We start from the raw sequence: 72,089 nt of genomic DNA on the forward strand, positions 1-72,089 counted from the left end.
GCAGCAAGTCACAGCTCCCTTTGAACTCGCTGTGGGTCATCCGACATATCTCAGATGATGCATATTGTCAGGCAGCAAAGCAACGGACCAGGTTTCTTTCTGCACCAGGCTTGATCCTGCAAAATTTAGAAGCTGATTAGACAATCCACATCCCAAAAGCCTGAGAGGTCTTGGGCAACTTTCTGACTTTGCCTGTGTCTTCCTCCTTCCATGTTAGTGGTGCTTCTTTATGCCTGTCTGGATTCCTTTGTATATAGAGATACCACAGTGATGGGCATGGTATAAAAACCTGGGTGCATAGAAGAACACATGCAACCTCTAGGGCCAGAATCACTGAAGCTGGCCCAGGAAGGTGCAAAATTACACCTCCATACACCAAGGTGACCCCCTGCATTCTGAGCAAGGGGAAGGAGTAATATGATAACAACCTTCCCTGGGAGGTAGGCAATTTACAAGTACAGCTGAGGGAATATACTGAGAGTGCACACCTCCCAGCACCCCCTCCTCCAACCAGTGGGACCAATAGAGGTCATGGTCTCTCTCTACCTCCCTCCGTGGTGGATTTCCCATCATAGAGGCCAATTTGCCTAGGGTTAGCCTAGTCCGCTGCTGAATCTGGCCGTTGGACTGACTGTAGCCTTTTCATCTTCCTCTGTTGTCCATATCTCTTCTTCACTGATTTATCTTCATTGTCTGCACCCGGCCCATTCTCCTGCGCTGCACCTTCAAAGCTCTGCATAGCTCTGATCCCTGCTCCCCTCCTCTCTGCCCCAGCCTTCCTCCTGCAGAACTTGATGGCCCAGCCCCAGGGGAGGAGCAGGTGTAGTTCACCTTAGCCAGTTGGAATGGGAGGGTTTAATATACTGTGAGGATGGATGTTCTGGGCATGGGAATGACTTCCCTGACTTTCACATCACACTCAAGCAGGTGTTGCTGAATGTCACCTCTGCCAGCAGTATCTTCCTGAGGTGCCCCTGGTTGCTTTGCAGCCAGGGAATATGATGTGTTAAGGTGGCACTCCATTACATGATATGGTGGCTGCATGTCATTTACACATTCTCGCTACCTCTTAAGGATCTGCCTGCTTAGGCAATCCATCAAATTAACCAGAAAGAGCAGCCATGCTGAATGCTCTGGCTCCCGGATCAACGTCACACACACCTCTTGACACTTATTAGGGTTTCAAAATATGCCAGAACAAACCACTTGTGTTTGGAAGTTCAGGCTGAGTCCCCCTGTGCGGGCAACCAGCATTCAGCACTCGGCCATTTATCAGCAGGCAATGTAGGGAAGGTGTGGGTGGGGAGGCTTGCAGAGGCAGCGTGCTCAAGAAGAGGAAGGAAGGAGGAGAAGGCCCTGTCCCTGGCTCATGACTGCGTTCGACCAATATCAACAAGCCCTTTTGGAAGGGTGGGTCAGCTCAGCATGGAGACTAAGCAAAATGAAGATTAAAAAAAAGGTGGGTTAATCCCTCCAAAAGAGAAAATAGTCACTATTAAAGTTCTGATTTAAATAGGGTTACCATACGTCCGGATTTTCCCGGACATGTCCGGCTTTTGGGGGCTCAAATCCCCGTCCGGGGGGAAATCCCCAAAAGCCGGGCATGTCCGGGAAAATCAGGAGGGAGGGAGGGCTCGGCCGGGGCCTCTTTGGCCGGGCTGGTGCGGGGCCGGGCCGGGGTTGCGGGGCCGGGCGGGGAGCAGGGGGCGCGGTGCCGGGGGCCGGGCCGCCGGGGGGTGCGCCGGGCCGCGGAGCTGGTCCGGGGTCGCGCCGGGCCGCGGAGCCGGGCCGCTGGGGGGTGCGCCGGGCCGGGCCGCGGGGGTGCGCCGGGCCGCGGAGCCGGTCCAGGGTCGCGCCGGGCCGCGGAGCCGGGCCGCTGGGGGGTGCGCCGGGCCGGGGGGGTGCGCCGAGCCGGGAGCCGCGGGGTGCGCCGAGCCGGGGGGCCGGTCCGGGGCCGTGGGGGTGCGCCGAGCCACGGGGTGCGCTGAGCCGGGGGGCCGGTCCGGGGTCGCCGGGCTGCGGGGGTGCGCCGAGCCGCGGAGCTGCGGGGGTGCGCCGAGCCGCGGGGCCGCGCTGAGCCTGGGGGCCGGTTCGGGAGCCGGTCCGGGGTTGCGGGGCCGGGGGGTGCGCCGGGCTGCGGGGGTGCGCCGAGCCGCGGAGCTGCGGGGGTGCGCCGAGCCGGGGGGCCGGTTCGGGAGCCGGTCCGGGGTCGCGGGGCCGGGGGGTGCGCCGGGCCGCCAGGGGCCGGCCGGCAGTGCTGGGCGGGCCGGGTGTGGTCGGCCGGGGCCGGCCGGCACCCCAGGGCCCGAGCCGACCCAGGCTGGAGCCGCGGGGGGGCCAGCCTAGGCCGCACCTCCTCCCCCCCCCCTTTACCTGCTTCAGGCTTCCCGCGAATTAAATGTTCGCGGGAAGCAGGGGAGGGGGCGGAGTTGGGGCGGGGAAATGGGTGGGGCTGGGGGCGGGGCCGGGGTCCCCTGGAGTGTCCTCCATTTGGAGGCACAAAATATGGTAACCCTAGATTTAAATCCCTTGTTGTGCTGGGCTAGAGCAGGGGTCTGATATCAAGACATCAGTGTGTTTAAAAAGACAGCTCATATCTGCTGTGTATGGAGGTGAGTTCATGGTGTATAACAATCCATATCAGCCACGGGGCAGTACCTGAGCACGCTGGAGTCCGGTCTTATTACAGAGGCTATAACGCACTTCTATGCTACTGAGCAGTTTATTCCCCAAAATGAGCTCTCATTACATTGCCATCTAATTTGGTTGTGTTTATCCTAGAGGTGGTTTTTAATTAACTTATACCACTCATTCTTTTTTTCAAATGGAATAGTGGCATGTTCACTTCCTGTCCCAAATTGTTGTATAATGTTGTTACACACTGCTAAGCAGCTATCATATTCCGCCCCAGAGGTGGCTGTATGTCATTGGTGGGTGAAATGATTCTTGTGTATTTAGTTTATAAAATTCCTTGGGATCTTTCAGGATAAAAGCCACTAGAGAAATGTAAGGTATTAGTAGCAGCGCGCGCACACACACACACACACATATATATATATATATATTTTCCCATTTCATATGCCCAGACAGAACATCCCCTTTTCTGATGAAGGAGCCTAGATCTTTGGACCAGTAACATCCATGAAGAGGAGAATCTTCTGAACATGTGTATAGAAAATGCAATAGAAATTAACACAGTGGGAATGTTATTGCTGTGAGCTGGATAAGCTATTGTGATTGCGTGTAAGACCAAGGAGACCACAGAAAATCCACCAGCAGGAAGCACTCCTCATATTGATGCATGCAGCAGTCACCTTTGTGAATATTTGTCGTATTAACCCCTATGATCAGAGAAAACGAACTGATGTGGCTTGGAAATACATTATGTAGGATTAAATAATAGAGTGTACACACACATAAACAAGCAAGAAGCTGAGTTTTAATACAGTGTATTATTATTGACATGATGGACCTTAATGGCTGTAATGTCAATGGGCACTCTGGGACCTTTACTCATGGATTATTAAAGTATTAGACCACAGCTGTTATGGGCTATTGTGTCAAGAGCAATTTTAGTAGATGTCTATAGTATGTGGACAGAATAAATACATCATTTAATCAGTGTTCTGATTTGTGTGAATTGTGCACCCTAGAAATCCTTTACCATTCTGTAATACCATCTCTTAGCAGGTACTGTCCTATAGCAACATTGTGAAGGCCAGGTAAGAGCAAGATAGAGATTGGAGAGAGACCCTGTCAGTTCTTCAGAGGAAGGCGGGGATCCACCATAATGTACACAGCCAGTTGCGCAATACTGCCCCGTGCTATGGGGACACCAGCTGCTGCTCACTTGATACCCTGAAACTTGAAGATTAATAGCCTCGTTTAGTTAGTTAGTTAGTTTGCACTGGCTAGGATAAAATAAATAAACTGCAGGTGCAACTTTTAGTCCTGTAAATGTGTGCTCCTTTCCTAACTTTATTTGCTTTGCACAGTTCACTCCATGGGACTTCAGTGGAGCATAAGGTCTCATGTTGACCCTCTGCGCTGGAATGAATTTCCTACTAAGGTCTTAATCCTGAGTGGTGCTGAGGATCTCTGTGTGATTAATTCCAGGTGAAGAAAATGCATATATTCGCCATATCTCTGCTGCATGTTTGGTAAGATATATTGGTCAGATCCCACGGGTGAAATATAGGGGTCATCATAAACCTGCTAGGACACTTGGAGTGTAAGAGTTGCTGCGGGTCAGAAGTGAGATGCACTGGAAGAGCTCGGTGTGGAATCAGGACGGGAACAGCGGGTAGTGCAGCCGGTCAGGAGTGAGGTGCACTTGTAAAACTTTGTTGTTCTCCCTGAGGTCAGCCCTGTTTGATCCTTCATTTTCCTAGGCACTAAACTCAGATTCTAGGGAAGGAAAAGAAATCCCCTGATTTTCCTGACAATACTGAATAGAGTTAGACTTTTCATCATGTCATATCTGGGCCACGGAAAGGCCCCTGCTTTTATTGTGTGACGACATGGAAATTACCGAGTAATTATAGGATTATGCAGTACCCGGTAAATTAAATGTTACCTCTTTACCTTTTATAGAACAAAAAATAACCATGTAATTTCCTAGTGAATTAAGCTGTTAAGGTCTCATGGTAATTATACTTGGAGTCAAAAGCTCGGAGTTCTTCTGGTAGTTACAAGTAAGGAATTATCTTTCATTTTTAAACATATGTTGCAGACGGATCCCAAGCCCTGCATTTCCATTTTAATAACACTATGCCATGCCCAAATGAAAGCAAGCATATGTTTCCTATCGATGTGTCCAAATATAGTGCACATGTTATGTAAAATAGATTGGACATATGCAAAACTGACCCAGCTTTGTACCAGAAAAAATTATATGGAATGACACGAAATAGAAATAGAGCTAAAATATTATCAGTTGGATCATAATGTTTAAAATCATGCCTAGTTTCATAGCATGATGGCTAGTTTTCACAGCAATCAAGTCAGCATCGGGCTGTTTTTTTTAATATCTTATATCAATATCTTTGAATATAGACAGTGGAACTGGCTGGTAAGATGCTTTGAATATAGCCCAGCTGTTTACAAGGAAGTCTAATGAAAGCCCTGAATCCTTTCCGTGTGTAGGTGCATCTCCCTGTACGTTGCCCACAGGTAGAGAACAATTTTGTGTGGGCTGGAGTGTTAGGGGAGTATCATATAAACAAACAGAATAGTGAAATAAGCTGTAAAGGTTAAACCCTGGCCGTGTCAATGGGAGTTTTGCCATTGATTTGAATGGGGCCTGGATTTCACCCTTGTCCCCATATCTTGGGCCTTCTGTTAGAATTCTCAACAATGTTGGGCAAAGACTCAGCTCTTCTTCAGAGGTGGCTTGGGGTGTTCCGTTTCGAATGTCTGCAGGAAGGATATGAGTGAGAAAACCGAGCTGCTACAGGGCTATTTATTGATCCCAGCTCAGAATAACCCCGTTCAAGGCCGAATGCAGAGCTTGTACAACCTCGCTCGGCACTGGGGGAATGACAGCCATCCAGCACAAGGGAGCCCATATGTGTCTGATGTATACCGAAGAAACAGGGAAATGTGGTTTTCAGGCTTAAAATACATCCTTTGATAGCAGACTTGAACAAGTAGGCAGCTTGAATAAGACACAGGAGCCCACCAAAATTCACAGCACTCTAGCTATTCCCAGATAGCTTGTCCAGTACTTTTCAGGCTACCTAACTAGCCTTGCTAGGGTAGACTTGTTTTAGGGCTGGAAGGCAGGAACTGATCCCAACTCTGTCACTGACTGTTAGTTAGGCTGTGATTAAACTGAAACAGATGGGGCAGCTCTCCTGGACCCAAACAAATGAGGAAGGAAGATGTGGGGGAGCTTATTTTATATACCAGTATTAGTGGCCTGATTTGTAGAGGTATTGAGAACCTGCAACTCCTTTTGATTTCTAGTGTTGTTCTGTGAGCTGGTCAAAAAAAAAAAAAAAAAAGCCTCTTGTATTAAAAAATGTTAGTGCATTTTTCAACATTTCCTGCGCAACTCTTCTGGCTTTGTTTTCATTTGTTTGTTTTTGACAAACAAATGAAATAAAATAAAATAAAACAGGCTTTTGAAAAACATTGTCAATAAAAGTTTTGGTAAAATGAAAACTGAACATTTTTATCCGAAACCAAAAAAAAAGTTACTAAATTCTTTTCCATTTCCAGTTTTTTATCAACAAAATGGAAAATTTCAACCAGAATCCAAAAGCCATTTTTCACCAAAAAATGTTTTGATGAAAAATGTTGACCCGTGCAGTTGCTCAGAACCACTGATAACCAGGCATGTATTTAGGTGCCTAAATATGTTTTTAAATCCCTAACATGTTTGAAAAAATAAAATGACCTCAATACCTCTGCCTCGGTCAGACAGGGATAGTGCAACATGCTCAACTGCAGTACTTCACAGCGGTGCTGTGTGCATTAATTAGCTAATTTTATAACTTGCTTTTAAATATGTAACATGCTATATAAGTGCTAAGTATGATTATCGCAGCATTACTGCAGACTCCTTCCTGAAAAAAAAAAAGATACAGAACGACTGTCAGGGTTTTTAATGAAGTTTAACACTAATGTTTTAAATGTTAACATTTGAGTCTGCATTTTTTAGCACAGATTGAACAATTTCACCTACAAGTCATAGCAAATCCAAGCAGTAATTGCTGCGGGTACAAATCTGCATTGAAATAATTATCCTCTGATCTTTTTATTTTGAGTTTTTCTTATTTTAGTTTAATATTAGCTGGCAGCTCTCAGACAGCCGGTGTGTTTTTTAGCATACCAGCACTTTGAATCCTGTACTAATATTGCACACTTCCATTGCACGCTGAAAGCAATAACAGGCACTTATTTAAAGGAGATTGCTGTATCCCGCAGTTAAGTATGTAGCAGTTGCTATCGATATATTGTGGCATTTTGGTGCAAATGAGCTTTTTTATATAACTTTTCCAGGCTTTTTCACAATCTGCCTGTCACTCTTAAAGCTCCATATTTGCCTTTTGACAAATATTAATAGCCACTCTTCGGCGTTTGATCTAAGAGTTAAAAAAAACACTCTCTATCTCATCCCTAGTCTCTTGCATATCATCCCTGCAGCCTGACATAGATTATTGCTAGTATTGTGCTTGCCTGGTCTCTTTCCCTTAATAGCCTTACATCTCATTCCAAGAGAGATGAAAGAGTGAGAAGTACCAAAGGGCTTACATTCAATTAATGGGGAAAAGGGGCGGGCCTTCAAAGTGCTCAACGGCAACTCTGATTGCAGCAGGCTGCTGAATGCATATCCTGTATCAGCGCTGTCAGGATGTGTAAAACCAGCCCTTTCACCCCCACGCTTAAACTAAACAGGGCCTTAAGCACAGCCTTAAAGGTGGCCTACAAACAGGGTGACCATATTTCCCAAAGCGAAAACGGGACACCGCCTCCTCCTCCTCCACCCCCCCCCTCCCCCTGAGTCGCTGGAACCTTGTCAGCCCCCTGCATCCTGGAATGCTGCCTTTCCCCATCCCCAGTACAGGGCTGGCATCTCCTCTCACTGCCCCCCCCCCCACGTTCCTCCACACTGCACCCCACTTTTTTGACAAAAGTTGGCATTTGTCCCGTTTGCTCTTGCCAACTGATCAAATTGGCAAGAGCAAATGGGACAAATGCCCACTTTTGCAAAAAAAAAAAAAAAAGTTGAGACGGACGGGACAGGGCTTAAAAAAGGGACTGTCCCAGCCAAAACAGGACATATGGTCACCCCTACCTACAAAAGAAAATTGGGTTTACGGTCTTTTCTACTGCTTTATGGATGAAGAAAACCTGAGTATTCCACACAGGACCATAGCATATTTTTTTCTCCTGCTTGTTTTTCACCTTAGAAATATCAGGAGTATCAAGTCTTATCTTCCCTAGTTTTGCTGGAGATCTCCTTGGAGGACCAGAGATCTGGATCAGGAATTCTCTCTCAACCCTTGGTCTAAGCGTTGAGGAAGTTCAATTTTGAACAAAGAGAGCTTTCCTTCTCACTTTTTATTCAGGTCTTTGGTTTAAAGAGGCATTATCCACAACAAACAGTGGGCCGAAGGATTTTTTAAACAGCCTGTTTAAGCCAACTGGTTTAGAAGGAAACTTTCCTTAGAGGTAGGTTATTCTATAATTGTTCACTGGGGGAGAAGGGGAAGGGCCGGAGGGGGTGAATTTGGTACTAGCCACTGTTATACACAATCCTGAACCGGAAGGACAGTGGTGTGGTTCAGTATGGCAATTTTTGTGTTATGATTTCTTTGGTCCACACTGTTTTATGGAGAATGGCTATTTGCAAAACTTAGCTCTGGATCGGGATTTGAAATTTGAACACTTCTAAAGTGTGGGGCAGGTTTGGGCCCAGATGTCATATGATACATATTAAATATGTCACCGTAACATACAAAATGCTGGGAAAAGATGGCCTCTTCAGTGTACCAGGAGTTAAGCTCCAACAACGAGTGAGTACGTACTTCGGTTCGGTTCAGGTTTTGTTTTGTATTTAAGAGTTTGATATAGGATAGATCCATTCTGGAATTAGACTGAATTCTCTCGAGTGATGCTCAGAGCTGACCTTGCATCGGGACTGTTTGGACTTATGGCTATCCAGGTGTGTTTGTTTATTGGGCTGCTTTGTATTTACCTGAATTTGCTTTTAATATAAACCTTGGAGAACAGAAAGTTCTTGCCTGAGACCAAAACCACCTGCTCCCCGGATTCTATCACTGCTTTATGCCAATAATATCCTCCACTACTTTAACCTTTTAAAATTCTCTGCATTACTATTGGATTTGGCCACTCCACTTGTTTCTCACAGGTTAACAATGCTGTAAAGAGCCTGGCTGGTCAGTGTAATCAGAAAACACTGAAAAGGTCAAGGCATGTTGAGGACTACAGAGGCTCCCCTCTAATTTAGTGTAGCCTGTGACCTTCACTTACCCCTTACTTTAAATGATTGCAAATTAACTCAGGCAGCATAACGGGGGCTTTAGCAATCTAAATGAATTGAAAGAGGAAACTATATCAAAGAGCTTTCCATCAATGTCAAGCAGCGCTATCCAGCATAGAGTACACCAAATATGCACACAGACAGAACTGTCTTACTTAGCCAGCTGGACTATAGCCTTCAGCATTCAAATAAAGCCCCATTAACTTCCCCGATGCTGAGCGACGTTCTCTACACATTCATATGTTGGTACCGTATCACATCATCTTCTCGGAGAAATGCTCACCACGGCACATCTGGCACTCTAGGCCAGAGATTTTTCTTCCTGGTGCAGGCCCGGGGCCTGCATGGTTTATGTGTATGGAGTACAAGTGAGGAATTAGACATAATAAACCCAGGGAATCACAATATAGCAACCTGCCCTTGCCCCCACTGAAGTGAATGGCAAAGCTTCCATTGACTTCAATGATCCAGCATCAAGCACTATTTGCTCATGGTGACAAAACTGTCCACCACCAAATGTCAGTGATTAAATGTCTGATAAAGTAGCGGATAATAAGAGCTGCACAACAAAATGCCCTGTGACACACACGTGCTCGTGCTCTCTCTCTCTCTTAACCCTTTCCATACTGTGACCCCATGTTACAGTGGAATAAATTTTCAGGATCCTCACCTCTCTCTTATCTAGCCATAAAGAAAAGGAGGGTGAACGCAACCTTGGGCTGAGCACTCATAATCTAGGTTCTTATGCAAAGCCCATTACCAGGTTTTGAGCCAGCCAATGTGTCCAAGAGCTACAGTAAGAGTCAGGTGACACGGTTCCCCTTGACGCACGCCTTTCTAATCCAGCTGAAATCACAAGTGTTAATTAGCAAACCAATTACTGCAGCAAGAGGAGAATGTGTGAGACTTGGATGTGCATGGCATTGGCATCAGTTCTTGCTGCGTCCATGAAACGGGCAGCAGTTTATGTTAAGGTGGCTGTTTTCTTCTGGGTACACATTTAGCTGGCGCTTTTTATTCCATGCTGGCAAAAATGGAAAGGGAGCCGTTGCTGAGGGGAAAAGGTACGCTCCCCCCCCCCCCCCCCCAATGTAAAGAAAGCGAGAAATTCCAAGCAAACACCCACCAACGTTCACTCCTAGCAACTCCACTGAGAGCCCAACTTTTTGCCAGCTTCACTGATGCTAGGGATGTTTCGCAGCAGCTGCGTCCTGCCCTAAGCTCAAACGTTGTTAAATACCTTGGTCCAAGAAGGGCTGCTCAGTGTGATTAGTTGGCCGATAGTATATGCTACTCAGTGAATTCCCATGGAGATGGCCTGATTTCCATAGCAACGGAATTCACCCTCTTACCTTTTCCTTAAACAGGCATAAGTGCAATGATTAAAAATACACTCTGGTGTTCTGTAGTCGTGGCCCAGAGCACTGTAGTGACACCATCACGGACTGTAATAGTCTGGGCTATTACTGAAGCTCCTGGAGTATCCGGAATATTTTTATTCGTGTGGACTCCTGCCTTCCTTTTCTTCTCATTCCTTAACTTTTTATAGGGCTTCCTGTAGCAAGGAGTGAGTATTGACTGAGAAAGCTATTGTTGGAAAGGTGGGTTTGATACTTCACTCAGAACTTATTTAGATTATGGCAGTACCCAAAATGCACATGGTGCTTTCCAGGACACAGAGGTAGACACAGTCTCTGTCCTGAAGAGGATACAAAAACTGATGAAGACTTGGGGGAAGGGATGCAACATCACAGGCCCCAACTTTTGAAAGTGCCTGGGGGTGCTCAACACCCGGCTCTGCCCCAGACCCCGTCCCCACTCCACCTATGCCCCGCCTCTTCCCACCCAGTCCCACCACCTCCACCGAGCACTCCGTGTCCTTGCTCCTCCTCCTTTCCCCCCAGAGCCTCCTGCATGCCGCGGAACCGCTGGTCATCGTGGACGGGCAGCACAGGGAGGGAAGGGGGGGTGCTGATCTGCGGGGTCCACCAGTGGGCAGGAGGCTCGGGGAGAAGGAGCTGATGGGGGCCTGCCGGTGGGTGCTCAGCACCCACCATTTTTTCCCCATGGGTGCTCCAGCTCCAGAGCACCCAGGAAGTCAGCGCCTATGTGCAACATACAAGCAAAGAGATCAGGGGGTGACAGGCATAAATTTGTTGTGGGGTTTTTTTGGTTGTTTTTAGTGTTATCAACAAACAAACAAAAGTTCCCTCTTCCCCTTTCTGTCCTCTCTTCATACAGCAGTTCCCAGGTTCACTTCCACTGTCCTTATCCCCTCCCTCATTCGGTCCCTCTCTCACTCTTTTTTTCATCCCCCTTCTTCCACACAAATGAGCATGAGGGCTAAATAAACGAATCTATACATGGATGACTTCGTCAGGAAGTTTCTTCTAGGCATCATGGAAGAAGTGGGTCTTAGAGAGGGAGTTAAACAAGATAGTAGAGACTTTGTGGATCTGCTCAGTATGCATACAGGACAGGATGGCCTGGAGGGAAGCACCCAGATGGTAATAAGATCACATGTCAATCTGATGTCTGGTGGAAGGGGGTTCCACAGTCATTATGGGCCAGCCACTGAGACGGCCCGGTTTCCCACTCCTGCAAGTTATTTTCTTGGCACTCGTGACTCCACAGTGCTTGATAATCACATTTGTCATGGCAGGAGAAAGAGACAGCATCTGAGATAACCTGGACCCTCTCCAGTGAGGTACTGGTAGGGCACAATCAATAACTTAAAGAGGATCTGGAAGGGAATAAAGAGCCAGTGCACAGTGCAAAACACATAGGATAATGTGCAGACTGCGTTGCTTAGAAGACTGGTGGCACATGTAGGCCATCAGAAAGTTTTGCATGGCACCCTGTATAGGTACAGGGCTTTGCAGTAGCAGAGGCTAAAGGCGATGAAGGTGAGCACCACTATGGCTAGGTCAACATCCAACCAGAAGTGGCACAGTTTCCCATCTGGCAGAAGATGGTGAAAGGTGTTTCTGGCTATAGAGGCCATTAGGGGATCCAGGAACAAAGAAGAATCCTGAAAGAACCAAGCACTGATGCACTGGGCTGATCAGGGAGCAGGCACTCACCGTCAAGGATGCAGTGCTGGGAAAGTGATGTCTGTAAAACTTTGTAGACACACGTGCAAATGGAATCTAACACACTTTCAGATATAGCTGTGCTGAGTGTCCAGATGCTCCTTCGTGTTCACAGCTGCCCACTGTGGGTGGGTGCAACCTAGGCACCTCTCCTGGAGAATGCTGTCCCTAATTCCACATGATTATTAGCATTCATCAAGCTACAACAGCTGGCTCATATGCAGGATCTGCCATGAGGCGCTTACAGCACTTGGAGATTTATTGAAATCTGCTGTGTTTAAAATATCAGGTGTTATGTCCCAGATTTAAATCATCATAAAAACCGGCCAATTTCCTGTAATCTTTGCAATATATTTTATACCCTGTCCAATAGTTTTGAAATCTAAACACAAGGCACCACCTGAAACTCAAACCCTGGGTTGGCAAATCTCCTGTATCACATCCGCCCCCATCCCCAGTACCAGAGCTACCCATTTCCACATGGCCCCATCTCCCTTCTGCACCTCTCTTCCCCTTCCGGCCAACACACCTCTTCCACCCGCCCCATCCAAGGATTTCATTTTGCACTCGACAGACATAATCATTCCTTTCTCCTTTCCCGCTTCGTGCTGAAAACCAGGGAGGAAAGCATAGCAAATTGAAATAAATGAGAGCGGAGGAAGAAAAGGAGAGGAGGGGAGGGAGCAGGAGAGGGCTCCCAGACCTCGTCAGTTTAGCAGCCTCAGGGGGCAGGGGGAGAAGGGGAGGCAGGCTGGTGATAATCAGACCAACACTGGAGCAGTGCGTGCTTCTTGGCAGAGAGTGTCAGAGAGCTTTATTGCCCGTGACCTTCAGAGCACTTAGTGCTGATGAGAGACCGGTGAGGAATGCTCAAATTATCATATTATGGTTGTCACGGGGGATGGAAGAGTGTGTTTGTGCAAGGGGGAGAGGGTCTGAAGGAGGGGCAGAAAGGAGGGGCAAGCACCCAACTTTGCCAACAGCAAAGGATGCAGCACACAAAAGTGAATCTATTCCCTCTCCCCCACGATGAATCAGGACAGGAGCATGTCAGATGCAGCCACCGTCCAGGGGCGGGTGGACTCATGTGCCTTGTATTTATTCATCCCAGATGGGGAAGACTGGCTTCGTTGTGTACTTGACAACCTTGTGAAAAATGGCAGCCCTGGAGCCTGATGTCCTGCATTCATCTCCAGGATGTGGGCACTGGGGTGGGCAGTGGCAAAGGCAGCTCCCCTCAGCTGCCTCATGGGCCCCATGCAACTGCATGTGTTTTCATGAGCCTAAAACAGACTCTAATTCGGGGCCAGGGGGAGGTCAGTCTGGGTGACCCAGATGTTTCCTGTGGCCCTGCTATCTGTGTATCCACATACCATTTCTTCCCCCTCTTCTTTGGTCCTCCGCTGCGTTGTCAAGAATCAGTGGGAGCTGGCTGGGATTTGTGTATTTCTGATCCTAAAGGACCAGACGCTACCGGAGCCTCCTTTTGATTGCTTCCCTGTTTGCCCCAGTGCCATTGACTGTGTGTGCCAGGCCAGCCTCGTTCTGGGATCAGTGCCAGCTGGTGAGCCGGTCACTGCAGACCGTCAGGAGGAGCTCACAACACTGCGCTTTGCTGTCCGGTTGTTTCGGTTTTGGATTTCTCCGAAATAGAAAGGCAGGTGTTTGTAAAATTGACAAAAAATAAACCCTTCAACGGCGTCCCCAGCTCAGGGAATAGGCTGTAGCTTTAACCCACTGCCTGTGCTGGAAAGGGGCATGGAGAGACTGTGCTGGCTGACTCCGTGCAAATTCTTGATGGTGGCTTTCAGGGATGCATGGCAATGTGGCAGCTCCACCACCCTGGGACAGGGGGCGAGCTCTGAGCTGGCTGGTGCAAGACTATGGAAGAAGCCATGTCTCCATCTCACACTTCTCTGCCCCTTTTGGAGAAGCTAGTGATCATTGCTTGCACTCCCCAGCCACGGGGCATGTGGCCCTTGAACAGTGGCATGATGGCTCTGTGTGTGTGTGTGTGTGTGTGTAAGTATCAGTCTTTTGCACTCTCTCCCCCTCCCTTATGCACCTGTCCCCCCAGCCAGCCCTGATCTAGCCCTTAATGAGGATGTTTGGAGGTCTGTCAGTCTCTAGCTCTCTGAATGTCTGCAATGTCTCTTTAAAGGAAGTGTCTGTAATAAAAATTTACCTCCAGGTTTAGGAAGACAATTATTGCACGTTAATTAAATATGAAATGACACTTAAGAGCATATCCATTGCCTTAACAGCGACTGTCTGTAATAATAATAACACTTAGCACTTACACAGCTCTCTCCATCTACACAGCACGTCACAAACATTAACTAATTAATCCTTGCAACCTCCCTATGAAGCAGAGAGGAGACCACTGGGATGTGTCGGGGGAGTAAGTCTCCTTCGCCACTTCTTACTATCCCATTGAGGCTGCCTTTCACGCAGCTGCAGCGCTAATGCACTCACTCTCCCCGTCACGTTGACCCTAGTTTTGTCATGTGGCTGTACCACTGCTGTAAGGCAGGTAAGCCCTAGGGTGAAAGGGAAATGACGTGACTTGCCCATCACCACTGACGGTGTCAGGGATAGAATTAGAACTCAGGGCTCCCTGACTCTTAGGTCAGTGCTCTGTCCTCTAGACCATGTTTCTTGCATTGCCCCCTTGTTAGCATGCAGTACCTGGAACTGACTACTGACTTGTGTGGAAAAAGGCGTCAGCTGCCGAGCTTGAATGCAGACAGTGAAATGTGAGGGCATTTGGACCTGGGATTCCAGGACGGCCCATTAAAAGGGTCAGTCACAAGGTTCTGAATCCATACGGCCCGGAAATGTGAGGGTCCAGCTCTGTAATGTATATAGTTATTATATCTTAAGTATGAAACTTTAAAACAAGGCCTGAGTGCACCCCAAGTCCTTTTATGCTGCCATCTGCCAGCTAGAAGGTTGCTCTGAGTCCAGCCTCTTCATCTGACTTTGAATGTGATTCTGACCTTGTAACCCAGCGTCCCCTACTGTGTTGCCCTTTAACCATGTCATAGCCTCTGCCATGGGCAATGAGCCCAGAAGAGCTGCAAAATCGCAGCTGCCATTTTGGATTCCCTCCTCTCCTTGGCTTTGCCCACATAGGTTGTGTTGTTGGGATACTCAGATTTTTTAAGTCCAGACCTGTTAGAGATTGAGAGGTGGATCACCTCTGAGATTTCCTGATGTTATGAGGGGTTTGGATCTAGAGGTCTGGCTTGGGGCCCATTTTTAGCTTACCTAAGACAACTGCAGCACAAGTACCACTAATGTGATCGTTCCACACACTGCCCCGATCAATGAATCTCCACATTGGCCTGAAGGGGCAAGAGGGAAGTTCAGTCTTCTATTCTGTTGGTAAATTGTCTATTGCTTGACCACACTTTGGTCTGTTATAAAATATACTCAAGAGACCAAATACAGTCTGGTTTATAGCTGTAAGCCAATAATAATAGAGTACAAGAAAAAAGCCCTATACAATACCAGTCTCTGGGAAGCCTCCTTGTTCAGCAAAGTTACTATTTGCCTGCCGCAGAAGGTGTGCTCCCAAAGTCACACATTTCAGCGAGTATTATTTATATGACGATTTTACAAGTTTTGCATCTCTTTATACATCACTAAAATCCTACCCAACAGCTTGTCCCAGTTTCCTGACTTATTGTTCTGTTCCTTCCTCATGGGTTGGATACTAGCATTCTAAGTACTGAGCCGTGAAGGTACTTCCCTAGCTTGTAATAAGACATAGAATGGAATGTATTTTGATTTTGACGAGTTTCTTATGTGCAAATCCAAGGTGTTGTGGGATACTTAGCATAAGTGAACAGAGTTATAGTTAAGGTGTCAGCCAGTTTCGGCTATACAACTGATACAATATGGGTGCTGAAAGCGCTTTGTGCTGAATGTGTACTAATATATATGGTGCAGATAATACACATTATTAATATGATAGATAGATATGCTAGCCCACATATGTTGGTCAATAATTCTATTCCATTCTATTCTATGTTGTACTCATCACCTTGGCTTCTGGGCTGCCTGAGACCATTCCTCTATTGCCTCTCTGCTGGGACAGCCAATAAAGGAGGGAAAGGAAGGCTCATTAGAGGCTGAAATCCAAAATGGTGGTGGAAGCTGCTCCATGAGGCTGTCACTGTGATGCAAGGCCCTGAGTGAGCTGCCACTAACGGAAGGGACGCGTACCCAAGGTTGAGCTGCTGTAAAGCATTGCGGCCAAAACCGGTCAGAGCAAACTCCTCTCTTGTCGAACACCTGCCCTGTATCTGCCTCCCCCACCTGTTGTGGCAGCACTGACTGCCTGGGAATTCTCGAGCCACCTTTAATGCTGGGGCTGTCTTTGTGTTTGTGTCCTGTACAGCACCAAACACTTTGCTGGCACGTAACAACTTAGTATTAACAAGCCGTAGTGTGGCCCTGTTCACATCACTGCCCAGAATGCTTTTCCAGCTCGGAGATATTTCGTAGGTGACTAAACTAACTTTGTGTAGAAAAAATACACAAAGTTAGGGCATGATGAGCACTTAGGGCTGCAATAAGGAGAGAGGCAATTATGGGCCTCTTTTCAAGCTGGCTTTGTGGGAAGCTTTCCCCATGTTCCTCTTTCAGACCTGTATTCAGCATCAGTTTCCTTAAATAGCCAATGAATATTCAAAAGCTCTTTATTTAGATTAATGGCCATTCACTAATAGTTACACCATCTACAACACAAATCCCTGTGTATATCTGCTAAGCAGTTGTTAAGCCACAGCAATATGTGTTCAGCAATAAAGTCGTGGTGAAGGCATCCCTTGAAACATTTAGGACTAGACTGGAAGGAGCATTAACCACTGCACAGAGCAGTCCTGCAAGGGGGAGAGAGAGAAGATAACCTCATAAATGTTTTATTAGAGCATAAGCTTTCGTGGACTGCAGCCCACTTCTTCGGATGCATCCGAAGAAGTGGGCTGCAGTCCACGAAAGCTTATGCTCTAATAAATTTGTTAGTCTCTAAGGTGCCACAAGTACTCTTGTTCTTTTTGCTGATACAGACTAACATGGCTGCTACTCTGAAACCTGTCATAAATGCTTTGTGACTCCAAGTTCTGTGATTCAACTGTGATTTAACATACAGCAACTCCATTCTTAAGGCCCTGGTTTTTCAGAAGTTTCTCAAATGAGCCTCCAATTTTGTACCCACTAATAGTTGCCTGTGGCACAGTTTTGTGTGTGAAAATGATTTCAAGTACATTTTGTGGCACTTAGATATCTAATAACAGTTCCTGTCCATGTCCCCAAAGTAGACTTCCAAGAGCCAGGTGATGTACCTGGAATTATGCAAGGGCATCGAAATGTGGGTGCAAAATCAGAGGCAGTCTCTGATCATCAGGACCTAAATCTCTGTGGGCCAGATTGTGAAGATACTTTGGTTCATGCAGAATAGTGCTTTATGCCTTGAGTAGCCCCAGCGATGTCAATAGCACAATTTGGGCAGTGAGGTAAGGACACAAGTTACAGATAGAGACAGGGCAAACCCCCAATCATTCATTCACGCTTCAAGCCCTCCTTCCCCCAAACTGTGAGGTCTCAGGTAACATGGAACCTGGCCCATCCTGGCTTTTGACTTTGTTTTGCAAACCCAAGCTTCGACTGATGAAAACTGATCAACCAGTGCCACTAGCGCCACCATCCATCTCCAGTTACAGGCCAGCAAAGAACTGAGCATGTAGGTTTCAATCCTCCAGCTTTCTGGTCAGTTCTGTGTAAACGTCCTGCGTGTATTGTGTAATGCCAGCGAACTGCTTCGCTGCCTGGCGTCATGTAAATGACGTGAGAAACAGTGAAACACACCTCAGTAATTTGGAGCCAAATTGCAGCAGGGAGGAAAGATCACTCTAAATGATTCTGAGTGGGCTTGGCAATGCCTGCCCTGCCCATGCGCAGGCTCCTCCTCTTGGGTTAGCATGGAGTGCAGCGGTCCCCCATCGCTATTCTTACCCCACTCAGTCCGCATCTGGTTCTTTCTCCTTCTCACTGGTTAATAAATTGGCTGTTCTCTGAGAGCGGTTAATTTCTTATTAATGGCGCCCATTTCTCACCACGTACTTTGGCTGCCAGCTTGTGAAGGTAATTGCATTGTTATTTAGAAAAGTCAAAAGTGCATTCTTCCGGAGAGATTGTAACTGTGATCTTGTGCACTGAAGTCTGCGGCTTGAGATGGGGCCTGCATGCGCTTGTTAGCAGCCAGGTGTCACTGCAGGCAATGGGAAAACAAGGATGGATTCCAAGTCTCTCACACACACACACACCCCACACACACACAGAAAGGATGAATAGAAGCCTTTAAATGAAGATGAAGGAAAAAAAGAAAATTACCGTTTAAAATACATAACACAAAATGTTCCCTTCTGTTAAGAAATTGATGTCGCAAATGACCTTATTAAAAAAAGGTAAAAGGCTTGTTTACTTAAAGCTTGTGCTCACAGACAGCAGGGGAAACGTGGCTTTAGGACATTTTTCTTTCTTCTTTCTCTCTCTTCCTAAATGAGATTGAAATACAGTTTCACATTTGCAAGGTCTAGTGCCCTTTCTGCCAAGAAATCCATTGACAGTCCAATCAACAGACATGTTCTGGTTACAAGAATCAAGCATCAGTCAAACACTTGAAAGCCAGATCCAGCAAATAGAGGAGATAATCGTATTGAAAACAGCCAGTGGGGAGAGGGAAAAGTCATTGCAGTATAGGCAGAGGCTAGTATAGGCAGGATGGATTGGCACATAGCAGAGGATAGAAAGGGAGGGGAATAGTGGAGGAAAGCTAGTGAGATGGGTAGTTTAATGCATCAGGCTTTTGTCTCTGGGGACCCACTTTCAGACTGTGCCACAGGCCACAACTGGTAGTTATTTGGATGGACTCAGCCTATCCCATGGGATTTGTATCCCACCCACTCCATAAAAACACTGCAGCTTCTGGCACAAGTTCAACAAACAACACGACTCAGCCGAGACCCCGGAGTAGAAGAACAAGTGGATGCTTGGCAGAGCAGTGTGGGGGCTTGGGACTGGACTGGCAGTGAGCATTGCAGGTCCATACTGAATAGGGTGACCAGATAGAAAGAGTGAAAAATCGAGACAGAAGGTGGGGAGTAATAGGCGCCTATATAAGAAAAAGTCCCAAATACCGGGACTGTCCCAATAAAATTGGGACATCTGGTCACTCTAATACTGAAGGGCTTTGGTAGAGCAGTTTGTGGTGGAGGGATCAGGACCAGGATTAGCAAGGGGTGCTGCCGGGCAGGAGCCAAGTGCATTTGGCAGAGCAGTGTGTGCCTTTCAGAGGGGTCAGGCCTGAAATACCCCAGGAGGTGCTGTAAGTGAGAACAGAGGAGCATTGGTAGAGCTATAGGAGAAGCTCTGCAGGCAGCCGCCACATATGTGCACTTTGTGTTGCTGAAACTAGCGATTTCAGTCTCTCACAAGCCCCAACATTTGCTGATTTCATCCCAAAATGTAAAAATCTAAAGACGATGAGAGCAAAAATGAACAGAATAAAACTTGATTGTACTGTATCTTTAATGTATTCCAGAGCTCTAGCTAGTAAAATACCCAGTGTCTGATTAGAATGGTGATCCCAGTAGAATTACTTCCTTCCCATGAGTAACATGGCCAGCAAATTACCGGAACTACCTGTAAATCTGTAATCCTCCTTTGGAACTCAGTTCCTGAAAGGGAAATTAGGCAGGTGGGATAAGAGAACACTATCTCTCAAGCCCCCAGTTTTCAGCCTGGGTAGGTTTGCCCACCCCTCCAGTGGCATCTCTTGCCAGAAGCCACATGCCCCTTCCCTCTCCCACTCGGCACCCCAATTTTATTGCATCGCTGAGGAAGGGCAGCTTGTCCAGGACATGCCATTTTTAGAAGCATTTTCTTCCATAGAAAAAGCTGCTTTACATGCAGAACAGAGGAGGGTTTAAAAAAAAAACATTAACTCTCTTTTAAAGAAGGCACAAAATATTCCAAAGGAATACAGCTCTGACTCGAGCAAGTGAGAAATGAAAGCAGCATGGCCGTGGCAGGTCAATCAAATATGTATAGGAGAACTCCATCCATTAGCATTGGTGCTGTAATAGGAATGACGGAATGAAGTCAGAAACGTTTTCAGACCTGTGGGAGGCGCACACAGCTTTGCCTCCCAGAGATCAACCTTGGGAGTCTAGCAGCTTTGCTTGGTCAAGGCAGGGGGCGGGAGGGTTTAAAAAGGGGAAGCAAGGAGGAGAGACGGAGGGAGACTGTTGGAAGCACTAAAAATAGTTTGGATTATTCAGAACCATATTTTAGAATAAATTCCCCTTATCTCCTCAGGCGGCTGAATGTGTTTGCATACTATCGAGGAGATTCATGCCCTTAAAGGATGCATCCAGGGGAGGCAGGGTATGTCTCTCTGTGTGTGAGTGTTTATATAAGAGGAAAGGGCATCAAGTTTTGCATTCACTAGGAACGTAGTTGTTACAATCGGTGAAATGCCAGAAAAGGTTAAGCTGCGGCAGCTGAAAACCATGCAGGAAACCTTAGGAAGAGAGTGGAATGGAACCCTATTTTTAGGATCACGTGTTATGTTTTGATTAATATTTTAGGTGGCAGTTATCACATGTTAAAATACCAAATGATCATTAGCAGCCTACTCAAGCACATGCTGCCAACATTTTAACAAGAGGACCTCATCCAAAATTCCACCTCCTCTCGGGTCTATGATTAATACCTGTATGCTAGGAACAGCGGTGTAATGTGCTTGCATTGAAAAGGGATGAGGGACTGGGCAATCTATTCATTTGCTTTCTCACTCAAACTAAGACAGTACCTTGTGGCCACGATCAAGGCGGGAGGCAGCACTGCTCTGCACAACACATTTAGATGAAGCTACATGTTGCTGGAAATGTTTATGCTTTGCCAATGGAAAATGTACTCTAAGTCCATCAATAGCAGCAGTAGGCCAAGCAAGAGAAAATCAGGTTTGTGATTAAAAGGGCCACATTTGGGGTACAGTCTAGCCAAGCATTTAAGCACATGCTTATCTTTAAGCATGTGAGCCGTACTTCCTAAACGATTAATCACACCATAACATGTTATTCTAAAAACAGGCCTGCTGACTCCATTAGACACTCTTCCTAAGGTCTCCTGGGTGATTTTAGCTGTTGTGGCTTAAAGGCTTCTCCTGTAAGCATAGTCCTCTGAGACTAGTCATTTGCTTAAAGTTAACTATGTGCTTAAGCGCTTTGCTAGCTTTGCTGTGCTGCGATTTGTGGGGGTCAGATAATTTGCTATTCACAAGTATTTGGAGCACTGAGTTCATGAAAATGTACTTGAATCTTGAAGCACCAAGATTTGTGAGTCCAAAACCTCATCATGGAAACAAGTCTTTTGTCAACCTTCATTCACTAATATCTTTACAAAGTTTAATTCATCCAGTCTGAGAGCAGCATCAATGCCATGTGACTGAGGTGACCAATCACACTGTTCCCACACCATACTTAGGAAGGGCTTGATATTCGTGAACAACCCATACTCTGAAAATTGATTGGCCAAAGTGTTTTGGGAATTAATACTAGCTGCAAAGAAGCAAGCAGTAACTGGGATAAGTGGGTGAAGTGTTAGCAAGAGATACATTGGTGACCATGATAAATGACAGCATAGCAGTGTTCCCCTTATTTGAATTGGAGTAAAGGATTGGAGTAAAAAGGCACCAGAGTGAGGCAGTGTCACCAAATGGATAGGTCACAGGACTGGGACAAGAAGACCTGTGTTCAATTCCTGGCTCTGTCACTGGTTTGCTGGATGACCTTTGGCAAATCACTTTACCTCCCTGTGCCTGTTTCCCCATCTGTAGAATGAGGCTCATGATACTGATCTCCTTAGTAAAGCACCTATGGGTTCTATGGTGAAAAGCGCTATATGTATATGAAAGCTAGGTATTATTAGTATCCTTGTCAAGGACCTTCTTAAAAACACTAGCCACTTGGTGCGATCCGGTCAATTCCAAAGGCTAAAAGAAAAAGCTCTTCACAAGTATTTAGCCCGTCGGATAGGTCATCTCTGGCAAGGATGATTTGGCAGTAGACAGAATGGGGGAGCTCCATTAGCGTTAGGGGAGTCATTCTAGTCAGGTTGGTGATGAAATCTTTGTAAGGGGCTACCCAGACCCTGTTCTCATACATCCCTGACCCTACCCCACATTCTCTACTGGTGTAGATCATCCTGGCTCCATCAGAGTCAATGGAGCTACCCCAAACTGCATCCGCTGAGGATCAAACCCATTGCTGTATTTCCTGAGGTTTCAATGCTGTATTCCAGACCTGGGCCTCCTCTCTGCCAGTGCTGCAGACTCAGTCCAGCATGGGAGAATCGCACCAGTGTGTTAGTTCTGCTCCGCACAGCAACACCAGGACTAAGGGATCTGGAGTCCAATGTGGTAATTCTGCGGATGATAGTCAAGGCAGCACTGAAAGCTGATCTCCTCTTCTGCCATTGGAGTATTGCCCATGCAGGGCTGGTTTATTTTTGTCAGTAGACCAAGCAGACATGACTCAGAAAGGAAGTTGCCTAAGGAAGCAGATACGTTCAATAACAAGGTGCCATTTCCAGAGTCGTCATTCTGGCCGCAACCAACACTTCAAACGTGTCCCAAATGTACTTGGGGCCCAGGTGTTACCAATTTAGAAACTTTCACTTTGGAGAATGGACTGGGAAATTTTCTTTTCCCTTAAGCAGTTCCTGGAGCTTTGTGACTTATAGGGAACGTAACCGCTTCGTTGATGAAGCATATGAGATAGCTCCAGCAAATGCAGATGGCTGGTTGTATAGGAGCTGGGATGTGCCTGAGGTCCCATTCATTTGACTGGCTATTCCACAGAGAACTTGCTGCAGGACACACCCACACAGGTTCTGCTTACTGTGAATGGGAAAAATGATCTTTTGCCCATAGCTAGAGGCAAGATCCTGGAAAAATATTTGGTTCCCTGCAGAGTGGAGGCACTGGTTTAATACACCTGAATACTGTATATTTCAGTTACTGCTTTGCAAGGCCAATAGAAGTCAGTGGAAGTCAAGTTTACTTCTATTTTTCCATCTAATACAGACACTGATAAATATTAAAGACTAACAGATTTATTTGGACATAAGCTTTCATGGGTGAAAGATCACTCCATGCATCTGAAGAAGTGGGTTTTTTACCCATGAAAGCTTATGCCCAAATAAATCTGTTAGTCTTTAAGGTGCCACCGGACTCCTTGTTGTTTTTGTGGATTCAGACTAACACGGCTACCCCTCTGATACCTGATAAGTGTTATGAAGTTTTAAAAATTGAAATTAATGTTAGTTTTCTTTGACTCATTTTAGATTTTATTTTTAGCTTTATGAAGTGGCTTTTCCATTAGCAGTTTAACCACTCAGGCTTTCTCAGTCAGGTTCAATGCACAGCTCAGTCTAACTGGCACTCTCTTCTTGGGTGGGCGCACAGGGCTGGAAGCGCACACAGGCCAAGACTGGGGTTCATTGGCAGAGCTGTGGGAAGGGTGATCGGGAGAGGAACCAGGACTGCAATAGTAGGGGTTGCTGTGAGTCAGAGGGAGGTGCATTGGGCAAGCTGAAAAGGGGAGGCTTCCAAAGTGTCTACCCACAATATGCATGTAACTCAACTCCGTGCTGTCATTCACTTTCATCGTGACTGTTGTGCACTGGAGCTAGTATTTGTGCTTTGCATTTTTCACCATTTCCCTCCCCCAGTGATTCAGGGAGATATTTATTGGTTCCAAAACTCATACAATAAAGTTGCTACTGTGTTCTACAGCAATGGTCCCAAACAGTGCAGCCCCCAGTCATGCTACTGCAGCAGTTTGTTCTGTTGTTATATGACATCCGTGGAAATTCTGGCCTTCCCAGGACATGTTATTTTCTGGATAGTGGCTGCATCCCGAGGACACCAGGAGAGACTGGAGATCTGGAATTGTTTTAGGCAAACAAGACTGAAAGCCCCAAGGACAAATGCAAACAAAGGTTTATTTGGCATTTCTGGGGTAGCAAGATATTCAGGCTTGTCTGGGCACCTGCTGGCAATGGCCTGATTTTGTAAACTGGGAGTAGCTCCACTAAAGCTACTGGAGTAACACCCGTGTGAAACTAGAGTGAGCTCAGAATACACGTCTTCCAGGAGCCTGTTCCACAGCCCGCTGAAGTCAGGGGAAATACTCCCATTGATTTCAGTGGGCTTTGACTCAAGACCTGAATGCATAGTCTTAATATAAGTTTCCCCTGTCCTACCCTGAATGCTGCCTGCCACATGCCATTTCACTTTGCATGTCACAATTACCATTTTTAATAATGCCTCCAAATTCTCTTAGCTAAAGAGGTGCTGGAGACCCATCTGAAATAAAAGATTTCCTGTTTTCTCTTCTCCTTGCCCGGAGGTGTATCTGTATCGCAGTAAACTCTTCCTAAACACTAGTTTCTTCAGAGACACTCACAGCTTCATCTCCCCTACTCGAGATCCACCTTTGCCATCTCTAAATAATAATGCAATTACATAGTAAATGATTAGTGGGGGCTGTGCAAGCAGCAAATCTCTGTTCTGGTGATAAAAAAAAAATTAACCCCACTTACAGCTCAGTTCTGAGGCAGCAAAGCTTTCCGGACTGTAGCCATTATCTTTACAGAGTTCCCATTGATTTAAATAGAAAATCTATGCCTGGAATAGCTGCGGTACTAGGCCCTATATATACAGGAGAACAAGTCTGCTAATATTGACTCACTGTACATTGATATAGAAGGATCTAAGTTCTGGATAAGGATTTGCACTCCTAAATGTGGACCCATTTCTTAGTGTGACAGCCACCTCCTTGGCTGGCACATCAGAGGACTGAACTGGGGAGCTCCAGAGCTAAAAGCATGAATTTCTACACCTTAAGCTAAACACTAAACTGGCTGTTGCAACACAACCATATCCTCTGGGATACGGGACATGTAGCACATGCTGACCTGTGGGTGACAAAAGCAAGCAGCATCCCACATTGAGACGGAGATATTTTATAGTCACCTTCTGGGGAAGAGATGGGAAAATTCCCTGGTTTCACCAGCCTTTGTATTTGGCCCTAATCTTCCCCAAGCCAGTGTTCCCATCCCCAGTCTTTAAAATTTGAAGGGGATTGGATAGCTCGGTGTGTCTGACTGAACCTCGAGCAGTTATTTCATCTCAGAATATAGAACCAAGGCAAACTCCCATAGGAAAGGAGCACTTGTGGCACCTTAGAGACTAACAAATTGTTAGTCTCTAAGGTGCCACAAGTACTCCTGTTCTTTTTGCGGATACAAACTAACACGGCTGCTACTCTGAAACATCCCATAGGAAACAGTACCAGGTGGCAATGCTGCAGGCTGGAATCTGATCTCAGTTATGCTGGTGTAAATGAGGATTAACTCCAGGATTTAAAGCTCATGCCACGGAGATCCAAATCAGAGCCAATGGGAAATTCTATGTAATTTCCACCCTTAGGGCTGACTCACCACTCACTGATACAGTTTTACACCAACAAAACCACTGATCTCAACAGAAGTTGTAAAGCATCGTCAGTGATCCCTTGGAGTTCGAGGAGGATAGCCAGTCAGGGTGACCAGACAGCAAATGTGAAAAATCGGGACAGGGGGTGGGGGGGCAATAGGAGCCTATATAAGAAAAATAGGAGCCTAAAATCAGAACTGTCCCTATAAAATCGGGACATCTGGTCAGCCTATAGCCAGTTATCGCGACGAGATGATTGTGTCACAGTGAGGAGCCGCCGCTTTGTTGCTGGTGGTGAGAAGGGAAGATGCAGTCTTGTGTTGGTCAATGAGATGGCATTGGGAATCACAATGCATTGTGATGGGATGGTGCACTGTTGAAATGGGATAACCTAGTGTCGGGCTGACACTGTTACCACGCGACATTGATGCCTTGAGGCAGATAATGCTACAATGCGATGGGACTAAGCTGCACTATGGCCATGATTCAGCAAAATATTTAAGCATGTACTTAAGCGCTTTGCCAAATAGGGGCGGACAAGTATGTGCTTAAGCAATTCGCTGAACTGGGGCCTGTGACAGGGTCGGTAGCTCACCGCTGCGGCGCCTCCTCCTGGAGGTCTCAGGGAATTAGTTTGAGCCAGTAGAGCACCCTCTTGGGTGGCATCCTGCCTGTCATCTCGCCTTCATTGGGCGCGCAGACTTGCGTTGCTCTCAACGTACAGCATCCTCTTCCGGAACACTGTCCTCCGACAGTGTCCCTTTGTCCATTCACACCCCCTTCCGGGGGGGGGGGGGGGGGGTGTTAAACAACAGCCCCACACCTTCGAGCCTGATCCTCACAGTCCAGGACCTGGTGTGGTTCTGGCCGGCCGCTCCCTGCGGCCTATGGCTGTGCGTAGGGCACCACAGCAAACAAAGGGGGGGAAAAAGGGGGGGGGGGAAGAGACTCAGGCCCGCCCACTACTGAGTCCCAGTCCAGAGGCCCTCAGGCAACAGTCTCACTGTCCTCCTTCTCCTTCCTCCTCTGACTATCCCTCTGGACCACTTCCCCAACTGCCCTTCTCTACGCTAGGCCTCCTCCTCCCAGGCCTGCCGCCTGGCAGGCTATGGAGTAGGGCCTTCTCCCACTCTCTCAAGCTGGCCTGCACTGTGCTGTCCATGGTGCTAGCCTCCTAGCTCTGGAGACAGACCTTCCCCTCTGAAGGCCTGGGACAGACTGACTGCTCCTGCTCTGGGCAGTCTTTTATATGGCCAAGCCGGGCCCTGATTGGCTGGCCCCAATCTGCCTTCTGATTGGCTCCCAGGAAGCCCTTTCCTGATTGGCCACGCATCTACGCAGGCGCCTAGGCCTGCCGCAGCCCACTCTCTCTCTGGGTGTGGGGCAGTCGCCCCACCACAGGGCCTATGATGGAATAGGTCTGAATGGGTGTTATATTGCCTGGGGACTGCATTGCACTGCAATGACACACAAGTGTGGCATATCATCCTTAAGCTAAATCTGGGACTTCTTAATGTCCTGCAAGACAGTATGGCTCAACGTGAGCTAGACCCAGTGAAAGCTGGGTTGTCTCACAAAAGTCAGGATGGGTGGCAGCCACATTCGTCTCCATGCTAACACTCCTAGATCATCTACTCCTATAGCTGACCCACAGCCAGTTGTGTTTTCCAAGAGCTCCCTGCGGCCTCTGCTGGGCAGCCTATATCGTGGAACCCAGAGGAATAATGCCAGCTGAGAAGATGAATTGCCAACCTCCAACGAGGTGGTGGCAGGAGGCAGTGTATATATTACATCCCTAGATGTAGCATCCTGCCATTCAAAACAGCTCTCATGCATGGATAGCACAGGCTCGCTCAGAACAGTACTAGGTGGGGGAATTTTATTCAGGCAGTGCTGAAACTTATTTTTTGTTAAATTTAATGTTAATTAATTGTGCTCCCAGGGGTGAGCTGAAATGGCCTCTATTTTTAATTTTTTCCCTTGAGAGGATGTCCTTAAACCCCTTACCATAATGATATGTTCCCAGTCTGGTAAAAAGCCAGTCTGGATTTATTATTCTGTCTCTCTCCTTGTCCCTTCTAATCCTAGCGAGAATGTTGCAATGACTGCTAGTTAGAAAATTAGTTAAATGAACTGTACACTGTATTCTCCATCTGTATTTTTCCTTATTATGCTAGGCAGAAAATGTAGTTCTCTTCCCCTCCTCCTACCCCCCATGGTGGGAACTTTTAACAGCCTGTTGCACCTTGCTTGCAAAATGACGCACACCCCAAAGCCCTCAGGACACCTCCATTTCTAGAGCAAATGTTTTGTATCATGTTTGTAGGGGGAGGTTTGGCAGGACACGGGAATGGTTTGCTAATGATTGACTAGCACTTAAATAATATACCTGTAGGGGACAGTTCTGCACTGGAGAAGTGTGAGCCATGGACAAGGTGGCCATTCTGTTTGGGAAAGTGCATTGCATGGGTAGTTAAACACCTGAGAGCATATATTTAAAACATTGCTGAAATGGACCCATTTCCGTGATTGGTGAGATGCAGGGAATGCTATCATTATACAATATGATGTATTGCAACATGCTGTAAATCCAGTGTAGTCCACTTGTTCACATAGACTAGTTAAGGGAATGAATTTTCCCTGCAATAAGCCAAATCATTGTACAGTGCCCATTTAAAAAAAAATGTCTGACAAAAGAAAAGACCCGTTAAGAGAATAAGCTCCTAGGGAGTTAAATAGAACAATTCAGGAGGAGGCTGACCTGATAAGAGCAGAGAGCTCTATTAAATGAAGCTATTCTTTGTACTCCAAATCCAAATATATCTCATAAGAGAGCAAAGCTTTCTGAAACAAATCCCCGTGACAGAAATAGAACTTAGGTGCAACGAGGTTGTCTGTTTAATGAATTCCCAGTATACCCTCTGTCGAGGGAGAGGACCCAAGCCTCGAAATTCAAAGCCAATTGTGGATCAGAATGAACACGAATAAAGTTTGAGGGGGCTGAGAGCAGGCATTTCAGTGTGTAGTCCCTCTCCAAAGCTTTTAAGTCAGTTCCTTTTAATTAGAGGTGAATGGATAATTCACTGCAAACAATGTATACAATGATTTTAATGTCTCTTTCTGGCTCCTTGAATATCTGACTATGAGCCATGATGCAGGCCATATTTTCAAAAACTAGTGCCTAAAATGCATCAGCAAAACCTTCCTTTGCCCTTGCAAACAAGTTGTAGTGCTTACCCTTGCAGTCACCCATTGGCAAATGTATCATTTATGGGCACAACTAAAGCACCAAGTCAGCATTTGAAAAGCTGGGTTCTGTAATAAGCCACCTGCTTCATGAGCAGAGCACAGTATGTGTCCTTTTGTTTTGAAAGAGACATACTTAGGCACCAACTGGGGCCCTGCACGAAGGGAAGGCTGGGTGGGTTTGCTGACCATGTCTTGAGTCAGATCTTGACCTCAGTGCTGTAAACTTTCTGTGAAATAAGGGTCAGGAACCCAGAGCTCAGCCTAGGGCAAACCACAGATGTTTTTGTCCTGGGAGCATCCAGGCTTGCATGTGTAAATGTATTAGCTAACTCAGAGTAGGTGGCAATCAGTTAACTCAAATTAAAACACACCAGTGTGGACAAACCCATGGAATTCAAGGGCTTGCAAACTTCTTGAGCTCTGTCCTGGGTTCAAAATATTAGTCTGAGTTTAGGAACCTTCTTGCCCTGTAACTTAAACAGGCAATGGGGCCTTTTACCAAAGGTGATTCAATTATTTTTATAAACATAGTTTTACGCAAATAGGCAGCTTGAGTGTGCTAGGTAGTAGGGATAGAATAACACTCCTGATCATCCCAAGCACAAGCTAGGCAGGCATGACTGGACAGACTGTAATAACTGCTTATGTTATCATTCACATTATTCTCGCTTCCCCAGCCGCTTTATTACTCCACTGGATTTTTCTCACTCTCCCTTTCCTTTCCTCTTCTCTTCCTCCAAAGCAGAACGTAAAACCCACAAGAGTAGCATCTAAGGAGAGCTTAGGAACCTGTAGTGTTCAGATGGGTTTGTTGTTAAGTCAAAATCGTTTCCCCCTAGGAGCCCACTCTGAACATCCATGTTGTGAATGTTACCATGCTGATCACTATTGTCTCACTGTTACTGTGTGCTCCCCTGGTCTGTTTATTGCACCACCTGTCTCTTGTCTTACAGTTGGTTTGTAAGTTCTTTGGCACAGGGACCATCTTCTTGTTTTAAGTCTGTACCGTGCCTAGCACAATGGGACTGGGACCTCTAGGTACTGCCAGTGTAACCCACACACCTTCTGGGTGTGGTGTTCTGTCCCATCCAGTGTAGGGTTACCATTCGTCCGGATTTACCTGGACATGTCCTCCTTTTTGTGCTAAAAATAGCGTCCGGGGGGGAATTTGTAAATCACTCAAAATGTCCAGGATTTCCCCCCCAGGCAGAGCAGAGCGAGCGGCTGGGAGGGCTGGAGGAAAGTCACGGGCTGGACTCCGGAGCAGCTGTAGAGCTCCTCCTCCCCCCCTCCCTCCCTCCCTGCATTCTGAGCCGGCAGCTCCTCCTCCCCTGCAGCCCAGCGCCCCGCTCCCGCAGCACTGTGCAGGGGCAGGGACCGGGTTGTGTGTTGTGCTGGGGAGCGCAGCCACGTGTCCGGCTCGCACAGAGCCCAACACCATGTTCTGAGCAGCAGGGTAAGGGGGCCAGGGGGCAGGAGAAGGGGCAGGGAGGTTCTGGAGGGGGCAGTCAAGAGACGGGGGGGTCGGGAGTTTGGGGGGGGGAGCTTTTTGGAGGGGAGTGGAGAAAGTTTTGGGCAGTCAGGGTACAAGTAGGGGGTAGGGTCCTGGGGGGCAGTTGGGGGGGTCTTAGGTGGGGGCAGTTAGGGGACAAGGAACAGGGAGTCTTAGGTAGGGGGTGGGGTTCTGGAGGGCAGTTAGGAGCAGGGGTCCCAGGAGGGGGCAGTCAGGGGACAAGGAGCGGGGGGGTGGGGAGTTGGGAGTTCTGGGGGGGAGCTGTCAGGGGGCAGGAGTGCGGAGAGGGATCGGAGCAGTCAGGGGACAGGGAGCAGAGGGGTTTAGATGGGTTGGGAGTTCTGGGAGGGGCTGTCAGGGGGTGGGGAGTGGTTGGATGGGGCGTGGGAGTCCCAGGGGTCTGTCTGGGGGTGGGGGTGTGGATAAGGGTTGGGGCAGTCAGGGGACAAGAGGCAGGGAGGCTTAGATAGGGGGTGGAGTCCTGGGGGGCAGTTAGGGGCAGGGGTCCCAGGAGGGGGCAGTCAGGGGACAAGGAACGGGGGGAGGGTTGGGGGTTCTGGGGGGGCGGGAAGTGGGAGGGGCAGGGGCGGGGCTAGGGCGGGGCTCCTCCCGTCCTCTTTTTTGCTTGCTGAAATATGGTAACCCTAATCCAGTGGCACCGAAACCACTTCGAGAGAGAGATCAAATGAGTCTGCTCTACAGCCTTAGCTAAGAGGCAGTTGGCTTTTAGCTTGTGCTGTAGAGGCTCATGCACTAAGCTCCAGAGGTCCCATCCTACCCGCTGATGACTGGGGTCTGTCGCTGTTACACCAGTACACAGGGAATGGGCCAGTGCTGCATCCCCCTTTTAAGGTTCTGAGCCTGCACCTGTGAAGTTAATGGGAGCTTTGCTATTCATTTCAATAGCCACACAATCAGACCCTGAATATCCCCCCTAGCCTGCCCTGAGCCAGCCTCAGAAAAGGAGTTGGTTTTATTGAAGGGACATTGGAGTGAGGATAATCGAAGGACTGCTGAAAGATGCCAGAGTGACCACTCTGGAGGCTTCCAAACAGGGACAGCAGCAGCAGGGACACACACACACCACATACACACACAGAGACACACACACATCCTAGCTCCCCACCCTCCCCACCCCATTGTCCCATACAGACTGGTTCTTTAGAATGAAGGGACAAGACTGGTAAAGCTTCCTAATTGGTCACCATTGCTATTGTATGCATGTCAACAGTAATTCAAGGGCATGACCTTCCTCCTGCTGGTATGTCCCTTTCCTGTCAATTGCATCAGCCCAGGGCACGGATTTCAGGGGGATTGTTGCACTTCTTGGGCAGTTTGAGGTCACTTGGCTTTTGGCTTCCTACTTCACACCACCACCAAAGACATCCCTAGGAAAGGCATGGCTTGTCAGGTCTTATAACTTAATTAATTTCTGATTGCTGAGCAAAACATAGCCCCACCTCTCCAGGGACACCTCTGCTGTTCTCATTGGCGGGGGGAGGGGGGAGAGACTAATCTGAGTATTTGGATTTCACGTGCTGGCATTTGTTTGAATTTTGCCTGATTTCTATGGCCTTAATGCCTCAGGGAATAATTTATGGGTCCAAAACAATATAGACTCCTAGAAATGTAGGACTGGAACAGCCCTCGAGAGGTCATCTAGTCCAGTCCCCTGCACTGAAGCAGAATTAAGTATTATCTAGACCATCCCTGACAGGCGTTTGTCTAACCTGTTCTTATCAAATATGAGATCTTGTGTCCTCACAGAAGTGTTTCTGCTCCTGGATGGTGGAATTAACATGGTGGGACCAGATCATGCATTATTTTGTGCTGTAAAAATGGTTTCCTAAGGCAAAAAAAGCTAATGGTTAACATGGATACCAAGATATTTGGGCTTATTCAGCTCCTATGATGGCCAACTGCTCAGCCCTGCTTTTTAGATACAATGGGAATTTACCCTTTCATGTGCACAGGGGAAGACTCCTTTGCTCTGATCTCTATAAAGTAGCAGAATAATGTAGACGATCTCATGAGATTTCTCCAAGTCTGTCATTTGTTTCACTGAGAGATCCCATAAGATATTACTACCGCTACGCTCGTCCCACCCAGGATCAGACTCCGATTACCCTGGGCTCAGAGCCACCAAAACTTCAGCCCTCCCATTTGTAGCCAGATCAGCTATATTCACAGTATTGTGCAACATTTGATACAGGCTCTTTGGTTTTACACAGCAGCTAAGAACAGAGGAGCAGCTGTCAGCTACATGCTTTCTGAAGGGACATCAGCTCTCTCGGGCATTCTGTAGTCAGTCTTTAGTGGCAAGAGTCAAGGCAAATGTACACTATCCTGGTGATGCTGGGTGAGGAGAGGAGCAGGTAGCTGAGCACACAAGTTATTCAACTCGTTAGCTAAAGAGAACTGGGTCGTATCACTGAGATTTCCCCAGGGTTTCCCACTGCAGAGTTGTCACCGGTGACGTGCCACAATGGTTCTAGTAAAGCATGCAACAGCTCACTTGCGTGTCTTAGGGGATCCAAAATGGTGTCCTCCACGGGGGCCAGATTGAATTGTTTCACAGGCTGGATCCGACCCATGGGCCACCATTGAACAACGCACAGCCAGTCGGGTGTGCAAGTCATGCCCAGATGGCATACCACCAGTTGTCACAAAAGCCCACAAACTGTTTCCTACCAGCAGCTAGAGATGCGAGTTGTTTCATGCAAGCAGAAATTATTTACCTTCAGTGTTAAAACAAGAACTAGTGAACAACCCTAAGTAGTTTTAAGATGGCGCTTGATAAGATTATGAAAGTGATTATATGATAGGGTTTCCTGTGATATCAGGGGACTGGATGACCCATAAGGTCCCTTCCATAGGTTGCTAACTGCTTCCCACTCCCCACTGGTCTTCAGCTGAACTGAACAGGATATTTTTTTTTAGATTAAAAAATTGCTTGAGAAACTGTTTCTTTTCTCTGTAATGTTCACACACCTGCTCACTTCCTGCTCCCCTTCCAAAGCAGAAATACCACCACGAAATACTGTGCATAGCATATTTCTGTGTCGATGTCAAAATCAGGAAGTGCTGGAAATCTCAAGATTTCCATCCGTCCAGACACCTTCAGAGTCTGATCATGCACCATTTGATGTCAATAGGAGGTTTACCATCAGCTCTCAATCACAGCCGAGTGCCCTTTGCAGTGGTATCTCAGTGCTAGATACAGAACTCCAAAGTTAAACATAGTGTCAAGTATCAGGGGGTAGCCATGTTAGTCTGTATCTACAAAAACAACAAGGAGTCTGGTGGCACCTTAAAGACTAACAGATTTATTTGGGCATAAGCTTTCGTGGGTAAAAACCTCACTTCTTCAGATGCATAGAGTGAAAGTTACAGATGCAGGCATCTGAAGAAGTGAGGTTTTTACCCACGAAAGCTTATGCCCAAATAAATCTGTTAGTCTTTAAGGGGCCACCAGACTCCTTGTTGTTAAAGTTAAACATAATCTCTCCTCCCCTCCTCGCTAATTCAGCCAATCTTATATCATTTTATTTAAATGTCGTTGAATCTACCTATGTGCTTATATCGTCCTCTGCACCATAGTCTCTGAGCGCCTCACAGTCATTGATGGGTTTTATCCTTACAATATCCTCATTTCACAGCTGGGGAAGTGAGTTGCCCACAGCCACATAGAAAGCCTGTGTCAGAGCTATGTATTGAATCCATGTCTCCTAAATTCCACTGAAACACTATACCCAATACCCAATCCTATCTCCCCTTGTCTTCCTTCTCCTCATCCATTTCCTCCTCCTCTTTATCATTGGCCCATCCCATTTCCATCTCCATGTCCAGCCAAGAGAGGTCAGGAGAAGGTTGGAATATGCTTTGGCTATCTGGGCTCATAGGTACTTGACTCCAAAGAGAACCTCCCAATATCTTGAGGATGCGCATCCACATTCTGTCTCCTGAGCCACCAGCCTACTGAAATTTCTCATCTCTGATAAAGCAGATTAGCTCCTGGAAATGTCAGAGAGAGGCTACAGATGGCTGCTCTGTGGGGAGAAACTTCCCTGCCAGCCCTGGAAGTCATTGAACACTGGACCCCAAGAGGGATGCTCCACAGTCCATGGCATAAAGTGAGTTGCCCTCTAAGGCTATTACTGCAAAAACACCCCTATGTGTTCTGTTCGCTGCAGTCAGTTAACAGAGCATCCGCTCAGGCAGACAGCCACTTGGTTCAGTGTTTCTTTTTTTACATTTTGATAACGGATCGGAGTCAAATTAACAACATCTGGCAATTAGTGCATCTCTGTGCTACTCACCTCTGCAGCAAAGTTCTCAATGTTTGACTTTAATTTTAAATGGGTGGCTGTCAGAAAGAATTAAATGGTGCCTAAAGAAACACACAGACATTATAATTAAAGACACGCCAACCTTGACAGGTAGCTAGAATTGAGTTCAGAATTTCAACTTTTAATAGGAAATCGTCTTCAATATATGTGTGTGCGTGCGTGTGTGTATGCACACACTTTTCTGCTTTATGTTCCCTTGCTGATCTAGCCCCGGATATTTTTTATGGCTCCACACTTGCGATTAGTTTTCTCTTCATCTACTAGGTATCAACTGTGGTCTGGCCCGTACTGCAACAGAGGCACTTTTATCTGGGAATATAACACAACTCCATTAACTACAACTCTGCATGTTTCTGGTGGCTTGTTCTGAATAACAATCATGATGATAATTAAAGGATAACACACAAGGAGGAGTGCATATGTTCCAGGGTATCAATGCACTCTGGGGACTACATAGGTGCCAGTCTGGGGCAACAGACACGCTTGCTGTAGCAAGTACCATTGGCACCATCCCAACACTGGGCGTCATTCTCGGGTAGAAATGAAGTTCCAAATGATTAGGATTTCCTCACAGGGCACACACTTCTCATGGTGTCTTATCCATCCTCTAGCAGTGGGTTATCACTTCTCATTATGCCCACCTGTCTAATTTAGGCAGGGCCTAATCCTTCTAACTTCAACTCACAGGTGTCCATGTCATCAAAATCACCAGCGCAGCTGGCACCTTCAGGAGACTGAACAGGGCATTGAGTCTGTGCTACCATGTCACCTGCTGACAGGGAGAGAGTTGCTTCAGAGCAGTGTTTAATGGAGGCACTGCATCTTGGAAGCCTGCTTTGTCATTGACCATGTGATTAAACAGAGGAATTCAGTCTCAGGGCTGGCAATCTAGTGCATTCCATGTGGTTGGTTTGGAGGTGTGTAACTCTAGAGTATATGAGGTCTCAACCTGGGAACAACTTTTATTTTTTTTGGCTGAAAAATGCAGATTCGGGTCCACCAAAACCTTCCACAAATTCATGTCAAATTTCCCAATTTGTTTTGGTAAAAAACAGAACATCTAAACATTTTGTTTCAACACTTTTGAAATTAACATTTTGATTTTTCAATTCAAAATAATGTTTTTGTTTGGAAATTTACTTCAATTTCATTAAAATGTTTTCACATGTTTTAAAAAGCTTCAATGAAATGAAACATTTCAGGTCAAACAAAATGTTTTATTTGCCTTAAACCAATTTTTTTTCAACTTTTGGGTTTGCCAAAAATATCAAAACATTTTTGTTTTGGGTCGACCTGAAACAATTTTTTTCCAGCTTTTCAGAACAGCGAGAAAACCAAAAAATCAGTTATCCACACAGTTTTAATGAGGTCACAGGTTCAAATCCCCTCAAAGTCTCTTAAAAATGGGTGTTAATGTTATGTCTTTTGTAGCTTTTCAACCCACTAGTCCAGGATTTAAATAGCCTACCGCCTTTTACCGCTATGAAAAGCCAAATGGCACAAAGTGTGAGGTGCTAAGTATTCCCAGCTCCCATTGACTGAGCAAACATCTTTACTGGCATTGTGCAGCAACCTACTCCATGAGTAGTCCAATTCATACTCCTGAGGGCATTCTGCACCAAAAAAAACCCCAAAAAACACAACCAAACTATATACATAATATTTTAAAATTCTGCAAATTTTATTTGTCAAATAAATGTGGAGGCTCCAGCATGGCATTGGGGAGCACAGGCCACTGGCTGCACAGCTGTGGGAGATCACTGTGCAGCTCCCCTGCTCCCCCTCCCCCGGGACACAGACTCAGCGGTGAGGCTGCACCCAACCCTGACATAGTTCAAGGACCGGGCCTGCCCCAGAAACACCCCAGGGCCCTGCCCTTCTGTGCCAGGTGCACCAGGTACAGGCAGGCAGGCTCAGCAAGGCAGGATCCAAGTGTGGAGGGGCTTAGTTTGGGGGGATCCAGGTGTGGGTTGAGACGGTTCTGTGTGGGGCAATCTGGGTGCAGGTGGCTCAGTGGGGGATCTGGGAGTGGGGGATCTAGCTGCACAGGGGCTTGTTGGGGGGGTTCTGGGTGCAACGGTAATGGACCTCTGCAGGGGGATCCAGGTGAAGGTGGTTGGGGATCAGTAGGGTGGTGATCTCGGTGTGGGGGGCTCAGTGGGGGTGGGGATCCAGGTGCAGCTGGTTGGGGCTCGGTAGGGTGGGGATCTGAGGGTGGGTGGCTCGTTGGGGTGGTTCAGGTGCAGGGGGAGTGGGGCTCATTGGGAGGGGGTTCTGGCTACAGGGTCTGGGTACAAGTGGGTCTGGATGCATGGGGGTTGGGTGGATGGGGGAGCAGCTCCCTGTACAGTGATCCCTCCCACTGCAGCAGGAAGCGCGGCGGGGACGGGGGGGAGTTTGCAGAGCTTCCTACAGCTAAGGGAGAAATCTGGGGGTGGATCTGACACAGGCCTGGATGCCATGCAGGGGAAGAGGAAGTCCTGTCCTCCCCAGCCCAGCCAGGACTAGCAGCTGAGCCCAGTGCAGGGTAGGAGCCACCAGTCGGGTCTTCCCCAGTTCCTCTCCCTGCCCCACAGTGATTTGCCTCTCTGCTGGCTGCCCTGAGCATCCGAAACATACTGCTGGGGAGGGTCACTTGACCGCTCTTGTGGCTTCCCTTTGCTTCCCCGTCAGAAAGAATTCTGTGGGGAACATAAATTCTGCGCATGTGCAGTGGCGCAAAATTCCCCCAGGAGTAAATTCATTTCAATGAGGCCAAGGTGCTGCTGAGCTTGAGTAAAGGTGTTAGAATCTGGCTCTTAACTTGTAAGGTAAGGCAAGTCTTTGGAGTAATCACCCTTCCTGGTGCAGCATGGCTTGCACTGAATATGCAAGATGCTTAGTGGGCCTGATTCTGATCTCAGGCCAGTATAAATGGGAAGTACCTCCACTGAAGTAATTGGAGTTAACTGTTGTAAAACATGCATGAGATCAGAATCAGGTCCATTTAGTATAACCCATGGGCTTTGAATACAAGACTGAAGGTTTGAAAACTTGCTTTTATTCCCCTTCCTTCTTCTTGCTGTCTGACTTCTTTCGCAAAAATATAAAGTGAATGTGATGCAATTTTTGCCCAGCTCCCTAGAGGGGAGGAAAAAAACCCAACAGATGATGAGCGTCTGGATGTGTGTGTGACAGAATGAGGCCCTTGTAAAGTGAGCCTTTTCATGGTCATCTTCATTTCCATGAGTGTCTCCTGGTCAAAACGTGATATTTGCTACTGATTTCTCTGCTTACCCATGGTGGTGACAGATCTAATTATAACATAAAACAGGCCTGCCTCAGAGAAGCAAAGAGCCAAATTCGTCATGAGTCCAGTCCGGGATTCTCTTCCTCCCATACATAGGTTTGTGGGAAGTTGGGGGAGACCAGGCATTGGGGTGTCATGGGGTTCAGCACAACCAAATTTAACCAACCCATCATGCAGCAGTCAATCAGGCTGAAATGTATCACCTTGGCAACTGGAATGTCCTCAGCCAGCTGCGTTCTTCACTGGGGAGAACTCAGAGCTGAGCAGATCAGTGGTATGATACGGGAGAGTAATCATCCCACCATCTCCCCGTCTCTCTGCAGCGGAGATGGTTGTGAAGAAGATAAGTTGTGTTCGAAGGAGAGTGAAGCTAGAAAAAACATTGAGGGATGGTGCTTCCCATCTCTCTTTCTCTCCTACATTTTCGTGGACTTCCTACTGCCACACCCTTTCATTTGTCTTCCTTTCTTTCTTCTGCCCTCTCCTTTTTTCCCCACGCTCCTCCCCACTGACTCACCCTGTCTCTGATGGATGGAACCATTAGTGGAATCACTGTAAATAATGTGTAAAGTTAGAAGTTACAACAAGGTATCTCATTAAAGTTGCTTCACTCATCTTACTTCCCAATTAATGTGTAAGGCTTCGCTGGAATGCAGTGACAATATGTCACAGCGGATCACTGTGCCAGGCGACAGAAAGTTAATAACCCACTGGCCCTTAAAGGGTCCCTATATTGTCAGCAGCAGAAGAGTAAATAACCCTGGGTTTGGGGGAGGCTTTTTGGGGGTGGGGTTATTTTCTTTTTCCTTCTTCTCTGAACTCAATTCATGGCAAGAATGAATGAGTTTGTGGCAAAATAGCATCATCTCATAAAGCAATCCTGAAACCAAGCGAGACAGGTGTCATCCAAGGGATGCTGGGATTTTCAGTAGCATGACAGAACTGATCCATTCCCCCACCCTGTAAATATCAGCGCTCAGGAAAACTCTGCCTGCATAGCTCCCATTCCGCTTCTCAGCTCTGCTCCCCCCCGTTTTTAAATGTCCCTTGTGCTCTTTTCTTCTTAGGATTTTGTTTTCTCTGAGCCCCTAAATGCAACTGCACAGGGTCAGTCTAGGGGAAAGGCTCCTTTCATGTGCAGTGGCTTGATTTGTCATTACTGTAACTTTCCTCCTTTGACCAATCTGCTTTGCGGAGGTGAGGTTATCTTTGCCTTTCATTCCTCTAAGTATCTTTTCCTTTTCAGGGTGCATTTGGAGTTCTTTACTGTTGTGCTAGCAGACAAGGAATCTGGATCAGCGCAAGGACAGGAGGAAGCAGGAAGTTACTGAGTGGGCCAAATTCTAGTTTCAAACCCAATGGCATAAATCTAGAGTGATTCCACTGAAGTCATTTAAATTGTTCCGATTTACCCCAGTGTCACTGAAAGCAGAATTTGACCCATTGATTTCATCAGTGCGGTTTCTGCAGTATAACTGAGCTCAGAATCTGGTCTACTGTGTGAATTGTCTCTTCTAACCATGCTCAGTTTTGAATAAACAGCTTGTTACCTGAGCTCCTGTCTCTGTACTTATATCCAACATAATAATTGGCAGGGGTATGGAAAATTTACACACACAACCTTTATTTTTAAAAGTTTCAGGAGTTGTCTAGTGACTGGAGGATAGGACTGATGAGCCAACACTACGGGTTGTAAGCCCAGTTCTGCCACTGCTTCGTTGTGTGACTTTAGGCAAATCATTTATTAACCAGTTTTGGCCTCAGTTTCCCCATCTGCAAAAGGCTAAAAAGGCTCATCCACATTGCCTAATTATTGCTTTAATGTTTGTAAAATTCTTTGAGCTGTTTGGCTAAGGGGCACTATAGAAGCACAAGGTATTATTGTTGTGACTATTTGGATATGTTTATTCTACCGATAATACAAGGATGAGTATAAAGGTACTGTTATAAGATTAGGTACATTCAGGATGAACAACAAAAAAGATTTCCTAGCAATGAAATCTGCCAGTCTCCAGCATAGGCTCCTGAGAGAAGTGACAACTGTCCCCGTTTAAGTCCATTTAAAATACAGCTGGACGCAGCACTCCAGAATACACAAAAGATGCAGTGCCCAGGGAGGGGGGACAAAGAGGACCTAATAGATCTTTGCTATCCCTCATGCCTAGGAGGGTCTAGTAACACTCTGCAATTGCATTGTTGGCATCAGTATCAAAAGAGCCATTTATAACTCTTGTGGGCTATGGCTGCCTCCTCCAGCAGGATAACAACAACATTAATATAGCACTTTACATCTTCAAAATGATCCTTACACATTAATGGGGCAGCTGGGAGACGGGGTGTACTAGGCATTTGCCGCCCCTTGCCAGAGGTCCCACCCCTTGGGCACACCCTGCCATATGAAGATCTCCTGCTGGAAAAGAAGAGAAGTGAATTCAGAGCTCCAGGAGATGCGTAGAGAGGCCTCCCATGATCAGCTGCAGGCAGAACTAGCGAGAGCTGATCCTCCAGTCAGAGCCCAGCAGGCCAGATTAAAAGGGCTGGCTGCTTCTACTGGTGGCCTGTGCTGGGTGAAGCCAGGAAAGGAAGGATCTCCCTGCCCTAATCCAAGTAACCTGGCCCAGTCAAGGCCTCACCTTGATAACATTGTCTCTGTGAGCACTAGTGTTTGTTATGGACTTTATCGCCTGGGTGACTATTTTGAGTTGAGATTTAATTTGGTTTTCTGTATACTTTCTGATTGTGTTAATTTGTTTTATTTTCTTTTTACAGCCATGGATGCCTGCGGGAAAGACCTTGCTGAAACAGACTTGTTTTCTTCCACTGAGTTACTGGCTTCTACTCACATACACTGATGGAGAAACACCCATGCCATGTGCTGCAGTGGGCAAATGAAGAAGTGAGGTTTTTACCCACGAAAGCTTATGCCCAAATAAATCTGTTAATCTTTAAGGTGCCACCAAACTCCTTGTTGTTTTTGTAGATACAGACTAACACGGCTACCTCCAGCTGCAGTGAAACTTCCATTTATGGGGAAATTATCTTGCGAAAGAAACTCTAGATAAAGTTCCCTCTCAGAGGATTGAGCTGTATACATGGACAAGAGCCTGGGGAGGCCATAAATAGACTCTGGGAAGGGAATAAGGAAGGTGGGCCTGACCTGCAGCCCCAGAGCCCTCACAGGTAATCACACAGCGACATGAAGATGGAGGGAAAGGGAGACTAGCCCTCTTTATGTTGGAAGAACATGTAGCAACTCATGGAACAGTCAGCGGGAAGAAGTTGTCAGTGCTGGGGCGCAGAGTCAAGCTACATCCTTGGGACACCATGTCCCAAAAGCACGCCAGAGGTATTAGCAATGCCCAGAAGGGAATCGGAGCTCCACGTGCCGCTGTACCATTGGCATTCCAGTGCAGACCTTACACAAGAACAATAATGGGAGGAAACACCATCTAGGGTTTAAAGCAGAGGAACTGATATTCAGGCCTCCTGGGATCTATTCTGTGCTCTGTCACCATGTAACCTGTGGCCTCTTTGTGCCTCTGTTCACCCATCTGTACATGGCAGTTGATGATACTGACCCTACCTCCCAAAGCTGTTGTGAGGTTAATTAATGAGTGTTTGCAAGTTGCTTTGAGATCCCCCATGAAAGGCACAACAGAAATGCAAACTGCATACACATTTTTCCTTCTCTCCCCAGGCTCAAATACATTATTGATTTGCTCATTTAACAGGGGCCACTTGTCAAAAGCATAATAGCATTAGCAACACTTGACGTAATAGGGGAATGGAGAGGTCCGTGATTAAGTTTAGACAGTCTTGTCTGACTTAGCTAATTGGTTAAATACATTTGGTTACATGTGCAGCTTTGGGCTTTTGGCTTCAATAAGATATAATATTAATGCTAATTAAAGCTCAACAGAGTTGGCCAAATATTTCTGTTTTCTGAATATTTTCTTTAATCGCATAATTCGTATTCTGCAGTGAGAAGGATTCCGGGAACGGTTGAGGCCTGGAGCCTTTTCCCTATAGAGAAAGATCTGGGGAGATTGAAAAGGGCTAACGTTGAGAAGAGATGTTTTTTTAAAATCTTCTAACCAGAGGGGGAAATAAAATGGACATGGGGCAGGTTGAGAGAAGATGGAAACCTTCTAGGAATCTGGGCCTGAAGCAGAATTAGCTCAATGGTGAGTGAAAGGCCTTGCCAGGCTGCAGGGCCGGCGCTTCCATTTAGGCGACCTAGGCGGCCACCTACGGCACCAGGATTTGGGGGGGCGGCAATTCGGCGGCGGGAGGTCCTTCCACGCTCAGGGTCTTCGGCGGCAATTCTGCGGCGGGTCCTTCACTCGCTCCAGGACCCGCCGCCGAAGTGCCCCGAAGACCAGGAGCACGGAAGGACCCCCTCACCGCAGAATTGCCGACGACTATCGGGAGCTCGGAAGGACCCCCGCCTAGGGCGCCAAAAACCCTGGCGCCGCTCCTGCCAGGCTGGTGAAATATTTATTGAAGTGATTTTTTTCCAAAGGAGGAAGGATGGCCCAGTGGTGAGGGCACTAGCCTGCTCAGGAGACCCGGGTTCAATACTCTGTCTCAGATGCCCTGTGTGACCTTGGGCATTTTGCTTAAAGCCAGATTTTTAAAGGTCTTTAGGCACCTACTGGAATTTTTCCAAAGCACGTAGGTGCCTAACTCTCATGCCTAGGTTCTTCTGAAAATGACTGTAGGTACCGAGCTGCATCTTTGGGTCCCTTTAAAAATCTGTCTCTTAGTCTCCCTGTCCCTCGGTTCACCATTTGTAACATGGGGATAATAGCACTTTCCTACCTCACCAAGTTTGAGGATAAATGCATTACAGATTGTGAGGCACTCCAACACTGTGATGATGGGAGAGCACATAAAATAGAAAGGCAACCTGGATTTCCAGTTTGGTTGTCTGGCAAGATAATATAGTTGTCTCAAATGTTTTCCTGTAGCCATGCTGTTCGCAAATAGCCACGTGAGCTCTTCCCAAAATTCAGCAAGGGGTGCAAATTGGCTGAGTGGAGCTGCCAGAGGAATTTAACAAATGAGTGGGTCAGACAGGCAAACCATCCATTTTGTCTGCCTTCTGTGATGTTTCCCAGGAAAATGAGGCAGATGGGCAGTTTTCATATTTAGCTTTGGGACGGGTGCATTGGTCAGCCAAAGCACCCAGAATGTTCAGTAACTCGTCTGGACGGTGTGAATAACTAATTCCACTTCTCCAGGCTGGGACTTAGTTGTCCAAGTTCATCGACAGCAATATTGTTCTTAACTTCTTTCTCTTAGAATTGTTACCATTTAGACTTTATCCTCCAGCACACAGTCACTGTGTCAGTCGCAGAGTCATGCACAGATACCATCATGTCGTTGTGCAGCTGTCAAAACACAATGCAATGACTTTTTCCCAGGAGGACATTCTTGGGCTGTTGTAATATCTTCTCTCCATCATGCTTCCCACAGAGCCACACTGTAGGAGTCATATGCCTGGCCACACGGCCACAGAATTGCTTTCAGCCATACTTGACAGCTAGGGGATGCACATATCCCTTGAGCCCAACATTCTCCTGTCCATGGGTATAAATATGACATGTGATCTGACCACCCCAGCATTCCTCTCTTCCTACGGGCTTGAGGAGTTGAAGCAGAGGGGAAGAGGGAAGGTCATCATGCCATGGCTCTTTGGGAGGCAATATATTCAGAGAACAAGAGTTAACTGTGATAAATAACACCTCTTGCTAAGCCTAGTTTACAGGTCACAGGCAAAACTCAGATCAACCCTAGGCAATGCCTGATTGCTGTTTAGTGGTCTCAGTCCAGTTCCTAGAAGACATGAGTCCATCACAACATGAGTGCTAATTGGCACCTTTATCAGCTGCCTCAGCCCAGGAACTCAAAGACTGGAGCATGCATGAGTATCATGAACCCACAGCTCACACAGGAATCATCTTATCAGGGAATCTCATTTGACATCAGCGGTAAACACCACATTCATTTCCATCAACTTTGGTTGAATGTTGAGTTGATATGTGTGCGAGGGAACTGTAAATAACACATTATTAGATCGGCAAAGGACAGCTTCCATTGGAGAGAAACTCCCACCCAGCTTTTGCCTGGATTGACCTCTCTCTGCTTCATTCAGCTGCTGCTCACAGAGCATAAAGGTCCCTATCCAATGTTCAAGCGCAGCAATAAGCCAGTTGCACATGTCCAGAAAATCCAGCCACCTGATAGGGGTTACTCCTCTAACTGGCCCAAACTAACCCAAGGCTCTGCAGGACACCAATGGGCAGGCAGTCTCAAGCAGGTGTTAATGGGGGTGGGGGCTGCCTCTTGTGAACTGTGTGGACATAATAATTACAAGAGCTACTATTGCCTTTTTAATGACAGCAATTGAAAGAGAAAATGCAGCCATAGCGCATTAAAAATAACCCTCTGCTCCCACGAAGCAGCAGCTGCATTTGGAGGACTTTGCTCATTGCAGAGAATTGTCATCCAGCCCCTTGGTTTTCCTGCCAATTACCCACTCTCCCACTTCGCATGTCGATGTTTTCCCTCTTTTTCTATCTAATATTAGAGTCAAAGATAATAAGGGAGAAAAATGGAAGGCAACGGTGGCTCATGTGCAGTATATGAGCAACTGACAGGGCTGCTTTATAGTACGCACATGGGATCTAATACACTGCTCTACAGCCAAAATACTTCTGAAATAAATGTAGTCAAACTGTACTAATTCTGGGTCACTGAGAATGAAAATGATGCTTAAAATCGTTGATTGGCTCTAGTTTTCAAGATATGCTATTGGGTCAGTATATATGACCCTTGACTTGGGAATGGCGGAGGATAAGTGAGTTATAAAGGGAAGGGATCTCAATTTAAACCAGAAATGACTAAAATACATCTTTGACTGGATCTATGAATAAATCTATGACTGGGTTTGGACAGTACTTGCTTTTTAGGCAAAACAATGAATGATGCAATCTGAAGCTGGTATTGCGTCATACATGATATGAATTGCATCATGTTATTCCTAGAAGTCATGGATGATGCAATCATAACGAAGCTTACATCACTCTGCTGAACAAATTGCCCTATATCAGCTCTAGAAATCATACAGTGGCGTGCTCTCTTATTTGTCAGTGTTTGATTTTGCAAAGGGACACATTTCTGTTTAGCCAAAGTGAGCAGAGATGCCTCGTACTTGTGTGAGCAGTGCAGATAACTTCTGCTATGTTTGTGGTGAAGAGACTTTTGCATCACAAAAGCGCAGTATAACCACTATGGTTAAGAAAGCCTATCACCTTTATTTTGGCTGCAAAATTGGAGATCAGGACAAGAGGTGGGCCCCACACATATGCTGCAACACTTGTGCAACAAATCTTCGCCAGTGGTTGAACAGGAAAAGGAAATCTATGCCTTTTGCAGTGCCAATGATTTGGAGAGAGCCAACAGATCATACCAGCAATTATCCAAACATTCCATCAGCTATACGTCCAGTACCCCACGGAGAAGGACTGCCGGTTCCTAATGCACAACCAACAAAGACACCTTCCTTTATCTTAGCTTCACTTAACCTTGGAAATTTTCCACGGAGGTACTTGAAAGCTGCTTGTGTTTTGTCAATGGCCTTGACAAAGTTCTTCATCAGACCCAGCGTGATGTGTAAGGGTGGTAACAAAATCTTCCTTGATTCAACAAGTGGTGGATGCTGAACACTTTTCCTCCCAGGCTCCAATGACTGTCGGAGTGGCCAATCTTTCTTGATGTAGTGGGAATCTCTTGCACGACTTTCCCATTCGCAGAGAAAACAGCAGTACTTTGTGTATCCAGTCTGCAGACCAAGCAAGAGAGCAACAACCTTCAAATCGCCACAAAGCTGCCACTCATGTTGGTCATAGTTTATGCACCTCAAAAGTTGTTTCATGTTGTCATAGGTTTCCTTCATATGAACTGCATGACCAACTGGAATTGATGACAAAACAATGCCATTATGCAGTAAAACAGCTTTAAGACTCGTCTTCGATGAATCAATGAACAGTCTCCACTCATCTGGATCGTGAACGGTGTTGAGGGCTGCCATCACACCATCAATGTTGTTGCAGGCTACAAGATCACCTTCCATGAAGAAGAATGGGACAAGATCCTTTTGACGGTCACGGAACATGGAAACCCTAACATCACCTGCCAGGAAATTCCACTGCTGTAGTCTGGAGCCCAACAGCTCTGCCTTACTCTTGGGTAGTTCCAAATCCCTGACAAGGTCATTCAGTTCACCTTGTGTTATAAGGTGTGATTCAGAGGAGGAGGGTGGGAGAAAATGTGGGTCCTGTGACATTGATGGTTCAGGACCAGAAGTTTCATCCTCTTCCTCTTCCTCGTCTGACTCAAGTGAGAATGATTCTGGTGCATTAGGAACCAGCAGTCCTCCGTGGGGTACTGGACGTATAGCTGATGGAATGTTTGGATAATGCACAGTCCACTTTTCCTTCTTTGACACACCTTTCCCAACTGGAGGCACCATGCAGAAGTAACAATTGTTGGTATGATCTGTTGGCTCTCTCCAAATCATTGGCACTGCAAAAGGCATAGATTTCATTTTCCTGTTCAACCACTGGCGAAGTGTTGCAGCATATGTGTGGGGCCCACTTCTTGTCCTGATCTCCAATTTTGCAGCCAAAATAAAGGTGATAGGCTTTCTTAACCATAGTGGTTATACTGCGCTTTTGTGATGCAAAAGTCACTTCACCACAAACATAGCAGAAGTTATCTGCACTGTTCACACAAGTACGAGGCATCTCTGCTCACTTTGGCTAAACAGAAATGTGTCCCTTTGCAAAATCAAACACTGACAAATAAGCAGGGCCGGCTCTAGCTTTTTTGCTGCCCCAAGCAGCAAAAAAAAGCTCCGCCCCCCAGGCTCCCCGCCGAGTGCCGGGCTGCGCCGCCCCCCCCCAGCTGAGCGCCGCGCCGCCCCCCCGCTGAACGCCCCCGGAACCTCCCCCAGAGCGCCACCCCCCCGAGCCGCCCCCCCCACCGAGCGCCGGAGCCCACCCCCCCCGCGCCAAGTGCCGCTGGAACCCCCCCCCGAGCGCCGAGCCCCGCGACGCCCCCCCGCCGCCGGAGCCCGCCACCGCCCCCCGCCGAGCGCCGCCGGAACCCCCTTCCAGCGCCGCACCCCGCGCAACCGGAGCCCGCCCCCCCAGCGCTGTGCCACCGGAGCGCCCCCCCCCCCCGCGGAATGCTGCGCCGCGCTCCACCCGCCGCCCCTTACCAGGTGCCACCCCAAGCATGTGCTTGGGTGCCTGGTGCCTAGAGCCAGCCCTGCAAATAAGAGAGCACGCCAGTGTATGATTTCTAGAGCTGATATAGGGCAATTTGTTCAGCAGAGTGATGTAAGCTTCGTTATGATTGCATCATCCATGACTTCTAGGAATAACATGATGCAATTCATATAATGTATGACGCAATACCAGCTTCAGATTGCATCATTCATTGTTTTGCCTAAAAAGCAAGTACTGTCCAAACCCAGTCATAGATTTATTCATAGATCCAGTCAAAGATGTATTTTAGTCATTTCTGGTTTAAATTGAGATCCCTTCCCTTTATTACTCACTTATCCTCCGCCATTCCCAAGTCAAGGGTCGTATATACTGACCCAATAGCATATCTTGAAAACTAGAGCCAATCAACAATTTTAAGCATCATTTTCGTTCTCAGTGACCCAGAATTAGTAAAGTTTGACTACATTTATTTCAGAAGCATTTTGGCTGTAGAGCAGTGTTATCCCCTATAAACTATTTATAAATACCTCCTTAATATAAGGTGCAAGCATATGTTTATTCCTGGGGTAGGTTGTCACAGTTCAAAGTAACTGCTCCGTATTCCCCCTCCATGGTCCAGCAAGGGGATACACTTTCAGGCTTCTAGCTCCCCAGCTGTCACAACTCTTGAGAAGAGAACCATGTCTCTCTCCCTCTGCGTGGTTTTTTTCCACAGGCTATACAGTTCCCTGCCTGTTATTCCTAGCAAGTCAGATGACCTAACCAGCCCAGCCTCTGTGCTTTGCTTACTCTTCAAAGGCTACAGACAATGTGTTTGCCTGCAGTTGTAAGTTACCACACAGCACTTTCCAAGCAAGCACATTTATTCCTAAGGCAAAAGCATTACAGAAAAAAGCAATGAAGACCTACATGCATTCTAATATATTTACTGGAGATCAGCTTCAACTCCATCAAGGACATTGGTAGGTAACCAGTTCTTCAAATCCCACACAGGGGGTTTTCTGGGGTTACAAGTTCATAACTGCTTTTGCTCAGAACAAGAACAACCATAAAGAGTTCACTCTTTCCTCTATATAGCTTGGGCCTTTGACCTTGTTCTCATCTAACCAGGTGATGAGCAGACAAAGGTCCTTTTCTCAGGGCGTAGCTTCAAAAGGCTGGGTTTTTGCATAATTACAAAGGCATTCACCTTCCCCTAGAGATTCCCACTTTACTCTGTTTGTCCCAAAAGTTCCTTCTTGTCTGGTCCATTTTTCAATATAATTATCTTAAGCTTGCAATACTTCTCAAAGTTTTACATTGGCCACACTCTCCCACCTGGAGAAGTTACATACGATTCCACAAAAATACATAACATTTGCATTTTTAATACAATGGACCCCAAAGGTAGTTAAGCTTAATTCAATAAGGTTTTTCAAGGAGATTGCAGGAAATGTCATGTCGGTCACAGAGCTGATGATGCATGAGCCTGAAAGCACTCAGCCTGCTCAGATCCCAAGGTGAGTTCCAATCCCAGCTGCAGTATCCTTCATTTTGTATGGAGTGTATTGCTGTTCAGACCTCCTCTTCTAGAGGAATGATGGATGTGACGTGTGGCTTCAGATGTGGGTGGAATCCTTTGAGTTTTGTTATAGACTCTGTGACATGTGGTCCCTGGATGAGGAAGGATTTAGTAAAATAACCTCATTATTAGTATTGAACCATTTATATTGGGATAACGCATAAAGATCACAAGCAGGTTGGGCCCCATTGTGCTATATAGCTCAATAGAAGAATCCTGACATTCCCCTTGTTTTACTTGTATCAGAGAAATCAGACTTCGGTTTCCCAAGGGAATTCGTTACAGGACCAGTTCAGGAGCAACATTTAATTATGGAATAATGCATGTTCTTCCCCCTACCCCGTTTCTAAATTAGCCGTCATGTTACTAAAAATGTTTCTGTGTTCCACAATCAGTCCACTTAACTGTAACAAAGCAGCACAGATCCATCAAACTCACAATGAGCTCCGCTAATGACTGCTGAAATTACCAAATCAGCCCTGCTTCCCAACACTCCAGCCTTTCTCTTGTGTCTCTCCTCAATCATCTCTCTGCTTGTGGCCATGCTCAATGGGAAAGGACCATAGCAGGAAGCACTTGAGCCCAGGTCCCAGAACCAAATGCATTATCGTGTTACCTTTTTGACTGATTATTCTCCAAGCTATCCATTTTGTTACGAGGCAGTGGATGGAGGCAGGGGAAGGGAGGTGGCAAAGCTGAGGCCAGCAATAAAATACCAGCAGAGTGCATTGTTCCCATTCCCTGATTATGCATTTAACTGCATTTCTAAGCACATCTATTTTTTTTTTCTAAACCAGTGTTCGGAAGTGCAATTTCGTTGCTATTCAGATACAATGTGGCTTCTATTCTCTCGCTCGGTTTTAATTATGTGTCCGCTGCTGCGCCTTCTCCAAGCTGGCGGACTCCGAGATTCATAATTTCAGCCTGACACCATAGAAACCACTTAGTTTGATTCAGGACTCTAATGTCATCACTGGCTAGTCTTGAACGGAGCAGGGAGAGAGGGTGTAATTTGAAGGCAGCATAACACAGAAACTGCAATTATTTCTCCCTTTCAGAGGGAAATGTAAACAAAAGGTCATCACTGGTCAGTGCTCTTCATTCCCACTCCTGCACACTGACAAGCTCACTTTTTTTTTTGTTTATTATTTATTTCCTGATTATTCCCCTCCACATGAGGGCTGGAACTAAGCAGCAGCCAGTGTTACCACACAGCCGAGGGCATAGACTGCATCCCTAAATTCCCCTGGCAACTCCCCATGGCGTTTGAACATGGCGGCCTTACAGAGCTTGTTAACGGCACTCCATGTTCACAGCACTGGTGTAGGCCAAGAGCATGACTTTTGTAGCACTCTGCACCTGGATACTTCAGAGTGATCAGCATGATAGACAGTCCCAGCTTCCATATTGAGCCCAGCAATCTTCTGCTCCAATCAAGATGGAGTGCTGCCTCATGGGCTGGTGGTCGTGGACTAAACCTAAATACTGAAAGGGCTACACAGTACAATGCCATGGTCCATGTTATTAACCTGTGGTCTGCAATTTGGCCACATTTCTAGGTTAAACCTTGTCTGATCACGGTGGGAAAGAGAGAAGCGCTTAGAAAGAATATTGGCAAGGAGAATTAATACTTGCGGACGGTGGAATACAATTTGCTCTGCACTGTTCTGCAAATTCTGCTGAACTAAATGAAGCTCTCCTGATCTCCCCCTATGGCTCGGTGATAGAAAGGAGTTAAGTGAATATAGATGCTCATATCAAATCACAGGTATTGATTTTCTGAGCTGGTAAATGAAGGTGCTTTATCTCCAATGGGAGATTGAAGGTCTGTGTGCCACACTTTGCTCTATTTTCATAAAATGCCGGCACGGTGAAATTCTTTTACCTGACACCTAATATAATGAAGGGGGACCAGATCCTAATGTTAGTCACGTTGATGTAGACCCAGAGTGACTCCAATGCAGCCAACTGAGTTGTTCGGGATTTACATCAGGGTAACTGAGAGCAGAATCTGGCTCAGGAAACCAGTCTTGCGGGTAGACCATCCATGCAACAAACATGCAATTCCTTTCCGGGGTTTCCATGGCATTGCTACAGCCCTCCAGAGCCTGTTGGTAGAGGTGTTACAAACACACATGTGTGTACACACAAACACACACACACATGCAGGCTGCATGACAATTTTGCTAAGTTAAGTTTTTATCTGAACTGTTTTATCCCACTGACTGGTTTGAATCAAGACGTGGGGTTTCACTGCCACATAGGCCAGTTTTGTGCTCAAATGAGTTCTGAGCAAGATATGATCTATAATAGTGAAGAGAGACACCTTAAAGATACCAATCTGTGTCCTGGGGAGTGCTGTGACAGACCAAAGCAGGATGAGGCAATGTAACTCAAGTGCCCAGTAGGGAGGGAGGAGCTATATAAGTCAGAAAGCCCTCTTAGAAAGATAACCTTTGTGGCATTACACCCAATATTCTTCATAAAGATATTGTTATGATATGATTATGGCATAACTATGATGGATCTTATGCAAGATAAAGCACGTGAGATATCACTGGAAAGGTTATGATTTGTAGGCATGTACCATTTTTGTGTCTGAAGTTAGGAATATTGTCTATGCATCTATTACAAACGTGTTTACACCTGGGGAAGGCGCACTAGACAGAATGCAATCCGTCTAGATGGCTCGCTGGGAAGGGCCATTCGGGAGAACAATAGGTCTTAGAACAGTGGTTCTCAAACTGTGGGTCGGGGCCCCAAAGTGGGTTGCGACCCTGTTTTAATGGGGTCGCCAGGACTGCCGTTAGACTTGCTGGGACCTGCCGCCGGGGCCGAAGCCCGAGCCCAAGGGCTTCAGCCCTGAGTGGCTGGGCTCAGATTACAGGCCCCCTGCCTGAGGCTGAAGCCCTTGGGCTTCGGCTTTGGCCGCTCTGCCCAGGGTGGTGGGACTCAGGCTTCAGAGTTTGGCCCACCCGCCCGGGACAGCAGGGCTTGGGCAGGCTCGGACTTAGGTCCCCCTCCTGGGGTCATGTAGTAATTTTTGTTGTCAGAAGGGGGTTGTGGTGCAATGAAGTTTGAGAACCCCTGGTCTTAGAGGATGCTAATCTCCCACCAGGAAGCCTTCCTTGGGACACTGCAAACAGACTCTGAGTTATGGCTGCAGGGACATGTGACCAAGTCACCTGGTACTGGACTCCATGCTATACTAGTGTTTTTCCACTGACAGGGTGTGGGAATCAAACTGGGAAACAAAGGATTCCCCCGCATGCAAAAACTATTTAAGGCAGGGGAGTGACAACATCGTGGTTCATTCTTCACTGACTCCCTGCCCAAGAAAGAGGACTGCTGGAAACACCTGAGAACAAAAAGACTGGACAAGGGAAGAAGGGCTGAGCCCAGGCAAGAGGGTTGTCTGGCCTGTGAAAGGAATATCTGGAGTTTTCAAGACTCTCTGCAATCTGCCTAAATCAACATTTTGGATGAGAATGTGATACTTATAACCAGTTTCTTTAGTATATTAAGCAATAAAGAGTGAAGGGAGCCCAGGCTGGTGGGTCAGGTCGGCTCAGTGGTACCCCAATCCCAGGTGGCACCCAGAAGAGGGGGGTAACCTGTCACAACCTCCTTCTGAGCATGCTGATCAACCTGTGTCTATTGTTTTGCCTGCCCAGCCTGGTGCAGCTCCAACTGAAATCAGTGGGCTTGCTTCTGACTTCAGTGGGAGCAGGACTAAGCCCATAGACTATAAGTACTAGGGAGCAGAGGCCATGTATTCCTCTGTGCTTTCTACATCACTGAACATGCTCTTGGTACATAACAAATAAGATGGAAGGAAGGGAATCATAGAACTGGAAGGGACCTCAAGAGGTCATCTAGTCTAGTCCCCTGCACTCAAGGCAGGACTAAATATTATTCTAGACCATCCCTGACAGGTGTTCGTCCAACCTGCTCTTAAAAATCCCCAATGATGGAGATTCCACAACCTCCCTAGGCAATTTATTCCAGTGCTTAACCACCCTGACAGTTAGGAAGTTTTTCCTAATGTCCAACCTAAACCGCCCTTGCTGCAATTTAAGCCCATTGCTTTTTGTTCTATCCTCAGAGGTTAAGAAGAACAATTTTTCTCCCTCCTCCTTGTAACAATCTTCTATGTACTTGAAAACTGTTATCATGTCCCCTCTCAGTCTTCTCTTTTTCTGACTAAACAAACCCAATTTTTTTCAATCTTCCCTAATAGGTCAAGTTTTCTAGACCTTTAATCATTTTTGTTGCTCTTCTCTGGACTTTGTCCAATTTGTCCACAGCTTCCTTGAAATGTGGTGCCCAGAACTGGATACAATACTCCAGTTGAGGCCTAATCAGCGCAGAGTAGAGTGGAAGAATTACTTCTCGTGTCTTGCTTACAATACTCCTGCTAATACATCCAAGGGCGGCTCTATGTGTTTTGCTGCCCCAAGCTTGGCAGGCAGGCGGCTTTCGGCGGCACGCCTGTGGGCGGTCCGCTGGTCACGCGGATTCGGCAGCATGCCTGCGGGAGGTCCGCCGGTGCCATGCCATCGGCATCCCCACCGCCAAATTGCCGCCGAAGCTGTGGGACCAGCAGACCTCCCGCAGGCATGCTGCCGAAAGCTGCCTGCCTGCCGCCCTCACAGCGACCAGCAGGCCGCCCCCCGCGGCTTGCCGCCCCAGGCATGCGCTTGCTCTGCGGGTGCCTGGAGCCGCCCCTGAATACATCCCAGAATGATGTTTGCTTTTTTTTGCAACAGCGTTACACTGTTGACTCATATTTAGCTTGTGATCCACTATGACCCCCAGAGCCCTTTCCGCAGTACTCCTTCCTAGGCAGTCATTTCCCACGGGAAGGGTTGTTGAGACATAGGACAGGCTTTTCCTGATTAAGAACATACAATGGAGAGCGGTAGTGGGGCCTCTGACCCTTTACTTTCTTCACTTCCATCACTGATGAGTATCTCTTGGTGTTAGCCGGAGGCATATTGTCTCTAGAGCAGTGCCCTTGTTCCAATATGGGAGTTGGTTCACAGCATATATCTGCCATTGCCAGGATGCAAAATCCAAAACATATCAGATATTTCCTTCTGTTGGCTCTTTTGCATTCAGGTATTGGGCGTATTCACATAAAGGACCTTTGGCTCTAGGGCGTTCTCCAGAAGCTAGTTCCTTGTTGCACAGCTCCCCACACTGTACCAGCTGCAGTAATAAGGAAGACAGTGGTGGTGGCAGCATCCTTATGGCTTCAGATCCCACTCTTCTATTTATTCTGTTCTCTGTAGGTTCTTATCCCACCCTTGTAGTATCTGAGTCCCTTCCAGTAGTGCATTAAGTGACTTGCCTAGGATCTGTCCCAGGAGATTTGTTCTCTCTCTTATCCTCTCTGCAGGGCAACAATTGTGTGTGCTGTGGAATGTTATTTTGGGGGATTTTTTTTTTTCATTTTTAAGGTACACAGCACCGTGTTTGCCAGCTTCTCTCTGCTTGGAAAGCTTTTTTTTCACGTCTTTTGTATTTTTTTTCCCAATCATCATCTTAGCGCTACAAGTGGAAATGTCTCCCCACACAACCTCCGCACAAAGTGCAAACATCAATCCTTTCTTATTAAGCTGAAGCTGAAATGCTCATAGACAAGCTGTTAAAAAGAAGAAAGTGTCCACACTGTGGCGGAAAAGGTAAAATGCAGTAATTGTCCAAACCTTTCAAGAGAGGAAATTGCATTGGAGAGGGGAGGACCTTTTCCTTCTGCGGCAGTTTGCCAAAATAATGCAGAGACTCACTTAACTTACATATTGTTAGGCACAGAATCACCTCAGCACCTCTGATTCCTGCAGCTTTGTACTACACACGTCAAAATGCAAAGAGCGATTGAATACCCTTTGTCGTTGCTATTTAAATATGTTGTATTGATTTATTTGTAATCCACAAAAGTGAAAATGATGTCTCAGACAAACAGTGAGTTCCCAGCAGGCAAAATGGATCAGCATGAAATAGAAGAAATGAGAACTGTGATAATGCTGTGGGCCCCGATCCCGGGCTGCAGCTTTGGAACACACGCTGCAAGGGGAGCAAGGTGGCTTTAAGACATTTTTTGCAGGATCCTGGAAGCATTGTGAACTGGGCCAGTGCCCCAGGATCTAACCTACAGCAGCTGCAATGGGCCCAAGGGGCTGTTACAGTAACTACGGATCAAGGGCTCTTGGGCCTGGTCTACACTGGGGGGGATCGACCTAAGATATGCAACTTCAGCAATGAGAATGGCGTAGCTGAAGTCGACGTATCTTAGGTCAACTTACCTCACGTCCTCATGGCGCGGGGTCGACTGCCGTTGCTCCCCCGTCGACTCCGCTTCCGCCTCTTGCTGCAGTGGAGTACAGGAGTCGATGGCAGAGCAATCAGGGATTGATTTATTGCGTCTACACTAGACACGATAAATTGATCCCCGGTAGATCGATCACTACCGGCCAATCCGGCCACACCTCCTTTTCATCGGTCATACCTCCAACATTGGCCATGGGGCAGGGATGGCGTCAGAAACGCTATGTTCAGCTTACCCTGGGGTGATGTTTTCATGGCTGGTTATGCTGACTTCAGGCCCCAATTACACTGCTGGAGAGAAAGGATAAAAGGAGTGGCAGGAACTCAGGAGATCTTGGGTCAGTATTTGTCTCTGCCAGAGACTTCCTGTGTGACCTTGGGCAAGTCACTTAATATTTCTATGTCTTAGTTCTCTATCTGTAGTACTGGAATAATGATATTTCCTCTCTCCCATTCTGCCTCGATCTTATCTGTTTAGATCATAAGCGCTATGGGGCAAGGATTAATTTTTGCAATACTGCACCTGGTATAATGAGTCTCACTTGGACTCTAGATAACACCATAGTGCGAATAACAAAAAAACAGCCTGAATGCAGGGGGAAATCTGGGCCTGGATTTAGAAAGTGAAACTGATTGTGTCCTTTCAGTGGAAAGATGGGGAAAATCTCCTCTCTTCTACCACCTCCCGCAGTTGCCTTTCATAGAGTTTAAGGCCAGACAGGACCACTAGGTCATCCACTCTGACCTCCTGTGTATCACAGGCCACCAGCACCCCCCACACACTAAACCCACCAATGGAAATGAGACCCAAGTAAATGAGACCCACAGGAGACTATACTATTATGTGCCACAGGCTGAGAATAGGAGAGACCGAGGTGCACCAGCGCTCAAGGCCCTGCGATGGCAGAGAAATGATTAGGTGAGATATACCCAGATAATCCTGGCAAGTGACCCACACTCACACTGCCACATATGGCAATCAGTTAGACCCTGAGCACATGAGCAAGAACCAGCCAGCCAAGCACCTGTGAGACAGAATGCTCAGTGCCACCTCAGAGCCCTGGCCCTCTACATCCAATGTCCCATCTCCCTCCATGGCCATCCCTGATGCATCGGAGGAAGGAGATAACCCCTCCAAAAATATTGGGGAGAGGGAATCCCTTCCTGATCCTTGCCAATGATCATCTGAAACCCTGAAGCATAAGCGTTAGGAGCTTTGTATTTTTTAAATTCTTTTACCTTCAGCAAAGATTCCATCTACGAAACTGACCAAAAGAGGATGGAAATTCCAGAACTGCAAAATCCCCTGTGAAATGCATAATGGTCTGTGCAGCTTTGCCCAGAAGTTTTCCGATGCAGGATCCAGAAATTGTACATGAGATTATCACGCCTCAAGAGAAAAACCCTAATGGCAGTAAAGGAGCTGAAGTACGTCAAAGTCTGAACAAGTCGATACAGCTCAGACTGGTTCATACCACCCCAGAAAGATAGTCCATATATTATTTAAACTATCCAATTTACTGAGCGGCTTAAACAGGGCTCTCAATGCTGCCGTCAGAACTGCCAAGGCTGCCCAGAAAACTTTGAAAAACATTCTGTTTAGAGACAATTCTGCTTCAGTGTCAGAGATTTTTTTTGCTTTTAATCATCTCCCATTCTCTAATGCTAGGATCATTTGCATGAAGAAAGGACCTTTGTTCCTGCTGCTTATTCCCCACCTCAGAGCAAAATCCTTCGTGATGGCCTTGCTGTCATCTCCACCACTTCATATTAGGAAGGTGCACAGCTTCATGGTCCCAGGCAGGGGACTTGAGGCTACAATGATGGGCACACACTCGCAATATCAGCACAGAGGGTAGGAGCAGATGAATTCTTAATAAACAAAGATTCTTTCAGAGTTCTTTTGTAACCGGAGCAACAGCCCTTACCAGAGAGCGATTGTATGGCAAGTGCCTGCATGGATAGCTCTATGAGGGTAGGGTCCAAATCCCTCCAACCTTATGGAGCTCCTCAGATTCCTGGATAATGGGGCCCATATAAGAACCTCAACATCCATCTACTTCCAGACAAAACCAGGATGTACAGCACCCCCAGACACTGTGCCACAGAGAAATCAATCAAACTTTTTCACACTTAAACTATGTTTGGCCATTAGTTCCAGTTCTTGTCTGGGTGACAGTTTGAGTCAGTTGTTGATAGATCCAAATCCTTCGTGACAATCTTTGGCCTCTGCTTTTTCAGCCAATCACCAATGAATATGTTTATATTTGGAAGTCGTGTGAGTGGCTCTTCCCTGCCTGGGGTGGAAGTGGAGACAAAGGGGTGAAGGGGTATACGTGAGCATGCACACCATGGGATTAGCATAGCTAGTTATAAACCTAATAAATTGGCAAGCATGGCTATCCTTCTGTTGTCTGTAAATAATTCATTGGCAAGAGGCTTGTAAGAACAGCACCTTTTGGATATTCCATGGGAAACTGTAACCAGTCCTGAGCCCCTGCTGGCTACTAGATTCAAAAGGATCTGAAGAGGAGGACTCACCGTGGTAGCATCAGCCCCAGAACTGCCAAGATCAAAGCAGGGCCGGATCCAGGGTTTTTGCTGCCACAAGTGGCGAAAAAAAAAAAAAAAAAAGCTGAGATCGCGATCGACGGCAGCTCCACCACGCCGCTTTCTTCTTCGACGGCAATTCGGCGGCAGGTCCTTCCTTCCAAGAGAGACCGAGGGACCCACCGCTGAAGAGCCCGACATGCCGCCCCTTCCCCTTGGCCGCCCCAAGCACCTGCTTGCTGGGCTGGTGCCTGGAGCCGGCCCTGGATCAGAGATTTTTCTCTCTCCTCTCCAAGATATAGCTATGGCCTTTAGGCAATTTTCTCTGCTCTATAGTGGAGATGGGCCCAAACTGTTTAGTGTGGATCCCAATCTCTATCTGTATGTCCCCAGTTCTAACAGGTTTGGATGAGGCGTTGTGCCCTGCCTTATTATTAATTATTATCATTATTATTTGTATGACCATAGCACCCTGGGGCCCTAGTCACAAACCAGGACTCCACTGTGCTATGCACTGTACAAACACAGAACAAAAAGATGGGGCCTGCCCTCAGAGGACTTGCAATCTAGGTATAAGACAAGAGACAACAGGTGGATTCCAACAGACCCAAGCAGGATCTCAAGGAAATAATGAGAGAACATTGGTCAGCATGGTAGCAGCGGTCCTTTCAGTATGTTTCCCCAGAGGAAGGGGGCAGAGGGAGAAGATCTTCCCCACCACATTTCTTTGCACATTTTGTATTGAAAGCAATTTTTTGCTGGTAAAAGATGCTGCCTTGACAGGCTGGGAGACCAGCTTCTTCTACTTCTCTACAGAAGAGGAACAACAGCAACGTCAAGGCAAGCTTCCCCCATGCTGCTCCACTAATGTGTCTCCAGGGAAGAGGGGAGCTCAGTCCCCGTGGCTCATTCAGTTCTTGGCCATTTTGCTGAGACTGCCAGTGAGGGGGAATGAGGGGCCTCTTAGTGGTTTTTGTGATGTCTCTATGCCAAATTGTTTCATGTAGTCTGTAGAACAGTTATCAGATGGCAATGCCTTTTGATCGCTTCCAACCTTGACCAGTGCCCAAAAGGTGGAAAGCTCTCAAAATAACCCATTATCTCATGAGCCCATAAGCCCACTTTCATTATAAATTCTAAACAAGCCCAGCTGGACACTGTTGGCAAAGGAGCACTATTGAAATCGCAGTGCCAGACACTAACCTGAATGGATTTAATTCTCATATTGCAGGAGTGACATGATAAGGTTGGAATTAGCAGCTCTGGGCTGTAATCCCACCTCCACCACTGACTCACAATGTGGCCTTACAAAAGTCACTCAACTCTTCTGCGCATCATTTTTCCCACTTAGGAAATCAATGAACACCCACTTTTGCAAAGCACTTTGAGATCTACAGCTCATATTTATTTTTATCAATATTAGTTTCTCGTTGGAGTCTGTTTTTGAAATTTTTTTGTTGGAGTATTGTGACTTTGAGGTCTGTAATTGAGTGACCAGGAAGGTTGACGTGTTCTCTGACTGGTTTTTGAATGTTATATTTCTTGACGTTTGATTTGTGTCCATTTATTCTTTTGCAACGAGAAACTGCAGAATTGGAATTAATTTGCAAACTGGACACCATTAAATTAGGTTTGAATAAAGACTGGGAGTGGATGGGTGATTACACAAAGTAAAAACTATTTCCCCATGCTAATTTTTCCCCTACTGTTACTCACACCTTCTTGTCAATTGTTTGAAATGGGCCATCCTGATTATCACTACAAAAGTTTTTTTTCTCCTGATGATAAAGCCCACCTTAATTGATTACTCTCATTATAGTTTGTATGGCAACACCCATTTTTTCATGTTTTCTGTGTATATATATCTTCCTACTGTATTTTCCATTGCATGCATCTGATGAATTGGGTTTTAGCCCACGAAAGCTTATGCTCAAATAAATTTGTTGATCAATATTAGTGTTAGTGTTAGCCTCCTTTGACCCAAGCAGATAGCCAAAACTTACAGCCCTGCATATTGTTTCCACTAGGAAGAGAAATTGAGGCGAGAGCCAGGTATTTTCTTTGATGTAACCCTGTTTATTCACACAGATTGTACATCAAGTCCTATTTCCCAGAACACAGCAGGAGACAGTTCCTTTGTTTCCTTTTCCAAACCTGCCTTTCCAGCAAGCACTTTGTGCCCAAAATTCTCTCTCTCTCTCTCTTTGCTTTCTCTCAGGGTCACATCACCAGTACCTCTGTATTGTCTGTTTGGCTTTCTGATTGCTTCTGTCTCTCATAAGAACAGCCATACTGGGTCAGACCAATGGTCCATCTAGCCCAAGGTCCTGTCTTCCAACAGTTGCCAATGCCAGCTGCTTCCAAGAGAATGAACAGAACAGGTAATCAGCAAGTGATCCATCTCCTCTCACCCATTCCTATCTTCTGGCAAACAGAGGCTAGAGACACCCACAGCATGGTTTTGCATCCCTGACCATCTTGGCTAATAGCTATTGATGGACCTATCCTACATGAACTTATCGAGTTTTTTTTGAACCTCATTATAGTCTTGGCCTTCACAACATCCTCTGGCAAAGAGTTCCACAGGTTGACTGTGCATTGTGTGAAGAAATACTTCCTTGTGTTTGTTTTAAACCTGCTGCCTATTAATTTCATTGGGTGACCCCTAATTCTTGTGCTGTGTAAAGGAGTAAATAGCACTTCCTTATTCATGTTCTCCATGCCAGTCATGAGTTTATAGACCTCTATTATATCCCCCCTTAGTCATCTCTTTTCCAAGCTGAAAAGTCCCAGTCTTTTTAATCTCTCCTCATATAGAAGCTGTTCCATACCCTCTCCCTGCCTGCCCCCCCACACACACACACACAAGTCCAAGCTCTAGCCCCTCCATTTGAAACCCATTGGACCACATGGTTCGGTTTCTACTCCAGCTTTTTCATGTGCCTGTGTTTTGGGTACTACTGCCATACATTTATCCTGAATGAAAGGCGGTGGTTATACCCAATCCATGTCACCATGTGCTTATAGAGATGATGGCCCCATATTGCATCTTGCAAGCCATGGCACATGGTGACTGGGGCAGTGATAGCAACAGACTTCACTAATGGTAACGTATAAACACTTCCACTTGCTCTTGTCCCGAAAGAATCGTGATGACTGTTTGAGATAATAAAATAATTAATCACACAGCACACCTGTAAGCTCCTAAAAGGATCTTGCTGATATCACTGACCAGGACTAAAAGTGGAGACTTCTTTGCAAATAATCTGGTTCAGGTTTTACCCAGCACCCAGTGCCAGCTGGATGGGGATGATTGGAGTTGTTGTGTGGGTCCTGAGAGCTCCAAGCCATCTGGATGCATTTCAGTACATCCACCAGCGCTTCTGAGTCCTAGCATGTTGATATGAGGCTGCTGGAGACCCCGGCTACCCTGCCTGGCTAGCAGGCTTTTTGAAACATTCATGCAAAAGTTTTGGGCTCTGATCTTGCAGAAGAAAAACCCTTTGGAGTCATGCCATGGCACTGTCTGTCCAGTGCACAGGAGCAGCTACAAAGAAAATAATGCTTTGGGTGCGTTTACATGAGAGAGTGCACATAGTGCTGAGGAGGGTGGGCACTGGACAGCAGCTCCGGTGATTTCAATGTAATAGAAAATTTAGGGCTGTGTCTTGGCTGTGAGGCTGGGGACTGCAGGATAATGGACTGTGCATCTGGGCAGTGGCCACTGAGCCCTCAGGCTAAATTCACTAAAATTATAGGTGTATAGAGAGAGAATATATACAGCATATCCCCTTGCAAGTCATAAAGCAAGAGCTGGTTTACATCCTCTGAGTTGGGTTTCCCAGTAAGGCTCTAAATGAAGTGTCTCAAATAAGGATCCACTTTAGACTCAATAAAGAAAGTTATTGCTTAATAATGAAATAGAGAGTGGTTATTGCAAACACATTTAGTGAGGTTTAACCAGCCCATAACGGGTATGCAGAAGTCATGGCCTGGCTGGGAAAGCTCAATGAATATCTTTTTAATCATATATTGGGATTTAATCGATATACAATTCTATTCCATTACATCTGAATTAAAAAGACACCACTGCAGTGAGAGCCTACCCTTATTCTCCTGCATTGCCAGGCTATTTCTACCCATTAGGGATGGGTGAGATGTTTGCTCGAAATAAGCATCAACCTTCACTCAACACTTTTGACCCAGGATCACTGAGTTCCTGGATCACTTGTGCCCTTCCCTCCAGGCCCGGCTTTAGGACCTGCGGGGCCCGATTCGAATACCTGGCAGCGGTCCGGGTCTTCGGTGGCGGGGGGTCCTTCACTCAGCTCCGGGTCTTCCGCGGCACTGAAGGGGACACACACACACACACACACATACACCCGCCGCCGAAATGCCGCCAAAGACCTGGAGCGGACCCCCCGCCGCTGAAGACCCGGAGCGGACTGCCGCCAGGTGAGTAAAAAAAAATTAAAAAATTAAAAAGGCGCCTAAGGCATGGGGCCCTCTTAGGCGCGGGCGCGGGGCCCTCTTAGGTGTGGGGCCTGATTCCAGGGAATCGGCCTAAAGCCGTCCCTGCTTCCCTCCCCTGTTGGTCATTGTTAAGCATGCGATGGGAAGTGCTTCCAAACCCATGGTGAACCAAGAGTTACAATCATCTTAGTTGCCCCCTCCCCTTGCATGTTAAAAGTCTAGGCTGAGGTTGGGAATTTGAGATCAAGGCTATAACGGGATCAGGGTTTGATTTCTGTGGCACTGACATCTCATGATCTCTTTATTCATAGATTCATAGATTCTAGGTCATCGAGTCCATTCCCCTGCCCGCATGGCAGGACCAAATACTGTCTAGGGACCAAATACTGTCTAGATTTATGAGAGATTCCTGTCATTTTAGCAGCGCATCTGAACCACGTCTGGAAAATAAACCCAGTCTAGCATTGGATCAAACCAGGGTGAGATCAGAAACCTGAACTTCATGGAGAAGGCAGTTCAGATTTGAGGTTCTGGTTTGAGTCAGTGTTTATATGTCTAAACAGGGCCCAGGTCCATCACTACCAAATGACCACACAGCAAACTAAAGGGTCTGCATGACACACACACATGATAATAATATAATATAAGGAGATATACCTATCTCATAGAATTGGAAGGTATCCTGAAAGGTCATTGAGTCCAGCCCCCTGCCTTCACTAGCAGGACCAAGTACTGATTTTGCCCCAGACCCCTAAGTGGCCCCCCCTTAAGAATTGAACTCACAACCCTGGGTTTAGCAGGTCAATGCTTAAACCACTGAGTAATCCCTCCCCCCAATATTCTTGGGTCCCTGCCCTGCCAGTGCTACCTCCTTCCCAGCCCTGAGTGCCAAGCTTAGCACTTTCTGCCAGCGCCCTACTCCCCACAGCTCCACACGTAGAGGGGTGGTAGGCCCTCTCCTAGCCTACAGCTTGGATCCCTGAACCCTGCCTTCCTCCACTCCTGCTGCTTGTGGCAATAAACCTGCCATTAGTTTCTACATGGAGACATTTCTGCCATAGAACTGCTTGAAGTGCACCGTGTACCCTCTTTATGCCTTAAAGATATCAATAGCAACTTAAAGATCCCAATTTAAAAAAAAACATGCTGGGTTTCATAAGGCAGGGTGTACAATGGAGGATGCAAGCAGAAAGCAGAATCAATTCCTTTAAGGACAAAAAAATATTCACACCACATACTGTCACAGAAAAACACTCCCCAGTTAGCAGAGTAAAGAATCTCGCTCCTTTCCACCAGCCAGTGACTTAAATTGATCTAATGCAGGAAGCCATCCCGGCTAATCCTAATGTTATAGGGTCTAATGGGCGTCACTTAGCTGTGATCACACTTCACCCGGTGTGTGAAAGAGATGCAGTTCAGGCTCAGCTAAAGCAAGGGAGAGATTATTTTCTTTCCAGATGTATAAAGAGAGAGGGGAAAAACCCGCTCACCTTGATTGAGTAAGGCAGTTAAGTAGCACATCAGAGACCACGCAAATGGAACTTGAGCAATTATGGAGATCTCCACTCTTTATTGTCTCTAAAGATTACTCTTCTGCTCTTGTCTTTAGTACCTAAATGGCCCTGGACAAAAGGTACTCGCTGACTAGCATTTCATTTGCTTGTTATATTTGGGGGTGAAACTAATGCTCATGAAAATGAAGGACTGAAAAGGAAAAGATCTACAGGAGGCAGGTAACATGCAAGCTTATAGTACCACATGGCTCTGTCAGTGCACCTCCATCTTGTCCTGCAGTACCTCCTGCTATTCCAGCCCTAGGCTGCACACACAGCTCTGTGTATGCACATCAACCCTAACCTACATCTCGGGCCATTCCTACCCCAGTCTTCCAGCTCATAAAATACTGCCCATGTGCTTCAGTTTTGACTGGCAGAACTCTTGCTGTTCCAGCACTGAGTCTCTCTGTTGTAAAGACTGACGGTGGGACCAAACTGTGCCAGGCTGGGCTATGTGATGCTTTACTGATATGATAAATGTCAGGAAGGAAATGGAGTACCAAGGTTATCCCCAAATTCTACTTCCATCAAAGTTTCCACTGATATACTGGCCCATAAAAACTCAAGCAGTTTTAACTCATGGATTAGATTCTATTAACTAAAGTAGGCAACTATATATACCATTAAATACATAAGCATGGTAGTTTGTGAATTTTCTCAGGGCACAGATTAAGGACCCGATACAGAAAAGCACTTAACCACATGCTTAACTCTAAGCATGAATGTAGTTCTATCGTTGCATGTTTAGAATTAAGGCTGTACGTAAGTGCTTTGCTAAATCAGGACCTAAGGGCTTGTACACACTACCACTTATGTTGCTATAACTTATGTCGCTCAGGGGTGTGAATAAGCCACCCCCCGAGCGATGTAAGTTACACAGACCTAAGCGCCAGTGTGGACAGTGCTGTCAGCAGGAGAGCTACCGCCTCTAGTGGAAGTGGTTTTATTATGCCCCTGGGAGAGCTCTCTCCCGTCAGCGTCTTCACCAGATGCGCTACAGCGGCACAGCTACCTCGGTGCAGCTGCGCCACTGTTGCGCTTCTAGTGTAAACTTGCCCTAAGTGGTAAAGGACTGTTCATTTCGTTTAGGCCTTGCTTTTTTTGTTTTGTTTTGTTTTGTTTTGTTTTGAAGTGGGGTTTTACAAAATCTAACTTGAACCGAGCTGTATTCAACAGTTTTAAAAGTATCATCAAAGGAAAAAAAGACCATTTCATGGGAGTCTTCAGGGGCTGGATTTAAATTATTCCATGCTCTTCTTTAACCCCAAAATGACTAAGAATGCGAAAAATGAAACGTACTATAAACAAAAGTGAACTTGACCAGTCGGTTTCATTCTTTAAACTCAGTGAAATGAAAGCTGAAAATAAACAACACAGTGAATGGGGAGTGGATTAACAATCTAGGATGTTATCGCAAGTAATGATAACATTCATTTATGGACATTATTGTTCAATAGAGCAAACATATCATTAGAAAAAGAAGCAAAGCACAGATAAGATGCATGATACAAACGTGTAATATAGGTAAACAGAGCCTCAGCTGGACCATGTGGGTCAGTTTTGCTTGGCTACATTCATGGTGAGAAGCACAAAGTGCTGAACCAATGAGCAATGCATGCATGTGGGTGTGTAGGGTGGACAAAAGCACTTGTTGCTCCAGAAATGGCTTTAGCATTTCATTATGACGGATGGATTTTTGCACATGCCAGCACATCCAAAGTTGTGCACAAAAAATGTTGCCACAGGGGGGAAGATAATGAGCTGACTGCCTCTCCCAGGTCTGTACAGCACTCTTGAGAATTCTTGTCATTAAACTGGCATTCTGGAGGATTCTATCCCTGATCAGAAGTAAATGTTTTGGTCAGCCCGGAAATAAATACTGGATAAACATGCTCTTGACAAACTATTATTGGGATAAATTCCCTTTTGGTATCTTGCAAAGGCTGGTGAGCAATGCTAAGCGGAAAGGCAACTTTGGGGCATCACCTTTCTCTTCCGTAACACAATTAATGGGTCTCTCTCATCAACTGAAAAAGGGTTTATGGCCTCCATTCTGATTCATATCTGTCAAGTCACTGGGCATGGCCAGATAAAATGTGACCATGTGGTAATCCAAAGGAGAGGCATAACAAACAGGGCTGAAAAGGGGCATTTCAGAGAACAGGGAGATTCATTTCTCCTTTGCCTGTAAGGGAAGCTTTTGCCAGCTTTAGTTTAACAATATGAGACTTATAATCAAATATCTATTATGAATGGGCCAGATCCTGCCATCTTTATTCAGGCAAAACGTCCACTGAATTGAATGGGAGTTTTGCTATGGAAGGTGTTCAGGATCTGGTCTGTTATTTATTCCTAGCTGGCTAATGAAACAACAAGCCAATGCATGAAGCTGGAAAGTGCTTCTAAGCCAGCAATGAGCCCAGTTCTGGGCGCCAAAAGACAATAGACCAAATGCTGCTCTCTGTTACACTCACGCAGAGGCGGATTAGAGGTTTGTGGTGCCCCTGGGCCAGCACAAGTGGGAGCCCCCATACCCCTTCCACCTGCAGTCCCTCCTCCCCCATGTTCCTGCTGGGGAAATGGAGTTGGGGTGTGGGGCTTGCCCCACTCCGCCTGCCCAGGGCTCCTGTCAGGGAGCAAGGGAAGCCCTGGTGCCCCAAACATGCTCCCGGGCAGGAGCGCCGTGCAGGCAAAGCAGGTCGGGGCACGGGGCCCCTCCCAATTGGCCAGGGCCCCTGGGCACGGGTCCCGTTGGCCCAGTGGCTAATCCACCACTGCACTCATGCAGTGCAATTGCTTTGCATTGCTCACTGAGGCTGCTTCACACCATTAATCTAGAGGACTCCAATAAAGACAGAAGCTGCCCTTTAAAGAGCAAATGAAAGGCCTCCTTGGTGACTCAATCATTAGGCACTCAAGAGTAGAACAAATCCTTGTTTAGCCCTTCTCATCTTCATAGGGGCCTACTTTATAATGGGACCATCTGGCACCCCCTTAACTACAGTGCCACTAGGACAATTACTCTGCTAATATTGTTTCTCCCTTCCTCATATTCCTTTTTTGTTAATTAACTTAATACTAAACCATCCATGGATAGGCTTGAAAGCCACATTACACATACCCACAGAATTAAAATAGGCTGAACCAGTATAGCACAAACAGAAAGGCAATATAGGGACTGGCACAAGACTGATGCATGAGTCATTCATATGTAATTCCTAAGAGGGGGCAGGCATTGGGATTCATGAAATAAACAACAACAGGGATGCGCCCAGGATACTCAGACACACAAAAGAGGCAATAAAACAATATCAAGAGAGCAAATGGGATAAACAGAAGGCTGGACATGAGGTTAATTCCATGGCTGGGATTGAAGAGATCCAGTTCTATGCCCACTTCTACCACTCACTGTGTTACCTTGGTCATGTTACTTCGCCTCTCTGTGCCTCAGTTTCCCTATCTGTAAAATGGAGGTACTGAGCTCACAGGCGGGTTGGGTTTTAATGCCACATTTACTGATGTTTATAAAATGATTTGAGATCTTCAGCTGGTAGACGCTATGGAACAGCAAAATATTATAACTCATAAAACAAAATCAAGAGGAATGTGGTATTCCCACTTGCTCCTGCAAGTGTAACCCGCATACCTCCTGGGTGTGGTGTTCTGTTCCATCTAGTGGCACCGAGACCATTTAGAGAGAGTTAAATGAGTCTGCTCTACAGCTTTAGCTAACAGCTAGTTGTTTTTTAGCTCATGCTGTAGAGACTCAAGCACTGAGCTCCAAAGATCCCCGTTCAATCCTGCCTGACGACGACCGGGGTCTGTTGGCGGTACACAAGCAGACAGACTTACTGTAGACTCTGCTAGGACTCGTGAATCATCCACAATTAAGTTAAAAAACCTTAAAATCCTGCTAGTTTTGCATTTGGTTTTGATTTTGCTTAACTGTCCAAATTTCACACGCACGGTAACTGTTGAGAAGTCATGGTATTTTACCAAGCAATGACAAAACATACTGGAAATGGGCCCTTTACTGTTCATGACTGATGTAAGCCTCAGCATCTTTGAAATTTAAAATTCAAAATCAAATGCAGGCAGGGATCAATCTGGTCATCAAGAGAGGTCAATGGAGTTTTTTTCCAACATTTTGCTTGTTTTGATGTGAAAACTTTGGGAAAAGCCTAATAGGGGGAGGAGCGGCAAATGGATCCAGAATGACAGTGCAAGTTTGACCTACATTTTCAAAAGTGAGTAGTGGCTGAGGGCCCCACTTTCTGGGTGCCCCAACTAAGATCCTTAAAGGGGCCTGCTGCTCAGCCCTTACTGAAAATCAGGATCCTTAAAGATGACCCAAGATGACATCGAAAAATGGACACAGAACAAATCTCTGGTCACTTCTGAAAATGTGTAACAAATTTTAATGAAATTTTGCAAATATATATATGTATTCATTCCTCACATTTCCTACCTTTTTATGACAGCTGTAGCTGTCCATAAAGATGGACTCTCAACAGAACAAAACCGTCTAGCCTCCCTTGGAGAGCCGTTCTTTGTTCTCCTAGCATGGCCAAATCCCAGCTCTCTGCTAGCAAAAGGGATTTTTGATGAAGGATTTCCACATCTGAGCAACCAACTGGGGTGGGGGGCATGATACCTTACTGATTGCACACAGCAGGAAGTGGTGAGAAATCATAATTTTACTGCTCTCTGCTGGTGTGACAAAGGAAGTGTTTGACTTGGCTAGTTCTGTATTCCTTCTGCTTCCATGTTTGAGGGAGAGAAAGGGTTAAACTGATGCCAGTCCCCCAAGAGATGGCAATATCCAGAAAATTCTCTGTTTCCCATTTCTTTAAACTCTCCATTCAGATTCAGTCTGCTCCCTGGTCTTTCCCCCATATTAACCATCTTCATTCCCCAAACCCAAATAGCATTGTTAGTTCCAGTCTTTTTTTTTCTCCATTTGAATTATTTTTCTCATTTCATCCCCCTCTGCCCATCTGTCGGCGTACTGGTTTCCATCCACAAACAGCCAATCAACCCAGCTCGGCTTCCCTTGTCCTCTCCCACTCCCCTGAAGTTTGTGGCTGGCCTGATGTGATGTTCTAGCAATGCCCATGTCTGAGGGAGGACTCTCGCTTGGGAGGTTATTTAGAATCTATTGTTCTTATTGGTGTACCTCTGTGGGGAATGGGATGGCACAAGGAATTAAATCTAGCTGTAACCTCTAGGTTACTGGTTTACATCCATCTCAGGCAGGTCATCACCTTCTCAGAGCTGCTCAATGGCCGATGGGAAATGAGTTAGTGGTTTCAGTTCTTCATGGGGCAGGTGCCTACGTCACAAAGCCGTGTCCTCAAGTGGTGCTAATTGTCTCCATTGTTGGCACAGGTGTTGTGTAAACATGTAACAAGAGTTTCCAAGCTCATCCTCCAATTAGACACGGTCGGTAAATGATGGGAGAGGAAACGGAAACACAGAGAGGTGAAGTGACTTGGCCAAGGCCACCCAGGGGGCCTGTGGCAAAGCCAGAACCCTGCCCCCACAAGGTCTCTTGAGTCCCAGTCCAGTGATTTAGCCACTGACCACTCTGATTTTCTTTTGCCTCTCCTCCTCCTGCCTCTGCTGAATCCTGCCATGAGACCAGGATGCTAAACTGGTGACATCGCAATCAGCTGCGTACCCCTAGGCTGTGACGTCACAATCCCAGGATCATGACTTTGCTCTAGGGAGTTGTAGAGTCTGGGCGGGGGTGGGGAGATTTCTCTCTCCTTCAAACACACAAATATCTTCCACAGCACCTCTGGGGAGAGAGGAAATTGTCGGCAAAATAAATTGCTTTTCGGATTGCTTTTTGTCCCATTGTGAGAGTCTCGCTTTAAGAATTGTCATGGGAAGGGCTGACATATTCATGTACAAAACACACATTCCAGAAGCTGCTCCCAGGGGCTCCGTGTATCAATAAACATATTCCCTGTGGCTCAGACAGGCCGATTACACTTAGCACGGCCCTCATTTGTGTAAAATGCAACTGTAATTTTTAAAAATTCATACCAAAATAAAGATAAAAAATTCCTGGTTTATGTATCCATTATTAGCCGGAGTGGGAGCAATTATAGGAAGAATAGGAAGTGGCAGCTGCAGGCCCTAGATAGTCGAGGCACAAAAGGGGAGGTTTAGACAAATGTCCTTTGGATAATGGGTTTGTTTCTCGTCTGGTTTGGGGAGGAGGGTGGTGGGGATGGGATGTATTAACAGCCTCTTTCACATGTAGGGAACCGAGAAGCTGCTGTCGGGAGGATCTGCAGGCGTAATTAGCCATCAGTTATTCATTTTTACATTTCCTAGTTACATTGCTTAATAGCGATGCAGTTCCCCCAGAGCCGTTTACACCAGGAAAGGCACAGGTGGGTCCCAGGAATAGCTACCTTGCAGGGGTGTGGGAGGATGGGTGCGGTGCACAGGTAATATGGTAACAGGGCTGATATAAGTATTAACGGTAGGTTGAAGCATTCACTCCGAGAGTGGTGATGTGGCCTCCAGGACACCAGAGGAAATTCAATAAACAGTCGTCCAACAAAGAAAATCCAGAGAATCTGGAGACTATTAATAATGGGTCCTCTCCCACACTGCTCCCTCTGTGGGATCTATTTTAAAGGGCTACCAGATGGCATCTCTTGCCAAAGAGTGTTTAGTAACGAGACTTCAAGGACTTGGTATTGTCAATGTGCTTCCTACTTTGAACATGCTGAGCTTCACACCAACACATGGATGCAAGTCAATTTCTCATGCTCCAAAGGCGCAAAGGAGAATCTCCACTAAATGATAGCAGTATTGGATCTGTAACTACCAGCTCTAAGAAGTTCTAATTCCATCCAGCAGGGGGCAGACTGCTGCAACTATGCATTTGCTTGTCCATTACAATCAAATATAACATTAAATGCTTTGGGTTTTATTGCATCTTCTTCCCAGGAAACTCAAAAGCACCTTTAACCACTAGAGCATCTTTCCCCTCAGAGCATCCCAGGCTGTTCTACAGAGCAAAGAATTAGGGTGTGGCAGTATTGCAGCCATTATGTAGGCAGACAGGGCAGCCTTTGGCGCTTAGCAGCATCTCCCCCAGCCTGCCACTCTAGAACCTGCTTTATAGAGACCAGGGATGCTAGGCTGTGTTCTTCAGTGCTTTTTGAAGAGGTTCCATGGAATTGTTAAGTGAAACCTGTGTAACCCTTTTGCCAGGCCAGGTTCAAATACTTAGGGGTCTCTCCTAAAATTCACCACCACCACCAGCTCAAGCCTCTACCCAGAATGTCTGAAATCACTAAGCATCTTTCTTGGGCACCTCAAGAGGCAATACTTCCCCTCTCGCTAGCTCTGAGTCTGTGCATAGAACAAAGAAATCTTTATTAGAGGACAAGGGAACACAGCATCAACTTGGGAAAACACAGAAACAATCTATCTGTATGAATGATCCATAAACTCTTCCCATGGTGCCTTTGGCAGTAGTCTGTTGACTTGGTGCCTCATCTTGGTATCCATTTACCACATGGCTTCCCCCTTCCCATTCACTAAACCCCACATACACTTTGGTGTCAGTGGGTAGCATAGTCTCATAGTCCTGAGGTGCACTTGGCCAGTCCCGCCAGGTTCTATCTGGAGGCTCCATCACCAAATCCAGCTACCATAAATTTAGGAGGCTGGGTAGGAAGGGCTTCACTGGAGTCCATTCAGATCTGTCCCTGTTCTCTATGTCTTTAGCAAAGAGTCATCCCCAGAATGCAGGATCCTCAGAGGATGGAAAACCAGCAGCATATAAAGCCCTTCAGCAAAAACTGTGCCACGAGGTAGTAACGCCTTTCCTCCTCTTTCCATTCAGTTCCACTTCCCAGTGAGTGTGTGTACAGTTAAAGTGGCTCCCAAAGTCTCACTGAAGGTATTCTGGGAAGAAACCTTATGCAAATGAAGCGCTCTCTCTCACTCTCGCTCTCTCTGTAGCTGCACTGCCCCTTATTCCCCAATAGATGGTAGCAGAGAGTTCCTCCCATCTGGCGCATCTGTCCAGCTGGAGTTCTGGGTTAAATAGCTGATGCAGATAAAGTAGCCTGGTATCTGTTCTTTGCCCTGTTCATCAACAGCTCCTTAACCTCTAGAACTTCCGGCCATAGGCCATACATCCAGACAGCCCCAACCAGAACTGGGAGCTCACTTTTACCTCTCTCCTGAAGGCTGGTACCTCTAAGAGTGAAGCATCTCT

General features: G+C 46.6%; 1 long non-coding RNA gene across 1 annotated transcript; it reads left to right on the plus strand.

Annotated features, from left to right (window-relative positions):
* The first annotated feature begins 3,925 nt into the window (after positions 1-3,925).
* LOC128840765 (uncharacterized) lies at positions 3,926-42,004 on the plus strand. The gene is made up of 2 exons (XR_008445706.1): positions 3,926-4,160; positions 40,842-42,004. It is a non-coding gene; the product is annotated as an uncharacterized LOC128840765 (long non-coding RNA).
* The last annotated feature ends 30,085 nt before the right edge of the window (positions 42,005-72,089 follow it).

The sequence above is a fragment of the Malaclemys terrapin genome, chromosome 7 (genome assembly GCF_027887155.1).
Source record: "Malaclemys terrapin pileata isolate rMalTer1 chromosome 7, rMalTer1.hap1, whole genome shotgun sequence".
NCBI lineage: Eukaryota > Metazoa > Chordata > Testudines > Emydidae > Malaclemys > Malaclemys terrapin.